This window comes from Medicago truncatula, chromosome 2 (assembly GCF_003473485.1).
Source record: "Medicago truncatula cultivar Jemalong A17 chromosome 2, MtrunA17r5.0-ANR, whole genome shotgun sequence".
In the NCBI taxonomy this organism is placed as follows: Eukaryota; Viridiplantae; Streptophyta; class Magnoliopsida; order Fabales; family Fabaceae; genus Medicago; species Medicago truncatula.
In genome coordinates, this window is record NC_053043.1 from 50,408,132 (window position 1) to 50,480,220 (window position 72,089).

General features: G+C 34.0%; 6 protein-coding genes across 8 annotated transcripts in view; 5 read left to right on the forward strand and 1 right to left on the reverse strand.

Moving 5' to 3' along the window:
* Positions 1-2,577, forward strand: part of LOC11427196 (uncharacterized) — a 5,515-nt gene extending 2,938 nt beyond the window's left edge. For both annotated transcript variants that reach the window (XM_024777257.2, XM_003597782.4), the window contains exons 4-7: positions 166-294; positions 941-1,144; positions 1,735-1,935; positions 2,144-2,577. In XM_024777257.2, coding sequence (XP_024633025.1) covers positions 166-294; positions 941-1,144; positions 1,735-1,935; positions 2,144-2,263 — 654 coding nt within the window. In that variant the 3' untranslated portion in view covers positions 2,264-2,577. The remainder of the gene's footprint in view (positions 1-165; positions 295-940; positions 1,145-1,734; positions 1,936-2,143) is intronic.
* Positions 2,578-25,876: 23,299 nt separating this feature from the next.
* LOC112418017 (uncharacterized) lies at positions 25,877-33,749 on the forward strand. The gene is made up of 13 exons (XM_039830922.1): positions 25,877-26,373; positions 26,555-26,671; positions 28,775-28,906; positions 29,781-30,530; positions 30,614-30,841; positions 30,923-31,140; positions 31,600-31,755; positions 31,860-31,961; positions 32,051-32,164; positions 32,267-32,512; positions 32,608-32,791; positions 32,877-32,984; positions 33,077-33,749. The coding sequence occupies exons 1-13, from the start codon at positions 26,356-26,358 to the stop codon at positions 33,605-33,607; spliced, it is 2,904 nt and encodes a 967-aa protein (XP_039686856.1). The 5' UTR covers positions 25,877-26,355; the 3' UTR covers positions 33,608-33,749.
* A 2,106-nt stretch (positions 33,750-35,855) lies between these two features.
* Positions 35,856-38,965, reverse strand: LOC112420982 (protein FAR1-RELATED SEQUENCE 9-like). Its single transcript, XM_039831141.1, has 4 exons — positions 38,764-38,965; positions 38,034-38,645; positions 35,971-37,451; positions 35,856-35,876 (listed from the first exon to the last, which is right to left on the reverse strand). The coding sequence occupies exons 1-4, from the start codon at positions 38,963-38,965 to the stop codon at positions 35,856-35,858; spliced, it is 2,316 nt and encodes a 771-aa protein (XP_039687075.1).
* Positions 38,966-44,100: 5,135 nt separating this feature from the next.
* On the forward strand, positions 44,101-47,030 carry LOC120578102 (protein ANTI-SILENCING 1-like). The gene is made up of 4 exons (XM_039830176.1): positions 44,101-44,742; positions 45,718-45,886; positions 46,073-46,458; positions 46,865-47,030. Exons 1-4 carry the CDS (start codon positions 44,383-44,385, stop codon positions 46,940-46,942), a joined length of 993 nt encoding a protein of 330 aa, XP_039686110.1. The 5' UTR covers positions 44,101-44,382; the 3' UTR covers positions 46,943-47,030.
* Positions 47,031-49,210: 2,180 nt separating this feature from the next.
* Positions 49,211-55,169, forward strand: LOC120578276 (boron transporter 4). 2 transcript variants are annotated; one of them, XM_039830924.1, is made up of 14 exons: positions 49,211-49,331; positions 49,598-49,703; positions 49,998-50,080; positions 50,192-50,384; positions 50,612-50,750; positions 50,865-51,030; positions 51,289-51,458; positions 51,604-51,777; positions 52,691-52,786; positions 53,130-53,246; positions 53,451-53,773; positions 53,943-54,222; positions 54,550-54,675; positions 54,777-55,169. In XM_039830924.1, exons 2-14 carry the CDS (start codon positions 49,600-49,602, stop codon positions 54,804-54,806), a joined length of 2,001 nt encoding a protein of 666 aa, XP_039686858.1. In that variant the 5' UTR covers positions 49,211-49,331; positions 49,598-49,599; the 3' UTR covers positions 54,807-55,169. The 2 variants fall into 2 exon arrangements, with proteins under 2 accessions (XP_039686858.1, XP_039686857.1); XM_039830923.1 differs by lacking the exon at positions 49,211-49,331 and having other exon boundaries at positions 49,546-49,703.
* A 13,714-nt stretch (positions 55,170-68,883) lies between these two features.
* LOC120578277 (protein ANTI-SILENCING 1) overlaps positions 68,884-72,089 on the forward strand; it is a 6,052-nt gene continuing 2,846 nt past the window's right edge. The window contains exons 1-4 of the mRNA XM_039830925.1: positions 68,884-69,448; positions 70,425-70,593; positions 70,780-71,165; positions 71,576-71,602. Of these exons, the coding sequence (XP_039686859.1) occupies positions 69,089-69,448; positions 70,425-70,593; positions 70,780-71,165; positions 71,576-71,602 (942 nt within the window). The 5' untranslated portion in view covers positions 68,884-69,088. The remainder of the gene's footprint in view (positions 69,449-70,424; positions 70,594-70,779; positions 71,166-71,575; positions 71,603-72,089) is intronic.

Below are 72,089 nucleotides of genomic sequence, written 5' to 3' on the forward strand. Positions count from 1 at the left end.
CACTATTGTATTATTCCCAGTCTCAATTAAACAGGCATTTAGCCGTGCCGGATTCCTATTCAAGTTGAGAGTTTATTTCTGGGTTCTAAGGCCTAGAGCTTTTAATTTATTACCAACCAACACGCTGTCCAAAAAATCCACTTCTGATGGATCTATGTTTTTCAGGTTGACCTGCTGTTGTCTTTCTGTTCGGAGCTTGGATTTTCGTCAGTTGTGCTAATTGGTCACGATGATGGAGGGTTGCTTGCTTTGATGACTGCACAAAGAGTTCAAAGGTCAATGAATTCTTTCAACGTGAGTATTTCTTCCTGCTTTCTCATGTTAAACATTAAGTAGATAATGACTTAATCAGTTTTATCAGCTGCATGCGGCAGCCTTGCTTTTATCCAGAATCACATTTGAAGTGGGCCTAGTGAACTTTAGATGTTAGTTAATGTGTATTGTGATAGCAAAGGTGCTTTAGTCTCCATGAAGATATTAGATGATAGTGTGAGTTGAGAATTTACGTAACAGCACGATATTTATTTTTTTGATTTCGTGATTTATTTGTCATTGTTTTATGTGTGATCACATTGGCTCGATATAATCTATTATATACTCATATAATCTATTATATACTCTATGTGAATAAACAATTATTATAATATTGGGATTAGCATACATATTCATACATTGAATAATATGTTAATTGCTAACTATGCAACATAATAAACTATGACAACAAAAAACAGGATTCAAAGGACAATGGATAAATACATAACATTTAGATAACTTGGTATTTAGTTGTTAGTGTATCTATGAATGTTTCATTTACACAGGTCGCTTTATTGGCATTCAGCGAGCTGTCTTATGCAAACTAGCAATTGTTAATGATTGAGGTTCTAAGTTTTGTGGCTAGTGTGTATCTGACATTTCTTGTTGGGTCTTTTTTGTCATTCAGGTTACAGTGAAGGGGGTTGTATTGGTAAATGTTAGCTTGTCTAGGGAAGTAGTTCCTTCATTTGCCAGAATCCTTTTGCACACCTCACTTGGAAAGAAGCATTTGGTTCGGCCACTACTAAGAACAGAAATCACTCAAGTGATCAATCGGCGTTCATGGTATGATGCTACCAAACTGACACAGGAAGTTTTGAGTCTCTATAAGGTATGTATGTGCCTTGAAGCTATATGATAATGTGAACTAGATCTATTCTCTATCTTTTTTGTAAATTCATATTGCAGAGATAATAAATTGGATGGAATGGAAAATTGTCACTTAACCTAGAGTTAAATGCTATATAATAAACTCTCACAAACTTAAATTCCATTAGAATTTTTTTGGTTTTTTCTTTGTTTTAAATAGTTTGGCAAAGTGAATACGATTTTTATTAGTTTGACATATTTTCCGTGTTGCACAATTTTTGAAGAGTTGTTATAAATTGAGATAGACTTTTTCTTATCCTGGTGAATCCTCATAGAGTTTTCTCATCGATTATAAGTTCAATCTGCCATCTTTTATGTGATCTCTCCGTCTCTTTTTAGTTTCTTCTGGATGTTTATTTCCTCATGCTTTTGTTGAGCATCACTTGGGAGAAAATTTTATTGACCTGTGTCTAGTTTAATCTGTAGCCTTTTATGCGATCTTTCTGCCTCTTTTTAGTTTCTTCTAGATTTTTTTCCCTCATGCTTTTGCTGATCATCACTTGGGGGAAAATTTTATTGACTTGTGTTCCGTGACTTTTCTTGTGTGTTTAGGCTCCATTATACGTAGAAGGATGGGATGAAGCAGTTCATGAAATTGGTAAATTGTCATCTGAAAACATCCTTTCTGCAAAAAATGCAGAATCGTTGCTACAAGATGTAAAAGATATTTCATTGTTGGTCATAGCTGGTGCTGAAGATTCACTGGTTTCTCTGAAATCTTGTCAAACGATGGCATCAAAATTTGTGAATTCTGTAAGTATCCATGTTCACGTTTATTTTATCCATTATTCATAATGTGGGTATGTGAAATTATTGTGTGTGATTTGTAGTAGCAGGTAGAAAAACAGAATACTCTTTGCAATCCCACTCCATTTTTGTTACATTTTCAATTTCCCTTGCATTTTTCATGGCGTATGGTTACTTTTCAAAGTTTTCTAATACCTATCCATTTCACACGCAGAGACTGGTTGCAATCTCAGGATGTGGCCATCTACCTCACGAAGAATGTCCAAAAGCTTTGCTTGCAGCAGTATTACCCTTCATCGGTAAACTATGCTCTGTATATAACTCACAAAGTTAGTAGGTCACCTCTTTCCAAGTTCATACATAGGTCAATCCATTGTAGGGCACTTTTCCTTTCTCGTGTCATTCTCTTGATTTTCTTTCCTTTCATCGCCTTTTACGCTATATTACTTCAAGAGAGAGATCAAAGGCAACATCTTTCTCTTGGGTATTTTTGATGTGTCAGTTTTATTTTTAACCTTTTTTGTTGTTTAGATGTCAATAGTTGAGCTGCTTGTCGCTTCCCACAAAAAGAAAGTGGGAAGTAGATGGCATAATTTGTAAATTTATCATGAGATTGATATTGAATATAATTTAGAATGGTTGTTTCCAGCTGCTGGTCGTTTATTTTCAAAATATTCGTAATGCAGCACATGATTGAGATTGGTAAAAGTAAAATAGTACACTGGTAATGAATTTAAAACATTTTTTGGAATGATAAGGAGGGAATTGAAACTTGAAAGGCAGGATAATTATTTCAAGTTTACATTTTAGAAAGGGTGAATTCTAGGGTGAGGGTCCAATTAAGTCCCTCACTGGTGGACCACAATACCCATATGAGATCTGAATAATTCATACACGGTTGTTGCGTAAGTTCAATATACAGAAAAGATGAAGTTGCGGCTAGAAAATGAAATTGAACCTTCCAAAATTGAATTGTGTTCGTGTCCTTGATGCCTTGGCATGTGGCAACAATGGGAAACATATACATAGATAATTTCTTTTAATAATTTCAGTGAACCAGAAATAAAACAAAGTGAGCAGCAAGCAATTATTGTCATTTATTCTGATTTTATTTCATTGCAACATCTTTTTCAATGTTATTACTTTTTCCTTAAACAAAAAATTGAAAGGTGTGTCGATGAATTAATGACTTATTTCTTTACATTGGTCCAAATAACATTTCAAGATCTTTCATTTGGGGAAATACCTTGATTCTTCTTCTCCATGGCTGCAATCATAAGCACCCTAATAAATGTTAATGCAAGGGCAATAATGGTGGATATGGACGTTTGGTAACAGAGGAGGGTGAGGAAAAAGATATGTGTGATCTAACGCATACGGTGAGGGACTTAATTGAACCCTCACCCTAGAATTCACAAGAACTTGTAGTAAAATTTTATTTCTTAGTTTTTTTTTTCTCCAAAATTTCCATCCAAAGATACTTGAAATATTGATATCAGGTTATAGGTTAATTTTTAGGCTTAATAGCACTTTTAGCCTCCTAATTTTTCAAAAGTTGCGATTTTGGCCCCCTAAAAAAAAACTACAAAACTGCCCCCTAAGTTTTGTAACTGTAGCAGTTTTGGCCCCCCTAAATTAAATTGAGTTAGGAGAAAAAAAGAAGAAAATGTGTATAAGTAATATTTTTTGGACTTGGCACATCATTGTCAAGTGGTCATAAGCATTTATTTTCTAACGAAGTTTGATGAAAAAAAGTAACCCTGTGATTTTTTTATTTTTTTTAGCAACCATATGAATATATTATTACTTAAAAATTCAATTTATTACAAAGAAATTGAACAATGAATTTGTTACAACCTTCTAACTTGTTACAAATATTTTTGCCTTTAAAATATTACCAGTTATCGAGTTTTCCATTTGTGATAATAGAGAATCACTGCTATTTAAGCTCGTGGTGGCTAAGCTGGATTTCGTTTTCCTATTGCTGTAATGGATTCTCTGACTGTGATGCTTCTTCGGTGTTGGTTGTCTTGCTTTCTTTTACAGCAACAATATGTCTGCTGGTTCGGTCAACCCTCTCATGGTTGTTCGGTGGTTAGGTGTTAGAAGCTTTTGCTAGTGCAGAGGTACATTATTTTGCTGGTCTTAACAGCAGTTTTTGTAGTTTTAAGTTTCTAAAAGACTTTTGCTAGTCTTTTGCTGGTATAATTTTTAAGTTTCTATAAGACTTGATCATCTGTTAATTGAAACTTGTGTTAACAGTGCAGTAGGATTAAGTTCAAAAGAATGGATTGAAATACATTCATTTACATCGCTGTCCATCTTATATAAGAGAATTCGATGTGAAAACATATATATAGTTGATTTGGTAGAATAAGTGTTTTCTCTTCCTACTTTTGAGTTTTCAAAGAGGGTTGCAAATCTCTACACTAACTATAAGATACTTTAATACCAACATTTTGAGCAAACTTTCAAAAATATAATTTAAACCCAACATCATGATGATAACACATTCGAGGATAATGTAACGTAATGATGATGATACCACATATTTAGGGAGGATGTAATGTAACGTAGATGAAATTAAAACTAAATAAAATTACGTATTTTTTGAATTGATTTTGTGTACTTGTGCAACTTTATTCGAATTTATTCAATACACAACTTTTATTCAAATTTATTCAATACCAAAATGTGCAACATATCAAAAATCATTAAAAAACATCCGAACAACCAAGACATTTTAAGTCATTATATTGATCAACTCCCTCACCACTTAATTCAATTGGGTTGTCCTCGACAATTTCTGGGGCACCTGCTTTTAGATGCGAATCAAAATAACAGGTTCTTCCTCTTCGTCCCGTCTTGTTGAAATTGTACACGGGCATATTCACCTTACTTTTTTGTCTGGTTCCTTCACATTTGATATCGTACCATGTCACGGCGGTTTTTGCTTTTTTTTTCTTTTCTTCTCACCCTCCTTTTTTATATGAGCATCTCCATGTCTCTGAGACATATCTGCACAATGTAAACATCGGAGATCAAAATCTACTCTAATCCTAAAAATTCTATTACAAATTCCTAATAATTTCATACAATTTCTACCACAATTTGATCAATTCTACTCTAATCAATATCTAACAATTCAATCAAATCATAATCTATCTAACATCATAAAATCATAAATCATAAATAAAAAAAACTAAATATGTGACAATTTATCCAAAAAAATCTAACAATTCAATAAAAAAAACTAATGCAATATGATAATAAACATTTACTTGATTTGAGATTGTAATTGGTGTTGACTGATTTAAACTTGGAGAAAATCGCAGCAATGGAGATCAAAACTGCAACAATGAAGTTTGAGAAATCCCTATGTTCTTATGTTTTTGTAACAGAACCCAATGTCGTGAGTGAACTCACATTGACTTAATTTAGATAGTCAATGGGACTTATGCGTGACTTATGTCACGTTGTGTTTAACACACTTGAGTTAACATACAGAGAGATATTTTGGGTAGTTCGGTTGGAGTGAGTAAAACTTGATGGGAGAAGAGCAACTTTCATTTTCATTAATAATCAAGTTATTTTGAGTCACATTTTAAAAATGGAGAATGCTAATCATTGCTTTTGGGGCATTGGGTAAGAGGATAAAAATAGAAATATAGCCTCGAAAAATGGTGAAAAGTGATAAATTTAACATTTTAAAAGTCAAAATATTGTTGAAACCAATGTAAGCATACTATTTTTGGCTTCCTTAACCATTGTCTCATGGTTAACAAGACCCTTTAAAAATAAAATAAAATTATTTTGAGTCACTTCACTTTTTCAGTCTATATGTCTTCCTTAACCATTGTCTCATTGTCTCAATATGTTTCTTTGCATCCTCTTTTTGATGGACGAAGAAGTAATAGTATATGAATGCACTAAGGGACATTGTCATAAAACGTGATTCATTCATGATATTTGGGTTCGAACTATCCAATTCTGAAACATTAATGTCATACCCCAAATTTTGACCTAAGGTCCCACTGACACAGTCTCCGAACTCGGACCAGACTCACATTTCAGTGAAAAATTCGGCAGGGAGGTATTTTGAAATACCTCATAAAATTCCGAATCGGGCCCTCTTCTCTCAGTCTAAAATTTATTTCCATCTTTTAAATTTTTATTTTAACTTTAGTCTAAATTTAGATTAAATTTCTTTTATTCCCATTTTAAATTTTCCTTTTTATCCTTTTTAAAAATAAAAATATAGACATTATCCTTTTATTATTAATTTTTCTTTTTTATTAAATCCCAAAATTGTCCAAAGTCCCAAAAATGTCCATGAGTCCCAAGAACAGTCCAGGTTCATGCGTAACAAAGCACAAACCATCATCCTCATCCTCATCCAGTCTGTTACGCGCCTATCTCCATCTCAATCTCCTAAAATCTGCAATTTTTGTAACAAATCCTTGTCCCCAAACAGCACTATAAATACATAACCTGCATAACAAAGAAAAACAACAACAGAATACGGGAACAACAGAATACGGGAACAACAGAACACGGGAACAACAAAAAACAGAGGACGGCATCGCAACACAACACACAACAGAAGCCAGAGAGACGCGCATAAGAAGCAAAATCGCACAACACACACAGAGGCGCACAACCGCAACACGGCAACACAACAAACACGTCGCACAGAACCGGCACGGCAACACAACACACGCACACACACACAGGAGCGACACGACCCCAAGCACACAGCAGCGCAAGCCAACACCATAACAAAACCAGATTCACGGAAAAAAACAAAAAGAGGTAGTATTTTCTTCACCTTTAGATCTAGGTCTCTGTGTGTATATTTTTGAACATCTAGGTTTAGAAGTGAACGGAGGGAGAGAAGTGGAAGAGAAAGAGCGAAAAAAATCAAAAAAAATAAGCTGTTAGGGTTCCGGCGCGGTGGCGCCGCCGCACTGGCCGGCCAACCACCGCCGGAACCCCCATCCCCTTCGCCGGAGGAGAAGAGAGAGAGGAGAGCTAGAGAGAGAAAGAGAACGGAAGAGAGAGAAGGAGGGAGAAGAAAATGAGAAATTTAGGGTTTACAACCCTTATATATCCCCCAAACGGGTCAACCCATGACCCATGACCCGCGACCCGGTTCGTTTCCTTAAGCCCATTTCTTTTTTCTGCTTTCTGCACACCCCTGTTTACCACTGCACCCCACCATGTGTTTGGACCTTTTTTTTTATTTCTTTTTCGTATTTATTTATTTTTCTTAGCATTTTAATTTTATTGCAGACCTTAGAATGTAAATAGGCTTTTTATGTAATAGTCATAGATTTTATATTTCTAACTTAGGGTAGCCGCGCTTTTATTCTTTATGCTCCGTTAGTTTATGTATTTATTCAAAAATCACAAAAACATGCAAATAACCAAAAAATCACAAAAAAAACATTTTTCCATAATAAACCTTGATCCTAAATCAAGTGATCGTCCTTTTTTCATTTTATTTTCTCAATCAAATATCAATCAATTTAATCATACTTCGAGTTATCTTTTTTTTTTTTTAATAAAAAACACAAACAAATTCTTATTTGCCACTTGGCCTTTATTTTTAAAACCTTTTTCAAAAACTAATAAAAAACACAAAACCAATCAAACGTCGTTTTCTACCCCGAACTACGAGGTTTTGATCCTTCACGGGTACGTAGGCAGAGGACACTCGTCCTTCCAAACAATAAAAAATGTAGATAAATTAGGTCTCACTTTATTTTCTTCTTCATCACATTAATTCCTTCTTTTCAAAAGCAAGCAAGTTATAGCGCATTAAATTAAATAAAACCAAGAGGTTCCCGTAGAGTACTGCGGACATAGAGGGTGCTAATACCTTCCCTTTATGTAACTAACCCCCGAACCCTAAATCTTTTCAAATAGGGGTAGTTTGAACTTTTTTCCCCTTTTCTCAATAAAATTAAATGTTCAGTCGTGAAATAAATTAGTGAGTCAAAAGCTAATCAAATAGCCTTGATCTCCGAAAAATGACGCGACAGAAATGGCGACTTCACTGGGGATCCCCTAAGAGGGTTGAGCCTAACTTGGCCTTATTTAATCCTCTATGCTATAACTTGCTTAAAACAAAAAAAAAACAAAAACAAAAAACAAAAAGATGGAAATAGTTGTACATATCTTCTCTTTTCTTTCTCCTCTTTTCTCTTAAATATGAGTGGTGAGATAAAGCCCTACACCCGGGCTTGAGAGAAACATAAGATAGGACGGTGGTATAACCAAAGTGCCTTTCCGAGAGTCAAGTCTCGTGTTTAGGTTCATGTGGTACAACCCCACTCAATGGAGGGATCTTGAAAGTAATTTATGTTGGCATGAATAGTCGTGTTGGCATTATATTTTCAAGTGACCGTCGAAGTTGAGGACCTTTAGTTACCCTTAACCCATCTTAGCCTTTTAGGACGTAGTGCGGTGGCTAACCAAGAGTAGTCTTGAATTAGTTGATACGCGATACTACACTCAAACGAAACTTTCCTACGAATCTTATTGGATCAAGAGTAGTCTTGTAACCCGATAATATTCGGAAGTGGTTAATGACTTTGGGAACTTGGTAGAACCCGTGATACAGGTACAAATGAAACCATAGTCCTTACCAAATGGCGTTGTTACCTTTAAGCTCCATCGTTATGGACCTAACATCACCATGCATTCCATGTTCTTTAGCATAATCATGCATACATGCATTCATTCATAAAAACTTTTTTTCTCTCATTAATATCAAAGGACTTAGATAAGTTCTTGTAAACATCAAAGATATGGATCTTGTAAGAAGGAACACCAAGAAATACAAACTCAAAAACCTTAACTAAGCTTTAGTTAAGAACTTTTTTTTCCTTGGTTTCGTTCTTACTTTTGAAAGGGAACCAATTGCAACGTCTTTACAATTTTTAAATAAAACAATGTTCCTTATCAAGTTTACAATTACTTTGACAAGTCCTTCAAAAAAAAAAACAAGAAGAAACGTGTCTGTTTTTGCATAAGCATGCATCATTTGCATTCATAGTTTCAAGTCAGAGTCTTACACTGTGTCTTTTCTGAAAGAGGTCAATCCATCTCAAAAGAGTCATGGCATCCTCGTCTGAAACCCACTCGCATTTACAACACTCGAACAATCATGAGGAAAAGATGGAGTTCCTCGAACAAGAAAATCAATTGCTCCGTAAGGAAGTGGCAGTCATGCGAACTAAGATGGATGAAATGACTGAATTGATGAAAGCATTGACGGCTGCACATAATCAACCGCCACCTCCTCCTCCTATCAGCACTCAGGCCGAAGCAACTGTCTCTATTGTCCCTGAATGGACGATACCTGTCAGTACTCCACCAAATTCAATGCCAGAAGGTCGTCCTTGGGGTGTCCCTATTTGTCTCAGTGAAGTATTCTGCCCTGTTGCTTCTGAAACTCAGATGCCTACTCATCAATATGCAGCTCATGTTCCTCCGCTTCCTGTAAGAGCTCCTCCAGTTGTCATGAATTATTCAACACCTATGATGCATACTGTTCCACAAAATGAAGAACCCATCTTCCATTCAGGGAACATGGAGCCCGACGATAGAGTGAATGACTTGCGGGAAAAATACGATGAAATGCATCGAGAAGTGAGGGCTCTCCTCGGGAAAGAAAAATTTGGAAAGACCGCTTATGATTTCTGTTTGGTGCCGAATGTCCAGATACCTCACAAGTTCAAGATTCCAGATTTTGAGAAGTATAAAGGGAACTCCTGCCCTGAGGAACATCTGAAAATGTATGTAAGAAGGATGTATGCATATGCTCGGGACGATCAGGTCCTAATTTTCTACTTCCAAGAAAGCTTGACTGGCCCCGCCTCAAAATGGTACACGAATCTAGACAAAACAAAAATCCAAACTTTTCGGGATCTATGTGAAGCTTTTGTGGAACAATACAGTTATAATGTGGATATGGCTCCAGACCGAAGCGATCTTCAGGCAATGACTCAGGGAGACAAGGAAACATTCAAGGAGTATGCCCAGCGATGGAGGGATACCGCTGCCCAAGTCATCCCGCGTGTAGAAGAGAAAGAGATGACCAAGCTCTTCTTAAAAACTCTCAATCAGTTCTACTACAAGAAGATGGTCGGAAGTACGCCCAAGAATTTTGCTGAGATGGTTGGTATGGGTGTACAGTTGGAAGAAGGGATCCGAGAAGGACGATTGGTCAATGAAAGTGTCCCCGCAGGCAGTTCAAAAAAGAAAGACCAAGAAGTGAATATGGCGAAAGGTCATCCTCGACGACAGGCTCATCCGCAATTAAATCCACCTCATCAGGCTCAGAAAACACCGCAGTATGATCCGATTCCTATGAAATATGCGGAGCTGCTTCCTTCATTGCTTGAAAGAAACCTTGTCCAGACCAGACCACCTCCGCCGATACCTAAGAAATTACCGGCTAGGTGGAGACCTGACCTCTTTTGTGCCTTCCATCAAGGGGCACAAGGTCATGACGTTGAGCATTGTTTCTCCTTGAAGATTGAAGTCCAGAAACTGATTGACGATGATGTTTTGCCTTTCAAGAATTTGAATCCGAGCGTGTAACTGCAATTGGGTTGATGCTTATGTCTTCTTCTGCTACTCGATTTGTTTCTAGTGATATGTTTGTTTTTTTACTACCTTTTCAAAAAACATCCTTTCGTCCCGCCCGAGATGAAAGTGAACTGGTGTAGGGCTTTTTGCTTTGAGAAATTGTCATCATTAATAAAAAGGTCGTTTTGATCCCGACTTTGCTTTTATTTTGTGCTTTTTCTTGGAAAATGGTAATACAAAAAACCAAAAAAATCTTTCTTTAATCATTCTCAAATATCTGCATAATCATAACTTATACTTACTTGTCAAAATCAATAATCAAATCATGCATTAATAAACCCGTTGAAAACAATAACCATGTACTCTCTACCAACTTTGAGTTCCTTGTATCCGAAGCTGAAGAAGAGGAAAGTGAAGAGGCTCCCGATGAGATCTCTCGCATACTGGGGCATCATAAGCCGTCAAAGCTACAAAAAAATCATGAAGATAGTTCAGAGGATGGCAATCGCTTACAAAGATTAGCTCGAGGTGCTATCATTTTCTTTGCTCGGATATCCTGCTTCAGTACACATTTCAACAGGGGCATCCCCCCCTCCTTCCCTCAAGTATACAACATGGAGGTCGTGCTTCTCGCGGAGGTCGAAGTCCCAACAATAGGAGTTCTGCTGAAATCCAAGTTTGAAAGAACTTAAAATCACAAGAGGTTGAAACAAACTTCCAACAATAAGGTTTGTCCCGTGACTTTCAAGAAGAAGACTTTGTGCCCAAAAAGGTACTACATTTCCAACTAGACTCCAGGGGCAAGTGGACGCCTAACCATGAAGGCTCATGTGCAAGGACTTTTACAACTATGGATGGTGACAAACTTGCACTTCCTATGAATGCCGGTACAGTCAAGAAATACTCTGTCAAACATAAAAGCTCGATAAGTCGTAAACCTGAAAAAGTACGGCTTAGGCAAAAATGAGCGTCTCGGTGGACTGAAAACCCAAAAGGGCGGTCCGGGCAAAATTTAGAGACATGAACAAAAACGATTATCCTGATAGATTGAAAACCCGAAAGGGCGATCTATGCAAAAGTTAAGGATCAAAAAGACAAAGTAACTGCATCCGGCCAAGCACAATCCACTTGGGGCATCCAGCTATCAAAAGACCTCCGACTCGAAGCATCTGCAGATCAAAGACTCGGAACAGGGGCATTCAAAGTTGTTAGGGAGAATAATGGTTACTGTGTTCAATGTACCCTCCCCATTACATTTACCATTTTTCCAAAATTTTCAAAAAAAAAAAAAAAAAAAAAAAAAAAAATCCGTGGAGCCATGCCCTTGGCAGGTCACCACTCAATTCATCAAACTTGAGCCTGTGCCCATTTATTTGGAACTCTCATTTATTCTATTTGCATAATTTCTTCTTAAAGCAAAAAATTTTAAAATACAAAACTTTTTTTACATCTCTTGAAAAGTGTGAACAACAAACACATTCTCTTTGAACTCGTGAGTAGGTGAAGTATACATCAGCATCCGCCTCGATAACGGTTACACTCCGGAAAAGAAACATGACTAAGCACTATGGAGAGGACCTCTACTTTGAGCAAGATGCTGTCACAGTCGAAAAATACAAAAAAAAATCAAAGCTCGCTAAGTTGAAAACCTGAAAAGGCGACTTAGGCAACAGAGAGCGTCCCGGTGGACTGAAAACCCGAAAGGGCGGTCCAGGCAAAATTAGGGGCAAAACAAAAAAATATTCCCGGTGGACTGAAAACCCGAAAGGGCGGTCCAGGCAAAAATTAGGGATTTTTCAATAAAACAAAAGGCATGACTGCTGAAGCATACCAATGGAAGGACACTCTGTGCCGGTTTACAAATGGCGACTTCTTCCAGACTTCTTTCATCGACAATGGGCTCACCCCCCAGGAGGCATCGGTGGCTACCTAGTGCCAGGTTCTTACACCATCAACGGCTCGATTTGCTCACAATAATATCATCTCCAAGGAAGGTTGCCGAGTGTTTGTAATGCAATGTCGGTCCGACTCCCATCTTACCCGTCTTGTCTCGGTTCATCGAGTCATCTGGCATATACGGTCTATACAGTCATGTAGTCACACATCCATACAATCATACAATCACGCATTCATCAATCTTCTCACATATTCATACGTTTATACGTACATAGCATATGCACAACATCAATTCACACATAATTGCATCAATCATCCGGAATCTCGTTTTGGTCATATCTCTTCAGTTCGGTCTTAACTTATCGTTTTGTGAACCCGCAAGTTTCTAACAAATGAACGTCTTGTTTTACTTTCTTTATCAAAAGTGTCATCCCCAGCGTAGCTGTTCCAGAGATGTCACCAATCAAACATTTCAAGTGGCAAGTCCCAACCAACGGACAACTTGCATCTCCCTTTTACCTTATTTCAAGTGACAAGTTCCAACCAACGAACAGCTTGCATTTATCTCTTTACCTTATAACAAGACACCAAGTCCACCAGCGGATGCTTGAGTTCACCCTTTTATCTCATTTCAAACTATCAAAGTCCACCAACGGACCGCTTGAGGTTACCCTTTTATCTTGTTTTTTCCATTTGTCTTCGTACGACTATCTTACGGATAGTAGACAACGTCTGGTTTCGTCTTACCTTTTTACGACTACCATACGAGTAGTAGGTAATCTATGTCATTTGTCTTCCTACGACTATCTTACGGATAGTAGACAATGTCTTGTTTCGTCTTACCTTTTTACGACTACCATACGAGTAGTAGGTAATCTATGTCATTTGTCTTCATACGACTATGTTACGGATAGTAGACAATGTCTTCTGTGTCTTACCTTCATACGACTGTCTTACGGGTGGTAGGTAATCTCATTTATTTGTCTTTATACGGCTATCTTACAGATAGTGGACAATGTTTTCTTTCATCTTGCCTTCATACAACTATCATACGGGTAGTAAGGTAATACAACTCTTGTCTTCTTACATCTACCATACAGATAGTAGACAACTTTTTTCCCCCAATAAAACTACAATATTCCCCTAGCAGAGTCGGATCCCTTTCTCAAAGAATTTGGATATCCGTTGTCATTTCTCATTCGAGTCAAATAATCTTGCATTCATCACATCAACGCTTCCATGCACTCATACAACCACAAACTCATAACAATCATGCATTTACTGATAATCATGCATTCGTGCGTACACAACATGTGCACGACATCAATTCATACATAAACTCATCAATCGATTCGGTCATGTCACTTCGGTTCAGTCTTAGTTTACCATGGCATCAAGCCGCAAGTTTCTACGAGTAAAGCGTCTTCCATTTCAAATTTCAAAGGTGTCATGCCCGGTGAAAAACCGTGCTAGGTCATGTCACTAATCAACGTCAATTTCAACTTTAGTTTCGAAGTGTCATCCCCGGCGGAAAGCCGTACTAGTCATGGCCCTAGTTAATCTCGATGTCAACTGCAACTTTAAGTATCATCCCCAGCATAGCTGTTCCAGAGATGTCACCAATCCAACTTTTCGAGCAACTAGTTCCAACAAACGAACAACTCATGTCAATCTTTTATCTTTATGCCCAGCGATCGATTCCAACAAACGAATAGCCTATGTTTTTTTCTTTCGAGCAACTAGTTCCAACAAACGAACAACTCGTGTCAATCTTTTATCTTTATGACCAGCGACCAGTTCCAACTAACGAACAGCCTGCAACAAGTGGCCAATTTCAACCAACAAATAACTTGTATCCTTCTATTATTTCATTTTCAAAACCAAGTCCACAAATGGACATTGGAGTCCGAACCATTGCACTTTGTTTCGAGATATCGAGACGATGAGGAACAACCATTTTCCCCAGTGAAACCAGATTCCCCAGTAAAGTCGGATCCCTTTCTTCGAAGAATTTGGGTATCCCAGTGTCTTTTCATTCCAGTCGAGCCGTCTTTGTCATCATGCATTCATAATTAAATCATGAGCATTCATAAACATCTTAGGTCAAAATTGGTGCATTTTTGTATTTAAGTCTCTTCGGCTCGTCGAGTCAAAGATTTTACCTTCGAATCTCTGAGCGAAGAAACTTAAATAGGGGCATCTGTCATACCCCAAATTTTGACCTAAGGCCCCACTGACACACGTCTCCGAACTCGGATCAGACTCACATTTCAGTGAAAAATTCGGCAGGGAGGTATTTTGAAATACCTCATAAAGTTCCGAATCGGGCCCTCTTCTCTCAGTCTTTAATTATTTATTTCCATCTTTTTTTTTTTTTTTATTTATTTATTTTATTTTAGAAATTCTAAATTTAAATTTTAGTCCAAGATTAGATTAAATTTTTTTTTTTTTTTTTCTTTTTTTATTTATTTTATTTAAAACCAAAAATATAGATATTATCCTTTTATTATTAATTTCTCTTTTTTATTAAATCCCAAAATTGTCCAAAGTCCCAAAAATGTCCATGAGTCCCAAGAACAGTCCAGGTTCATGCGTAACAAATCACAAACCATCATCCTCATCCTCATCCAGTCTGTTACGCGCCTATCTCCATCTCAATCTCCTAAAATCTGCAATTTTTGTAACAAATCCTTGTCCCCAAACAGCACTATAAATACATAACCTGCATAACAAAGAAAAACAACAACAGAATACGGGAACAACAGAATACGGGAACAACAGAACACGGGAACAACAAAAAACAGAGGACGGCATCGCAACACAACACACAACAGAAGCCAGAGAGACGCGCATAAGAAGCAAAATCGCACAACACACACAGAGGCGCACAACCGCAACACGGCAACACAACAAACACGTCGCACAGAACCGGCACGGCAACACAACACACGCACACACACACAGGAGCGACACGACCCCAAGCACACAGCAGCGCAAGCCAACACCATAACAAAACCAGATTCACGGAAAAAAACAAAAAGAGGTAGTATTTTCTTCACCTTTAGATCTAGGTCTCTGTGTGTATATTTTTGAACATCTAGGTTTAGAAGTGAACGGAGGGAGAGAAGTGGAAGAGAAAGAGCGAAAAAAATCAAAAAAAATAAGCTGTTAGGGTTCCGGCGCGGTGGCGCCGCCGCACTGGCCGGCCAACCACCGCCGGAACCCCCATCCCCTTCGCCGGAGGAGAAGAGAGAGAGGAGAGCTAGAGAGAGAAAGAGAACGGAAGAGAGAGAAGGAGGGAGAAGAAAATGAGAAATTTAGGGTTTACAACCCTTATATATCCCCCAAACGGGTCAACCCATGACCCATGACCCGCGACCCGGTTCGTTTCCTTAAGCCCATTTCTTTTTTTCTGCTTTCTGCACACCCCTGTTTACCACTGCACCCCACCATGTGTTTGGACCTTTTTTTTTATTTCTTTTTCGTATTTATTTATTTTTCTTAGCATTTTAATTTTATTGCAGACCTTAGAATGTAAATAGGCTTTTTATGTAATAGTCATAGATTTTATATTTCTAACTTAGGGTAGCCGCGCTTTTATTCTTTATGCTCCGTTAGTTTATGTATTTATTCAAAAATCACAAAAACATGCAAATAACCAAAAAATCACAAAAAAAACATTTTTCCATAATAAACCTTGATCCTAAATCAAGTGATCGTCCTTTTTTCATTTTATTTTCTCAATCAAATATCAATCAATTTAATCATACTTCGAGTTATCTTTTTTTTTTTTTTTTTAATAAAAAACACAAACAAATTCTTATTTGCCACTTGGCCTTTATTTTTAAAACCTTTTTCAAAAACTAATAAAAAACACAAAACCAATCAAACGTCGTTTTCTACCCCGAACTACGAGGTTTTGATCCTTCACGGGTACGTAGGCAGAGGACACTCGTCCTTCCAAACAATAAAAAATGTAGATAAATTAGGTCTCACTTTATTTTCTTCTTCATCACATTAATTCCTTCTTTTCAAAAGCAAGCAAGTTATAGCGCATTAAATTAAATAAAACCAAGAGGTTCCCGTAGAGTACTGCGGACATAGAGGGTGCTAATACCTTCCCTTTATGTAACTAACCCCCGAACCCTAAATCTTTTCAAATAGGGGTAGTTTGAACTTTTTTCCCCTTTTCTCAATAAAATTAAATGTTCAGTCGTGAAATAAATTAGTGAGTCAAAAGCTAATCAAATAGCCTTGATCTCCGAAAAATGACGCGACAGAAATTCATCTGTCATACCCCAAATTTTGACCTAAGGCCCCACTGACACACGTCTCCGAACTCGGATCAGACTCACATTTCAGTGAAAAATTCGGCAGGGAGGTATTTTGAAATACCTCATAAAGTTCCGAATCGGGCCCTCTTCTCTCAGTCTTTAATTATTTATTTCCATCTTTTATTTTTTTTTTTATTTATTTATTTTATTTTAGAAATTCTAAATTTAAATTTTAGTCCAAGATTAGATTAAATTTTTTTTTTTTTTTTTCTTTTTTTATTTATTTTATTTAAAACCAAAAATATAGATATTATCCTTTTATTATTAATTTCTCTTTTTTATTAAATCCCAAAATTGTCCAAAGTCCCAAAAATGTCCATGAGTCCCAAGAACAGTCCAGGTTCATGCGTAACAAATCACAAACCATCATCCTCATCCTCATCCAGTCTGTTACGCGCCTATCTCCATCTCAATCTCCTAAAATCTGCAATTTTTGTAACAAATCCTTGTCCCCAAACAGCACTATAAATACATAACCTGCATAACAAAGAAAAACAACAACAGAATACGGGAACAACAGAATACGGGAACAACAGAACACGGGAACAACAAAAAACAGAGGACGGCATCGCAACACAACACACAACAGAAGCCAGAGAGACGCGCATAAGAAGCAAAATCGCACAACACACACAGAGGCGCACAACCGCAACACGGCAACACAACAAACACGTCGCACAGAACCGGCACGGCAACACAACACACGCACACACACACAGGAGCGACACGACCCCAAGCACACAGCAGCGCAAGCCAACACCATAACAAAACCAGATTCACGGAAAAAAACAAAAAGAGGTAGTATTTTCTTCACCTTTAGATCTAGGTCTCTGTGTGTATATTTTTGAACATCTAGGTTTAGAAGTGAACGGAGGGAGAGAAGTGGAAGAGAAAGAGCGAAAAAAATCAAAAAAAATAAGCTGTTAGGGTTCCGGCGCGGTGGCGCCGCCGCACTGGCCGGCCAACCACCGCCGGAACCCCCATCCCCTTCGCCGGAGGAGAAGAGAGAGAGGAGAGCTAGAGAGAGAAAGAGAACGGAAGAGAGAGAAGGAGGGAGAAGAAAATGAGAAATTTAGGGTTTACAACCCTTATATATCCCCCAAACGGGTCAACCCATGACCCATGACCCGCGACCCGGTTCGTTTCCTTAAGCCCATTTCTTTTTTTCTGCTTTCTGCACACCCCTGTTTACCACTGCACCCCACCATGTGTTTGGACCTTTTTTTTTATTTCTTTTTCGTATTTATTTATTTTTCTTAGCATTTTAATTTTATTGCAGACCTTAGAATGTAAATAGGCTTTTTATGTAATAGTCATAGATTTTATATTTCTAACTTAGGGTAGCCGCGCTTTTATTCTTTATGCTCCGTTAGTTTATGTATTTATTCAAAAATCACAAAAACATGCAAATAACCAAAAAATCACAAAAAAAACATTTTTCCATAATAAACCTTGATCCTAAATCAAGTGATCGTCCTTTTTTCATTTTATTTTCTCAATCAAATATCAATCAATTTAATCATACTTCGAGTTATCTTTTTTTTTTTTTAATAAAAAACACAAACAAATTCTTATTTGCCACTTGGCCTTTATTTTTAAAACCTTTTTCAAAAACTAATAAAAAACACAAAACCAATCAAACGTCGTTTTCTACCCCGAACTACGAGGTTTTGATCCTTCACGGGTACGTAGGCAGAGGACACTCGTCCTTCCAAACAATAAAAAATGTAGATAAATTAGGTCTCACTTTATTTTCTTCTTCATCACATTAATTCCTTCTTTTCAAAAGCAAGCAAGTTATAGCGCATTAAATTAAATAAAACCAAGAGGTTCCCGTAGAGTACTGCGGACATAGAGGGTGCTAATACCTTCCCTTTATGTAACTAACCCCCGAACCCTAAATCTTTTCAAATAGGGGTAGTTTGAACTTTTTTCCCCTTTTCTCAATAAAATTAAATGTTCAGTCGTGAAATAAATTAGTGAGTCAAAAGCTAATCAAATAGCCTTGATCTCCGAAAAATGACGCGACAGAAATGGCGACTTCACTGGGGATCCCCTAAGAGGGTTGAGCCTAACTTGGCCTTATTTAATCCTCTATGCTATAACTTGCTTAAAACAAAAAAAAAACAAAAACAAAAAACAAAAAGATGGAAATAGTTGTACATATCTTCTCTTTTCTTTCTCCTCTTTTCTCTTAAATATGAGTGGTGAGATAAAGCCCTACACCCGGGCTTGAGAGAAACATAAGATAGGACGGTGGTATAACCAAAGTGCCTTTCCGAGAGTCAAGTCTCGTGTTTAGGTTCATGTGGTACAACCCCACTCAATGGAGGGATCTTGAAAGTAATTTATGTTGGCATGAATAGTCGTGTTGGCATTATATTTTCAAGTGACCGTCGAAGTTGAGGACCTTTAGTTACCCTTAACCCATCTTAGCCTTTTAGGACGTAGTGCGGTGGCTAACCAAGAGTAGTCTTGAATTAGTTGATACGCGATACTACACTCAAACGAAACTTTCCTACGAATCTTATTGGATCAAGAGTAGTCTTGTAACCCGATAATATTCGGAAGTGGTTAATGACTTTGGGAACTTGGTAGAACCCGTGATACAGGTACAAATGAAACCATAGTCCTTACCAAATGGCGTTGTTACCTTTAAGCTCCATCGTTATGGACCTAACATCACCATGCATTCCATGTTCTTTAGCATAATCATGCATACATGCATTCATTCATAAAAACTTTTTTTCTCTCATTAATATCAAAGGACTTAGATAAGTTCTTGTAAACATCAAAGATATGGATCTTGTAAGAAGGAACACCGAGAAATACAAACTCAAAAACCTTAACTAAGCTTTAGTTAAGAACTTTTTTTCCTTGGTTTCGTTCTTACTTTTGAAAGGGAACCAATTGCAACGTCTTTACAATTTTTAAATAAAACAATGTTCCTTATCAAGTTTACAATTACTTTGACAAGTCCTTCAAAAAAAAAAAACAAGAAGAAACGTGTCTGTTTTTGCATAAGCATGCATCATTTGCATTCATAGTTTCAAGTCAGAGTCTTACACTGTGTCTTTTCTGAAAGAGGTCAATCCATCTCAAAAGAGTCATGGCGTCCTCGTCTGAAACCCACTCGCATTTACAACACTCGAACAATCATGAGGAAAAGATGGAGTTCCTCGAACAAGAAAATCAATTGCTCCGTGAGGAAGTGGCATCCATGCGAAGTAAGATGGATGAAATGACTGAATTAATGAAAGCATTGACGGCTGCACATAATCAACCACCACCTCCTCCTCCTATCAGTACTCAGGCCGAAGCAACTGTCTCTATTGTCCCTGAATGGACGATACCTGTCAGTACTCCACCAAATTCAATGCCAGAAGGTCGTCCTTGGGGTGTCCCTATTTTTCTCAGTGAAGTATTCTGCCCTATTGCTTCTGAAACTCAGATGCCTACTCATCAATATGCAGCTCATGTTCCTCCGCTTCCTGTAAGAGCTCCTCCAGTTGTCATGAATTATTCAACACCTATGATGCATACCGTTCCACAAAATGAAGAACCCATCTTCCATTCAGGGAACATGGAGCCCGACGATAGAGTGAATGACTTGCGGGAAAAATATGATGAAATGCATCGAGAAGTGAGGGCTCTCCTCGGGAAAGAAAAATTTGGAAAGACCGCTTATGATTTCTGTTTGGTGCCGAATGTCCAGATACCTCACAAGTTCAAGATTCCAGATTTTGAGAAGTATAAAGGGAACTCCTGCCCTGAGGAACATCTGAAAATGTATGTAAGAAGGATGTATGCATATGCTCGGGACGATCAGGTCCTAATTTTCTACTTCCAAGAAAGCTTGACTGGCCCCGCCTCAAAATGGTACACGAATCTAGACAAAGCAAAAATCCAAACTTTTCGGGATCTATGTGAAGCTTTTGTGGAACAATACAGTTATAATGTGGATATTGCTCCAGACCGAAGCGATCTTCAGGCAATGACTCAGGGAGACAAGGAAACATTCAAGGAGTATGCCCAGCGATGGAGGGATACCGCTGCCCAAGTCATCCCGCGTGTAGAAGAGAAAGAGATGACCAAGCTCTTCTTAAAAACTCTCAATCAGTTCTACTACAAGAAGATGGTCGGAAGTACGCCCAAGAATTTTGCTGAGATGGTTGGTATGGGTGTACAGTTGGAAGAAGGGGTCCGAGAAGGACGATTGGTCAATGAAAGTGTCCCCGCAGGCAGTTCAAAAAAGAAAGACCAAGAAGTGAATATGGCGAAAGGTCATCCTCGACGACAGGCTCATCCGCAATTAAATCCACCTCATCAGGCTCAGAAAACACCGCAGTATGATCCGATTCCTATGAAATATGCGGAGCTGCTTCCTTCATTGCTTGAAAGAAACCTTGTCCAGACCAGACCACCTCCGCCGATACCTAAGAAATTACCGGCTAGGTGGAGACCTGACCTCTTTTGTGCCTTCCATCAAGGGGCACAAGGTCATGACGTTGAGCATTGTTTCTCCTTGAAGATTGAAGTCCAGAAACTGATTGACGATGATGTTTTGCCTTTCAAGAATTTGAATCCGAGCGTGTAACTGCAATTGGGTTGATGTTTATGTCTTCTTCTGCTACTCGATTTGTTTCTAGTGATATGTTTGTTTTTTTACTACCTTTTCAAAAAAACATCCTTTCGTCCCGCCCGAGATGAAAGTGAACTGGTGTAGGGCTTTTTGCTTTGAGAAATTGTCATCAATAAAAAGGTCGTTTTGATCCCGACTTTGCTTTTATTTTGTGCTTTTTCTTGGAAAATGGTAATACAAAAAACCAAAAAATCTTTCTTTAATCATTCTCAAATATCTGCATAATCATAACTTATACTTACTTGTCAAAATCAATAATCAAATCATGCATTAATAAACCCGTTGAAAACAATAACCATGTACTCTCTACCAACTTTGAGTTCCTTGTATCCGAAGCTGAAGAAGAGGAAAGTGAAGAGGCTCCCGATGAGATCTCTCGCATACTGGGGCATCATAAGCCGTCAAAGCTACAAAAAAATCATGAAGATAGTTCAGAGGATGGCAATCGCTTACAAAGATTAGCTCGAGGTGCTATCATTTTCTTTGCTCGGATATCCTGCTTCAGTACACATTTCAACAGGGGCATCCCCCCCTCCTTCCCTCAAGTATACAACATGGAGGTCGTGCTTCTCGCGGAGGTCGAAGTCCCAACAATAGGAGTTCTGCTGAAATCCAAGTTTGAAAGAACTTAAAATCACAAGAGGTTGAAACAAACTTCCAACAATAAGGTTTGTCCCGTGACTTTCAAGAAGAAGACTTTGTGCCCAAAAAGGTACTACATTTCCAACTAGACTCCAGGGGCAAGTGGACGCCTAACCATGAAGGCTCATGTGCAAGGACTTTTACAACTATGGATGGTGACAAACTTGCACTTCCTATGAATGCCGGTACAGTCAAGAAATACTCTGTCAAACATAAAAGCTCGATAAGTCGTAAACCTGAAAAAGTACGGCTTAGGCAAAAATGAGCGTCTCGGTGGACTGAAAACCCAAAAGGGCGGTCCGGGCAAAATTTAGAGACATGAACAAAAACGATTATCCTGATAGATTGAAAACCCGAAAGGGCGATCTATGCAAAAGTTAAGGATCAAAAAGACAAAGTAACTACATCCGGTCAAGCACAATCCACTTGGGGCATCCAGCTATCAAAAGACCTCCGACTCGAAGCATCTGCAGATCAAAGACTCGGAACAGGGGCATTCAAAGTTGTTAGGGAGAATAATGGTTACTGTGTTCAATGTACCCTCCCCATTACATTTACCATTTTTCCAAAATTTTCAAAAAAAATCCGTGGAGCCATGCCCTTGGCAGGTCACCACTCAATTCATCAAACTTGAGCCTGTGCCCATTTATTTGGAACTCTCATTTATTCTATTTGCATAATTTCTTCTTAAAGCAAAAAAATTTCAAAATACAAAACTTTTTTTTACATCTCTTGAAAAGTGTGAACAACAAACACATTCTCTTTGAACTCGTGAGTAGGTGAAGTATACATCAGCATCCGCCTCGATAACGGTTACACTCCGGAAAAGAAACATGACTAAGTACTATGGAGAGATCCTATACTTTGAACAAAATGCTGTCACAGTCAAAAAATACAAAAAAATAATACAAAGAAGCTCGCTAAGTTGAAAACCTGAAAAGGCGACTTAGGCAATAGAGAGCGTCCCGGTGGACTGAAAACCCGAAAGGGCGGTCCAGGCAAAATTAGGGGCAAAACAAAAGAATATTCCCGGTGGACTGAAAACCCGAAAGGGCGGTCCAGGCAAAAATTAGGGATTTTTCAATAAAACAAAAGGCATGACTGCTGAAGCATACCAATGGAAGGACATTCTGTGCCGGTTTACAAATGGCGACTTCTTCCAGACTTCTTTCATCAACAATGGGTTTACCCCCAAGAGGCATCAGTTGCTACCCTGTGCCAGATCTTACACCGTCAACGGCTCGATTTGTTCACAATAGTATCATCTCCAAGGATGTTTGCCGAGTGTTTGTACTGCGATGTTAGTCCACCTCCCATCTTACCTGTCTTGTCTCGGTTCATCGAGTCATCTGGCATATACGGTCTATATAGTCATGCAGTTATACAGTCTATACAGTCATGTAGTCACACATCCATACAATCATACAATCACGCATTCATCAATCTTCTCACATATTCATACGTTTATACGTACATAGCATATGCACAACATCAATTCACACATAATTGCATCAATCGTCCAGAATTTCGTTTTGGTCATGTCACTTCAGTTCGGTCTTAACTTATCGTTTTGTGAACCCGCAAGTTTCTAACAAATGAACGTCTTGTTTTACTTTCTTTATCAAAAGTGTCATCCCCAGCGTAGCTGTTCCAGAGATGTCACCAATCAAACATTTCAAGTGGCAAGTCCCAACCAACGGACAACTTGCATCTCCCTTTTACCTTATTTCAAGTGGCAAGTCCCAACCAACGAACAGCTTGCATTTATCTCTTTACTTTATGACAAGTGACAAGTTCCAACCAACGAACAGCTTGCATTTAATGAGATGGTTAGGAGATTTAATAATTTAGAGATTATTTTTTTTTATAGATTTTAAAATAAATTAGAATTTATGATTTTTGTAATAAAAATCACTCTTTTTAAAAAAAAAAATAATAATTTAGTTTTATTGAATACAACTCTTTTGTCACAACATTGTTTCACTTTTTTACCCTTCATATTTTCTAGGATACGCATCTGTGAAGTATCTAAAATATATTTTAAAACTTAAAATAATTAATTCTGAAACTTCATAAATACGTATCAGCAAATATCTATGAAATACTAGTATCAGATATGGGTACGTCTCTGTGTTTGGGGTATATGAGCTTCATAGATTTAGATCGTCAAATCATATACCATGTCATCTAAAAATATTTAATCATTAATTTTTTTTAGTTGAAAAATATGATAAAGATACCAAAACTAACAAACTTCTAGATAAGGGGACAAATATAAGAAATAGTACTAAAATAAAGTGATTAAAATTGCAATAAAACCTTGTTTTTATTGCATTTGGATGAATAAATCTAAAAATAGTGTTTTTCTCTCCTCGATTGATAGATCCCAACATAAGTAATTTCTGCTTCAAAAAGAGATAACAATATAATTTTTTGAGATTCAACGTTCTGATCAAGAGAGAAAATTTGTTTTTACTCGTATGAAAATTGTGGTAATGAGAGAGTAAAAATATGACCTAAAAATACTTCATCCGTTTCAAATTAGGCATCCTTTTGAGTTTTACACGATAATTAAGAATAGAATTAGATTTCAAAGAATTTTCGTAGGGTTTGTTTGGAATAGATGAAAGATAAAGGAATGAAAGGATAGGGAAAGAAAGTGAGTGGATACAGAGACTTTTCACCGTTTGGCAGCACTTCAAAAAAAAGAGGAAAGAAAGTTTTGAGATGGGACCCACGCTCAAAACCTTTCTGCACCTCCATGGACAGAAACATGGAGAAGGCACCAACTTTATGACAAAAAAGTCCAAAATAACCCTAATATAATATATTATAGCATCGTGCCAAGCATATTAACGTTTTGCATCAGGTCTTTGTACAAGCATGCTAGGCAAGTTAAGATTTTGACATATACTATACACATTTCTTCTCCCAACTTAAAATAAATACTTAAATTGTTATATCTAAATTAAAATATATTTAAATGTATAGATAGAATATTAAATTTAAAATGAAATATGTAGTTAAAAAATTTCAAGGATGTAATTGTCCTTTTACAAATATACACATCATTCATTCCTTCCACTTTATATTCACTTTCACTCATATCAAACTACTAAAACAATCATTTCACTTTCCACTCTCGATCTTTCCTTTTACAATCTTTCTTCTTACATTCTTTCCTTGAACTTTCTTTTGCTTGCCAAGTAAAGTCGTAGTTCATTAATATAGGACGAGGTCATATTACACAAACTTTCATGAGTGTGTGTTGTATAACTTAACTGGTGTGAATTAAAAGATAAGAAGTTTGAGATCCATGAATCAAATCCAAACAAAAAAAAGAAAAACAGGTCATACGTAAAATACATTTGTCATTAAAAAAGGGCTTTCCGCACTACCTAGTATTGATATAAGCCTAATATATTATTTTAACATAAATTCTAATTTAAAATTCTTGTTTTTTTTCTTTCTTTAATTCACATTATTTCTTATATTTAATTATATCCTTAAGACTTAGTTTTATATTATACACGACTCTCTTGGCGCCTTAGATACGCAAAGGTGGTATTGAGTATGGGCACGAGGGACGGCAAAAGTTATGGTGCATAAGCCATTTCCTTATGCACTGTGCATAAACACATCACAACCATCAGATTTCTTTTATTTTGAACAAAAATAGTTTTGGCTCACTTTGAGGGTGTAGAAAGCAATTATGTTGGGATTTATGCACGGTGCATAAGGATAACCACTCCCACGAGGAACGACCATCCTTTTGGGTTTGGTTATGGTGCATAAGGATTTTCCTTATGCACCCTGCATAAGGATTGCTAATAGGGCCCATTAATAATAGCCCAACAAATTTTCTGCTTCCTACACCCCCAAAACAGAAAACAAGTAAAACTGGAAAAACAAAACAAACTATTATTCATTTCTTCACCACTCACCGTCGTTCTTCCACCTCTCGTTCACCTCTCACCGGAAACCGTCGCCGTTAACCATCGCCGTCGTTCTTCACCACTGTATCAATCGCATCATTTCTCAAGGTCGTCGTTCTCCACCACTGTCTTGATTTCCCCACCATCGTCGTTCTTCCAATCGTCGTTCTTCACCTTCCACCACCATCGGAAACAACCTCCACCACCGGAAACACTAGCCGCCGTTCTTCATCAACACAAGGTCGTCATTCTTCACCACCGGAGACACCGTCGTTCACTACACCAGCTCTTCACCACCACCGTCGTCGCCGTTCACTTCCAACACCGTCGTTCACTTCCAACGCCTTCGTTCACTACAACATCTTCAACAAACAGCAACATGTCGAAATCAAATCAGGTTTGCACTGAACTTCTTTATTGATCGTAAATTTGATTTTCAACCAAAACCATTTTTACGTGGAAATGGTTTCTATGTGTTGTACACTAAAACCATTTGGTGCTGGTAATTGTTTTCTTTGGATTAATGACTCAAGTATATTATAATCATCTGATGCTGGTAATTGATTTCTTTGATCCAGGTTAACAAATCTAACGACGGGGGGCCAATTCCAAACTTCAGTATTGGACTTACGCAATTAGAGCAAGAGCAAGCATCTGATAAAGGAAAAAAAAAGGGTAAAAAGATGGAAAAAAGGGTAAGTCTTCAATTCTATCTGCTGTCATTTTTAGTACGAGCAATAATTTCTTCGTTGATTTTTTAGTACGAGCAATAATTTGTTCATTATGCTGCAATGTTGTTCAATTGAAAGGTATTTTTCATTGATTCTGAAATAAATTGTTTTATCTATGTTTCTTTGATGTTTTGATTTCATCAATCTCAATTTGTTGTTGTATAGTTCATGCTATGTTTTTAATTGTTGCTGGATGTATGCTCAATGATTCATGTTTTGACTCTTCGTGCTTAACACTGAACTGCTAGTGATAGTTAACCTATGATATGAAGCATGCACTCGGACACACACAGCGCTGATACGACACGTCAGACACAATTTGAGAAAATTAGACAATTCAATGTAATCACATGTGTCCTGTCATCATTTGATTTGATACGCTATGTAGCACGGACACTTCTATTTGACGAGGATTTGGTTTGTCTGAATATCCATAACCAATAAGATCAATAGAGTATATGCGGTGGGATTTTGCTAGGTCTGGAATATTTTTCCTCCAGTGATCATTGCAATGGAGTGTATTCTCAATCACTCAAAATAACTGCAGAACCAAACAGACCTGGCTATAAGACCCTTACAATAAATATGTGATATAATATGTGTCCTGCATTTTCTAATTGAAATGAAAGAAGATGAATGCATGTTTCTTAATCAAATTTCTAGATACCTCTATTCATGAAAAAATTCAAGAATAAAGATCCCTATAATTCACGGACGAAAATAGATAAGTGTTATTTACATGAACTTTTGACCGGATAAATACTCAATATAGAATGCTAACATCGCATAAATAGATCATTGATTAATTGGGACTATTTGGACTAACTTATTTGAGCTTACCTCAAACACAATCACTTGTAAACTATTTGGTAGATAAATTGGTTTCTTGTGTGGAACTTTAGAACACATCAGCTATATTTCAATTTCTTAACTATGATGATAAATTGGTTGATGGTTTATGAGGAAGGAGAGGTGAAAGAAGCTAAAAAGTTGTGACTTATGATGATGAATGGTTTTGTTATCTGATGGTTCTGTGTTGTATATATATATATATATGCTCAGATTGAAATAGATACTGAAATTAATTAAGAGTATGTTTAAGAACAATCCATGTATCGGAGTTAATTATCAGGATTTATGCAGCTGTTATGATTGATGATGCTTTAGTGGTTACATGGTATGTGAATGATACTGCATTAGACATCAAAGTAGATGGTACCGGGTTTACTAATTGTTTCTGGATTTCATTGGTGAAATTCCAATTAGTTAATAGATATAAATGAGTTTATTGCACGAATGCTTCCAAAAACCTAAAACTATCTCTCGGCAAGGCCTAACAATGATATTATTTATCTTATCAACATGATTATAATCCCAAATAAGCTTTAACAATACTATAACTCTCTATGGAGTGTTTGATCATACTTGAATACTCTATTGTAGTGTGGGTAGTAAAATGGTTTCTGATCTATAAAATCATCATTATTGTCACTTTTACAGTATGATTTGTGTCCAAAATGAGGTTGATAAGATCATAACATCTTTTTTGCACCTCACACATTTGAACCTAGCTTAAGCATAGCAAGTGAGTCAAATACATTGCTTTTATCTGTTTTTTGCATCGATTTTGTTGGTTTTTTTTTTCTTTCTCTTTTATTTTCTCTTTGGCCTCAGTTTGGACAACTTACACAAACCTTAGCAGTTTAAGAGTATATTCATATAAATCTCTTGGTGGACACAAAACATACTGAAAGAGTGACAAAAATGGTGATCTTATAGATTGGAAATATTAGTAGTATCCATATTGTAACATAGTATTCAATTTTGCTCAAGCAGTAGGTGGACAAAAGAAGGTACACGTTTCCAATCATATAACACTGTGAAATCACCCTGTTCCTGTGTTGTATGCTTCATGTTTAGAATGGTTCTGTCATATACTTTGTGCTGTTACTGAGTTCAGAATTATATGTCCTCAAACTACTTTCAGAATATATATATATATATATTCAATTTGTCAAATAGTATCTTATTCAGAACTAATGTTGGTAATTGATTTCTTTGATCTAGGTTAACAAATCTAACGACGGGCCAATTCCAAACTTCAGTGTTGGACTTACGCAATTAGAGCAGGAGCAAGCATCTGATGAAGATAAAGGAAAAAAAAAGGGTAAAAAGATGGAAAAGAAGATGGAAAAAAGGGTAATTCTTCAATTCTATCTGCTGTCATTTACTCTGATATTGAAGACGTAGGCACAATTGGTCTATATCCTCTTATATCTCTCTGTCTGCATAGTCCACTTCGTCATAACTTCAATCTAATTTTTCTTCGTCATATCTCTCTGTCATTTATGTGAGCCTAACTGATAGGAATAGGATCACACATAACAAATTCATGCACTGCTTGGACTTGCACAATGTTGAATGTTGGAAATAACATATGAATGGTGGAATGGTAGTTCTGGGTGAGCATCAAGTCTCACGAGAGGCTTCAATCCAAGAGGAAAAAAACTGAATTGAATTTGTCTTGAACTCTCTCTGCATTTGTGTGTGTCTGCATCGTCTTATATCTCTCTCTGGCCCAATTGAATTTTTCTTAACTACAAAGTTTCAATTGTTTCGTTGAACACTGAGATGATAAATACATGTGTTTGATAAGATAGAAGAAAAAATCTAAAGACCGTTGGTTATTGGTAGTTATTCTAAATTTCTAATAGTGACATCTCTATGTTAGCACTTTTTTCGTGTATTTAGGACTCTTATATAACGAGTTCTTTAGTTTTAATTCAAAATACAAGAAAACATGAGAGGAAACTTACAAGAGGAATGTCTGAAGGTCTGTTCTTTAGAAACTTAGACAAAATAGGTGAGTGTTCATTAAACTATATATCTTTAATTTGCAAGATCACAATGTAATCTGTTTCCTCTTATGGTTCTGGACATAACCCTTGATTCTAAGGTGAACCACATTAATTAACTTTAATTGAGTTCTTATGTGTTTTGTTTTTTCACAGAAGTTCCAACCATTGTATCCAAAACCATTAGATGTATTTAATGGTTTTCTTTGCTCATGCAGGTGAAAAAAAGTAAAGAGTTAGAGCCATTGCCATCATTCAGTATTGGACTAACTCAAATGGAAGAGGAGGGCAGGAATGAAGAGGCTAAAAGTTCAGATGTGGAAGATGAGGAAAATGCAAAGCAAAGACTGAGGCATAAGATGAGTATACCTAAGGTATATGATCTTATGAATTCAGTAAATGGCAAACAAAGAAAGGATGAGATCATTAACGTATTGAATGAAAGTGGCTTTGGGGGAATGGTTCATATCTGGAACTGGAGCAGAGTCCATACTTTCTTTGTGGATTGGATAGTTAAAAACTTTGACAAAGAGAACATGTGGATAACATTAAGCAAGACCGAGGTACTTCCATTGAAAGAGGAAGATGTACATCGGGTCTATGAGCTTCCAATGGTGGGGAAGCAGATTAACCTTGATCTCTGCTCTGTGGAAGCAATTAAGAGATTGAGGATAGAATTAGGGCTGAATGGAAATTATTCTGCTTCTGTGAGGGTGACTGATTTGGAGAGAATATTGAAGACTCAAGAGAATCCAAAAGCTTGGGTGAAGGGTGCAATATGTTTTATCATTCACAAAATTTTGTGCCCAACTAATAGTAGCTTCGTATCTCTCCAATATGCGCACATATTAGAAGATCCAGCCGGGGTATCTTCTTATAATTGGTGCTCACATGTTCTTGAGTATATGAAAGAAGGCTTGCAAACTCCAGAAGTTGCAAATCCATTAGCGGACTTCCACTTTCTAATGGTGATCATTATATATATATTTGTATTTTTAAAAAAACTAAGTGGTGGATTTAATTTATGTATGTGCATGTTTTTATTGTGCAGATTAATTACTTGGAGAAAATGGGGAAGAGAAGCCCATTCCTGACAGGAAAATACAAGCGGCCTTCACTTCGTGATTGGGATGTCAAGGCGGCAAACCAAGACCTTCAGAAGGTCCATGACCTTATGGGACTCGAGCATGGACTGACAGCCGGGGTAACCAGACTGTATAACACCAATGAAGGTCCGCATGTAATGTGTTTTGATGCAGATACCTGTCCACTCTCTAAGGTGAGAGGAAAATAATGATCTAACTACTATTCATGCAATATTATGGTTTTGAAAATCCTAATAGTACATATAAAATTGCAGGCAAAAATGCATCTTGATCATTGTAGGTCTTGTATACGGATCTACACCTCAGCTGCGGAAACCTTGGAAAGAAGAATAGCTGAGGGAAATGTTGGAACTTCTGTGGAAAATGATGCAGTTAATGGAAAGGATCCAATGGAAGTGGAACCTGAGAGGGAGAAAGGACAGGATCAGAATGAATCATTCATACCACAAACAAGCACTCGAGGGGGAGAAAGGTACTGCATCTAATTTTAAGTCTCTCGTAGATTTGATTTAAAATCGTCAACATTTCCATTATAGATTCTGGTATGAAATTCACCCAATTTTGCTTTAAAACCATTTTGCTTGGGAAATGGTTTCTGTGCTTAGATTTGAAGTTAGACCTATCTTGATCAAACAACCACCGATGTACATGTACATGTTGAATCAAACTCAGAGCCTTTTAGGTCAGAGTTCTCGGGCTGGTAAAGAAAAAATATATGAATAAGAGCTGTTATAACTTCGTTCAAGCATTGAGATTTGTTAACTCTATTGGTTGAATGTTTTACTTTTCACTGCATATCATATTAGGTTCTAGAAGTGACAGTTTTATGTGATTGACAGTTTTATGTGATACATTGATTTTCCTAAGTTGCAAATTTATCTGCTGTTTAAAACTTTATCTGCTGTTTCATATCCTTTACTGATGGTTTCAGGTTGAATAATGACAAAGATGTAGCAGATGAAATTGATGCCAAAACACTTGATGAATCAGTGAGGAAAGCATGCAATATTGATCATTCTTTTACACAGGAAACAATCTTGAAGTATCCTGAGTTTTTTGATGATGGGGGAGAAGCTTCGAATGCAAAGTAAGTAATGGATATATATGATGTGTTTTAAGGGTTTTTAATTTGTGATGTGTAAAACTATAAGAACGAACTAATGGTTTTCTATATGATGTGTTTGCCAATAGGGAATCAGTTAAGCCACAATTTGAAAAAAGCAATGTGAGGGAGGTGGAGAAACCAGAGAAGTTTCAAGAGTTTTTTGATGGGGGAGAAGCTTCGAATGCAGGGTAAAACTAACTAATGGTTTTTAATTTGTAATGTGTAAAACTATAAGAACTAACTAATGATTTTCTATATGTGATGTGTTTGCCAATAGTGAATCGATTAAAACAGAATGTGAAGCAAGCAATGTGAAGCAAGCAAACTTGATGTCAGAGGAGAACCCGAAGGAGCATAAGCCTTTGGAACCTAACAAACACTGTGTTATAGAGTAAGAATCAACCAATGTGACAATTCTACATTACAATTGATTCATTAAATTATGCACAATATTAATTCTGCTAGTCTATCAATTATGTAATTTATTTGACAGAGCAATTCCGTTAAGGTCGGTGTTTCCAGATGCAATAATCGACTTGGATAATGTCCAAACTGTGCAGACAAAGAAAAGAAAGAAGCATGATATGCTTTATTCCGGTGGCACATACCCTGAGCGTAGGAGAGCTGTGAAGAAATCAAAATACCTTGCAAGCCCCTACGATGAAGCTATCTATGAGTCAAATGCAAGTAAGATGCAGAAGGACATATCAACATTTGCATGGAGCATTTCACATGATGAGTAAGGGAAAACCATTTTAAATATCTATTGGCAAATTATATGAATTAGTATGCTTTATAGGACAAACAAATCCTAAATGTTTTATAATAATTTAGGGAGGAGCTTTTATATTGCTCGGATAACAAGGCTCATGCTTTCAGTCTACAAAGGAGAGACTTGTGGTCACTTCAAAAAGACGAATGGGTGTCATGCTTTGTGATAAATGCCTGGGTCGATTGCTTAAACTGGAGTCAACCAAATGCAAAAATGACACGGCTGGTTACACCATTCCTAAATTATGTATGCATTACATTCCATTAATGTTAAAAGTTTACATACTGTTTAGATATTTTTGGAATTGATTTTAGTCATTTTATATAAACAGGTTGACTTGCAAAGACCTGATGAAAACCATTGTAAAAGATTCATTGAAAGACTGAGAAACTTCAAATACATGGATTGGAAGGCTATTGACCCTACATGTTTAGAATATGTAAGACTTTGCAGTTCATTATAATTTTGGCAATTTCTACATATTGATTGTTTGCACTAATTGTTCATTATAATTTTGACTTACATGTTTAGATAATGACGCCAGCACTCATTGGAGATCCGGGTTTTCATTATGCATGCTTCGTTGTGAATTTGAAGAGTCAAAAATTTCAATTCCTGAACAGCTTGAAAGGAGAGACATTGAACATGAAAAATGGCGAAGCAACTGTGTACAAGAAGATGTTTGATGTGTGGCTGAAGGAGGTGGAAGCATTTGTGATAGAATTGTATAGGAAAAGAAAAATCACAATGCCTTTCCAGTTTAGCACTTTCAAGTGGGAAACACCAAAGATGCCCATTCAATGTGATAAAGACAGTTGTGGGGTCTTTTGTATGAAGTTTCTTGCTGAATGGGATGGTGGCAATACTGAAATGGAATCCTTCAAAGATTGGTCCAAAATGAGAAAGCTTGGGAAGAACGGGAGGGTTGCAAAAACAATGGATTTGAGAATTGAAATTTGTTCAACAATATTAAGCGACTCAAGCAATAGCAAAAGAACCTATGTGGAGAAGGCTGCAACTTCATACTATAAAGAATTGCTTCAAAAGCTAACACCGGATTAGTGTTAATGTTTTTTTTCTATTGAGTTTGTATAAAAAACAAATATTGTTGAACAAATTTATGATGTTTATGATGTTTATGAATTTCTGAATCTGTGTTAATGCTTCAAAAGATGTTTATGAATTTCGATGAATTTGCTCAAAATTAGGTGTATGGAATACTGAAACCATAAGTATGGTATAATGGTTTTGATAGTACTAGGTAAAACCATACTTATGGTGTAATGGTTTTGATCCAAATTATTATAAGTACATGGTTCTAATGGTTTTCTAAATAAAAACAAATGTGATAAACAGTTATTTTAGGCCCAAGAATGTTGAATTTAATTAAAATTTGCTCAAAATTAGGTGTTTGGAATACTGAAACCATAAGTATGGTATAATGGTTTTGATAGTGTACTAGGTAAAACCATACTTATGGTGTTATGGTTTTGATCCAAATTATTATAGGTACATGGATCTAATGGTTTTCTAAATAAAAACAAATGTGATAAACAGTTATTTTAGGCCCAAGAATGTTAAATTTAATTAAAATTTGCTCAAAATTAGGTGTTTGGAATACTGAAACCATAAGTATGGCATAATGGTTTTGATAGTGTACTAGGTAAAACCATACTTATGATATTATGGTTTTGAATCCAAATTATTATAGGTACATGGATCTAATGGTTTTCTAAATAAAAACAAATGTGATAAACAGTTATTTTAGGCCCAAGAATGTTGAATTTAATTAAAATTTGCTCAAAATTAGGTGTTTGGAATACTGAAACCATAAGTATGGCATAATGGTTTTGATAGTGTACTAGGTAAAACCATACCTATGGTGTTATGGTTTTGATCCAAATTATTATAGGTACATGAATCTAATGGTTTTCTAAATAAAAACAAATGTGATAAACAATTATTTTACGCCCAAGAATGTTGAATTTAATTAAAATTTGATCAAACTTAGGTGTATGGAATACTGAAACCATAAGTATGGGATACTGGTTTTGATAGTGTACTAGGTAAAACCATACTTATGGTGTAATGGTTTTGATCCAAATTATTATAGGTACATGGATCTAATGGTTTTCTAAATAAAAACAAATGTGATAAACAGTTATTTTACGCCCAAGAATGTTGAATTTAATTAAAATTTGATCAAACTTAGGTGTATGGAATACTGAAACCATAAGTATGGGATACTGGTTTTGATAGTGTACTAGGTAAAACCATACTTATGGTGTAATGGTTTTGATCCAAATTATTATAGGTACATGGATCTAATGGTTTTCTAAATAAAAACAAATGTGATAAACAGTTATTTTAGGCCCAAGAATGTTGAATTTAATTAAAATTTGATCAAAATTAGGTGTATGGAATACTGAAACCATAAGTATGGGATACTGGTTTTGATAGTGTACTAGGTAAAACCATACTTATGGTGTAATGGTTTTGATCCAAATTATTATAGGTACATGGTTCTAATGGTTTTCTAAATAAAAACAAATGTGATAAACAGTTATTTTACACCCAAGAATGTTGAATTTAATTAAAATTTGATCAAAATTAGGTGTTTGGAATACTGAAACCAAAAGTATGGCATAATGGTTTTGATAGTGTACTAGGTAAAACCATACTTATGGTATTATGGTTTTGAATCCAAATTATTATAGGTACATGGTTCTAATGGTTTTCTAAATAAAAACAAATGTGATAAACAGTTATTTTAGGCCCAAGAATGTTGAATTTAATTAAAATTTGATCAAACTTAGGTGTATGGAATACTGAAACCATAAGTATGGGATAATGGTTTTGATAGTGTACTAGGTAAAACCATACTTATGGTGTAATGGTTTTGATCCAAATTATTATAGGTACATGGATCTAATGGTTTTCTAAATAAAAACAAATGTGATAAACAGTTATTTTACGCCCAAGAATGTTGAATTTAATTAAAATTTGATCAAAATTAGGTGTATGGAATACTGAAACCATAAGTATGGTATAATGGTTTTGATAGTGTACTAGGTAAAACCATACTTATGGTGTAATGGTTTTGATCCAAATTATTATTGGTACATGAATCTAATGGTTTTGATAGTGTTCTATGTAAAAACATATGTGATAAGAATGTTCAATTTAATTAAAATTTATAAGAATGTTCAAATGTGAAAACCATACTTATTGTCTAATGGTTTTGTAACAACCATTAATCATCAATACATAACAATAAAGAATGTGAATGTCTAATTTCCAATAGATCATATCAAAATATTCCTAATAAAATCTATTACAAACTTATAACATAAAAACAATCAATCAGTGACCGCTTTTTTTTTTAAAGCTTCATCATCTCTCTTTTGTTTCTTCCGATTTATAACGAATTTCTGCCTTTCTCTAGCTTTTTCATAATCACTTTTAAGTCGCTTCTTTGACTTAATTGGATTTGGTCTTTCTTTGAACTTTGGTGCAGTGGACTTCAACCCAGTAGATGGTTCACCGACAACAGCTCCTTTTGAAGACTTGGATGATGATATCACGGAAGATGGGTCTGTATGAATACCTTTAGAAAGAAGCAACTCCTCTGCCTTTTTCCCAGCTTCAAGAACACCGTCGAGAAAAATTTGAGATGCCTCTGGATTTGCACAAAAACGTGTAGAAAGCTGAACGGTAACAGCACAAATTTGTTGATATCGTTGTGCTTGAGTGGTGTCTTCAGTGCCAACATTGATGGTAGATTTCAGCTTATCAACAGACGGACGCACATCTCTAGTCCAACGCTTTAAAACATATTGTCCAGGTATTGTCTTCAAAAAATGATACTGCACATAACCACCTAAGAACTCAAAGATCTTCAAAACATGTCGACATAAAAAGCCCCTGTTCTCAAACATACGGCATGAACAACTAAAACTTTTGCTTCTAATGTCAACTGTGACAACCCTTTCATCAAGTCGATCATGATCTTCAAAACTTTGGAAAAGGTTTTCTTGAAGTTCTGCATCCAAAACATCAACATTGGAAGGCCCTTCATTATCATTATCAACATCATCATAATTATCATCAACCTTTTCAATTGTGAAAACTTTGAAAAACTTGTTAAAGGCAGACCCTTTTTTTGTGTCCTCCTCATGATAGTATTTGAAGGAAAGGTCATACTGCCTGTGAATAAATGCAAAGCAAGCTGGTGTGTACTTGTTGACAACGGACCGCATCAGCTGACTATTGGGATAATTATTTTTTGTTCTAGTGTTTGCAGCCTTGAAGTCCAACTCAGCATGATTATCTCTCATTCTCTGAACCATAATGTTGAAATGACTAAAGAGTCGAACAAGTGAATGGTCTGGCTGCAGAAATCCACGAAGAAAAGCATTGAAAGACTCACTTAACTGAGTTGTTTTCAGACCAGCTGTAAAATGTGACTTGACCCAAGCTGAAGACCAATGCATACGATTTCCGTAAGTTTGGACAAGCCACCTAAAGTCTGAAGTAGGCCTTCCATTAAAACAAATTTTCATCATCTGATCCCAATTATAGTCGAAATCTGATTCATCGTCTACATTTGAAACCAAATTAGTTAACTCATCGAAAAATGCACTGTTTGCACGAGAGCCAAGATTTTTCTTTGCATTCTCTGCCATGTGCCATGAACAAAGCCCGTGAAAAACACCTGGAAAAGTATTCGGAATTGAACACAATAACGCACTAGCCTGGTCTGTATATATAGTCTGTGGTTTCTTATTGGACATACACTTCAAGAATGTTGTAAACAACCAATCAAAAGTAGCTGCTGTCTCATCGTACAATAGCGCAGCACCAAATAAAACACTCTTGCGATGATTGTCAAAACCAATAAAGGCAGCTGAAATAATGACCAATAAATGACCTATCAGAACAAAATACAACATACATATAACTAACTTACAATAAATAATGAAACCAACCCTAAATTATAATGCATTTATGCTAGTATGTAATCACAAATTATAAGAAATCACGGCTCAGCAGTGAATAAACTCAATGATAAAACACATAGACACTAAGTATTCTAATAAGTATGTACTAAAGATCGATCACACAAGACAATTTCATTAGTGTTCTATGTAAAAATTTAATTAAAATTTGATCAAAATTAGGGGTATGGAATACTGAAACCATAAGTATGGTTTAATGGTTTTGATAGTGTCGTATGTAAAACCATACTTATGGTGTAATGGTTTTAGATGAATTTATTATCGGTATATGGTTAGTATATGATGAATTTAAATTCTGGCTAAGTAAAAATGCCTGCAACTTTGTCAATCTCGGACACATATGACAGCCACACCTAGACACTAGGTGGTTCAAAATGTACTCCTACCTACACTAACCATGCCAGAACAAAAATACAACATAATGAAAGTAAACACTAATTAAAAACCTGAGAGAAGTAAAAGATACTAACCTAATGGGCGATATTGATTGTTTGTTCGGTAAGTTGTATCAAAACTGATGACATCACCAAATAGAGAATAATCTAGTTGCATAATTCCATCTGCCCAAAAAATGCTAGCTATGTCTTCTGCAGCATCAACTTGGATATCATAGTAAAAAGATGGTTTCGAGAGAGCTTCATTTCTAAAGAATTCTTGAATTATAGTTGCTTCACCAACCACCATCTCCTTTTGACGAATTGTCATTAGATAGTTCTTTAAGTCTGAAAACCGAAAAGGAAGATTCTCCGTACCTCCAACTCCTTGACCAAGAACTTCATAAGACGTTCTCATCGACATTCCAGCTTTAGAATTTATTAGAGCTAGTTGTCCTTGAACTTCATTTACTTCTCTAAATGATCTCAGATAACACAAATGCTCTGGTTTATGTAATGGATGACAGTGAGCCACATCCCATCTATAAATCTTATACACATTCAAAACTTCATCCAGCTTCAAATATATTCCAGCTGTACAACCGACCCTTTCCTCAGGTTTTTCATTCACTTTCACAAACTCAATAACCAGTGGACTGTCTGATGTTGGCCTGTTGTTAGGATTAAGCAAACTTCCCTTCTTGTAACCTTGTTTGTTACAAACATAACGCAAATAATGTATCTTTTTCTGATTTCTTATTTTGTGAATTTTTCTTCGACTTCAACATAGTCCTAATAGAAAATCCAGTGTTATATGCATAATTACCATAAAAATCTTCAACCTCTTTGATAGATTGAAAGACTAAAGACTTCCATGATTCTTCATTGCTAGGGGAGTAACATTCAGTACTATCAGCATGAATCATTGAAGAAGTTTCAACACTCAGTTGTCCACTCTCAGCATGAATCAGTGATGAAGCTTCAACACTCAGTTGTCCACTCTCAGATGAAGTTGATATCAAATCCATTGAAATCAGCAACAAACACTATTAAGAACAAACAACCATTAGCACATTAAGCATTTTTCATTCAATATACAACACGATTAACACATCAATGCATGTAAATTTGCAGATTAAGCATTCAAGATCAGAAAAGTAGACAAGGACTGAAAAAACTACAAACAATAACACATCAATGCTCTTATTTTTCAATCTAATATTCCTAAAAGTTTCGCATAAATCTTTGCCTGACTTGAATAATGAGTTATTCACTCTTGTTTATCATCGGCTTAAATTCGATTGTATAGCTATTTTTCATGGTTACAAACCAGGAATAAAAGGACTCCTCTTTTCAATGCATATCATATTAGGTTCTAGAAGTGACAGTTTTATGTGATACATTGATTTTCATAAGTTGTAAATTTTAGGTATCATACAACTTTCAATAAGTGTCCTGGAGTTTGTGACACAAGAGTTTTATGTCTGAAACTATATAGAAAAATAAACTTGTTTGGTTCTGACTAGGTTTGGATATTGTTTTTACAGAAATCAATTGTAGCAAATATAAGTTATTACATGATACAATAGTCCTCAAATATAGCAAATAAACTTGTTTGGTTCTGATTCTTAATGCATCTAATTTTAGTCTCTTAATGACACTTCACATCAAAATTGTAAGACTCTGAACAATAATTTTGTAAATCATGTTCAATGACACTTCACATGAAAAACTTTATCTGCTGTTTCATATCCTTTAGTGATGGTTTCAGGTTGAATAATGACAAAGATGTAGCAGATGAAATTGATTCCAAAACACTTGATGAATCAGTGAGGAAAGCATGCAATTAGTGTTTCATAAATCACCAAAAAATGCAGGAACATGGAATGGTTCATAAATCACCAAAAGAATTCTATGTTGAGGAATTAGTGTTTCATAAATCACCAAACAGACTAATAGAGCATAGTTCTATAAACAGAAACCATAAAAGAATGCAAAATTGTCTTGCATACCAGTGCCTCCCCCTGTTTGACCTTGTTCCCTACACAAAGCGTATCATTTTAGATAGTAAACAAAATAAAATCAAAAAGAGCATCAAAATTCAAACTTCACTACTTATTTAGTCACAAGGCAAATGCAAATCAAATACTCAAAAAGTTTAGGATGATAGAAGGATTACCCCAATGCAAATCACATACTCAAAAAGGATTTATAGCAGGATTTGAATGAAGGAACCCTAGGTTCAAATACAACTCATGCAAATGTCATCAGAAAAAGGTCATTATGGTGAGCCATGCCCATATAGGCTATGCTTGCACATTTAAGTAGGTGCTTATAGTGTAATAATAAATGTAGACTCAGACCCAAATTGTAAATTTTTTCTTAGACAGATAATAAAACACACACTTTCAAGGATTTTATTGCACAAAAACCAAAAAATTGTTTTTTATGCATAGCATCTGACAATCATGATCAGCAAAAGGAAACAAGCTACAACAACAAATATTTCCAAAAAAGGCTATAACCAAAAAAGGTTGCACCTAGATCAACCTATATGATTTATCATCCACCTAATAAAAGACTTAGCTAAGATCTTAGGGAAAACCTCATAGTAGACAAATTTCAACATAAAGATGCAGAGAGCATGTAGAAGAGGATACACAAACACATCATTAAATGTTCCATTGATCCAAAATATTATAATTCACAATAATTCAAATTTAGATTGGTCAAGGAATTTGAAGTGAAGTGATGAAATATTCCAAACATACTAACAGAGCATAGTTCTATAAACAGAAACCATAAAAGAGTGCGGAAATTTGAATCAAAACCTATATACAATTTACTGATTAGCTGAAAATGCAAGGGTGAAATTCGTGGAAGCTAACCGGAGCAGCGAGAAAGGGTAAATGCCGGTGAAATTAGGCCGCGGCGAGAAAGGATAAATGCCGGTGAAATCAGGCCGTGACCTAATTGAGTCGGAGCAATTGAGTCGGAGAAGTTGAGTCACGCCATCACCTAGCCGGAAAACCACGTCGAAGCAAGTTCGAACGCGAGCAAGAGAGCAACGCCGGAGGAATTGAGTCGGAGCAGTTGTGGTAAGAATCAAAAGCTACAAATTTTCATATAAATTTTGAGTGAGTCAGTTGAACTATAAATTTGTGCATAAAAATCAAAAGCTACAAATTTGTGGTAAGAATCAATTCTGTAAGCAACCAAAACATCTAAGAATTAATTGAAAACCACCAGAATCAAGTTCATAATAGAAGATGAACGAAATAAATATATAATTGAAAGCTAACCGGAGCAGCGAGCAAGGGTGAATGCCGGTGAAATCAGGCCGTGACCTAGCCGGAAAACCACGTCGGAGCTAGCGTAAGCGCGAGCAAGAGAGAAATGTCGGAGCAATTGAGTCGGAGGAACGTCGGAGCAGTTGAGTAACGCCGTGATCTAGCCGGAAAACCACGTCGAAGCAAGTTCCAGCGCGAGCAAGAGAGCAACGTCGAAGGAATCAAGTCGGAGCAGTTGAGTCGCCGTGACCTTGCCGGAAAACGACGTCGGAGCAAGGGTCAGGGCAAGCAAAGTCACGTCGGAGCAGTTGATTGCGAAAACGCGTGCGAGCAAGAATGATTTTCTGCAATCAAAGTGTGGGTGTGAGATGTGAGCTGTGAAACGTTAGATTAAGCATGATCTGATGGTTGACAAGTACTTATGCATGGTGGATAAGTTATGGCTTATGCACCATAACTTTTGCCCAACCCGAATGCTCACACATAATCTTCTTATCTTCTTATCTTCTTATATATTAAAGTTAACATGTAAGCCCTAATTTTAACCTAAACCCTATTGCATAATTTTACTGTTTTAACCCTAATGCTCACACATATCTTCATATATATTAAAGTTAACATTTATATATTAAAGTTAACATGTAAGCCCTAATTTTAACCTAAACCGTGTTGCATAATTTTACTGTTTTAACCCTAATGCTCACACCTAATCTCCTATTTTCATGAACAACCCGAATGCTGACACCTAATCTTCTTATATATTAAAGTTAACATGTAAGCCCTAATTTTAACCTAAACCCTATTGCATAATTATACTGTTTTAACCCTAATGCTCACACCTAATCTTCTTATATATCTTCTTATATATTAAAGTTAACCCGTAAGCCCTAATTTAAACCCTAATCTATATAAACAGGTGGAAGAAACATTTCAACAAACAGTTAAAGGGTATCATTTACGGTAAATGTCAAATATTCGATAAAAGGAAAATTATTTAAATAAAACATTTTACATGTTGAGGTTAAGAATGGGCTATTTTTAGGTACATAATATAACATTAACATATAATTTTTACAAAAGAATGAAGTAACATTTTGTCAAAAATAAAATAAAAAAAGATGAAGTAACATACCAATAATATAACATTGACATATAATTTTAACAAAAGAATGAAGTAACACACGATTGATAAAAATTAATATTTTTAAGGTGAATAAGCGTGATGTCTGAGGTTCGAATTACAACATCTGCATATATTTGGGACCACATATTTCATTCTCTTTGATATGCATTGAGATTTGTTTTTGTCTACTACATCTACAATGTATATGACTCGCACGGGTGGAAAGTCTAGTTGTAAGAAAAAGGAATTAGTTACTTTCCCTTGGCATTATTTGCATGGAAGTGCCCATCCTCACAAAATGATCAATTACTAACGTGTGATTGGTGAATGATACTTTCCTTTAGAGCTTTAAACAATTTAACTAGTTTCATAAGGAAAAAAACTACAAAGTAATCAAAATTTATCATTAACATGTAGCATTAATTAAAATGTAATTAATATTATTCTTGTGTGTAGCTCAATTGACAAAAACAATGCATTGTTGTATACATAAATCATGTTCGAACTTCAAATACCTCATTTGTTCATCTTAAAATGTGAATATTATATGTTAGGCTACTTGATGCAACTAATTAAATTGGTTTCTTTAGATTTTGTTTTGTACATAATGTTTATTTTAGAGAAATAAAATTTGTACAGCCATTTTGTAACAATCTTTTAACAATTTTCTCTCTCATACTCACATTATAACCATATTCTCTCTCTTCATTTTTCTCTCTCTCTCTCTCTCTCTCTCTATATATATATATATATATCTCTCTCTATTGTTTTTAACAATAATAAGAAAGAAAAAAGAGAAAGTTGCCACAAATGATTCTACAAATATCACTCACTACTCTTATTTTAAGTTTCATTTTGGTCCTACTCATTTCAAACGCTACACCATTTTGGTAATTTTGACAAACCTCTTTTTTCCGCAAATTTTTAAGAAGCCTTATTTAACACTACTGAAGTAATCTTATCTGCGATACAATTGGCGAATGTAGTGTATAAACTTTACTAACTTCAAGAGAGAACTTGTAACCTCAATCAGAAAGTTATTTCTACGTTTGCAGTGCAAAATTAGGGTTCGTCGTTTCTGTGATTTGGAGAGGTCGATCTTTGACTTGGAGAGGGTTGATCTTCGATTTGGAGAAGGAAGATCTAAGAGAAGATCCGCCATCACAAGGGAACATTATTAGTGCGTTCATTTTAATAATCAACTAAGGTGCGTTTTAATTTTTCTTCATTCTAGAGTGATTTTCAATGATATCAATTATTCAATGTCATGACTATATTCGTTTCGCTTTGTTGTCATATTATTTAAAAATCCACAATCTTCATGAATGAAATAGTAGACACAAATATTTGTTTCCATATAACAATTTTTACAATATCATCATATTTATGGATTGAATAAAATGATATAGCCATATTACATGCCTTTTCCTTTTGAAAGCGAGATCTAAACACCTTAAACATAAGTCGTGAGATTAACAATGTCAAATATCATATTCATAGTGAATTGATTTTTATTTATTTTTTATTGTGTTCAAAATTCAACAAATATTCAAATCAAACCCACACAAGAAACGTCGTTGAGAAAGAAAAGAAAAAAAAATCTTGTAGATAAAAAGAAAAGAAAAATATAATAATCAATTAAAATTGTTGCATGATATAGAAAAATAGAAATGATAGTATTTTAAAGAAAGTGTAACTAAAAACAGAAAACGTGTATCAGTGAGTTTTCACTTCATTTGAATCTCATTGACCCATCAATCAATCAACCAACAAACTCTCTCGACTGCTGCATTGCATGACTTCACACTTTATTTCTTACTCCGTCCGTACGTTCAAATCAAACCAAAACGTCGTCGTTTCAACTTTCAAATTTTTACTTCTCTGTTTTCAAACTAGTTATGAATGAATATTAATGGAACTATTACTTTATTTATTTATGCTTTCTTTTTTTCTTCTTTGTAGACGAAGTGGTAAACATCATTGAAACTGAATACTCAGACACAACTGCGAGGTCTCGGGTTTTGCGAGTTAAATGGCGCCATCACTAACACAAGCTTGTTGTGTGGAAGAAATAGTTGGAGATTTTAAATGGGGGAACAAAAGAGGAATTGGTGTGAAGAATAAAGATACACAGTTCTATGATTCTTTTGTTTATGAAGGTGTTGAGTATTTTCTACATGATTGTGTTTATTTTTACCACACTGATCATGTTGAAACTTCTATTGGTATGCTTGTCAAGATGTTTGAGAATGGTCGTAGAAAGATGATCAGAGTTGTTTGGTTCTTTCGTCCTTCGGAAATTCGGAGTTTTCATCGAAGTTATCAGCCGAGTTGGAATGAGTTGTTCTTGGCTTCTGGGAAAGGCAAAGGTCTTACCAATGTCAATTCCGTGGTAATGGTAATTCTAATTCATTATTTGATTTTTATGTAGCACTCATACTTATGATTGAAGACAACATGTGTTAGTGTTAGTGTCTGACATGGCATGATACTGACAACGTGATCACATTCAATTATATCGTATTTTCAAATTATAACTCGTGTTGACGTGTCAGTGTTGTGTCGTGTCAGTACTTCATAGTTTGATTTATTGTGATCATGAGACCCTGTACTATAGTTGAAGATTGAGTATGTCCTAAATTTATTTGAATGTGGGGTCTGAATGTTTGTGATGAAAATAGACTGAATGCATGGAATGAGAGATTTATCTTTGAATGCAATATATATTAGCTTATCTTGGTAGGTTGAAAAATGTTCTTGTGGAGCCTTTTGGCACCAGCTGAAATCGTTATTCTGCTTAATGATTTGGTTAAATGTAACTTATATTCATCATAAAAGCTATTTTCAACTATCTTTATTCCTGAGAGTTGAAGAAGTAAGGATTATGAGGATGTTGATAGAAAATATCTTGAGTTCTAGTAAATGAAATACTGGTTTTAAGAGAAATTTGAGAAGGGGATGAATGAAAGCATGTGCATTTGCTAGCAGTCTGAAGATACTAACTAGACTTCCTTTTGAAGATGTTAAATGGTTACAAAATTTGGTTTGTTTTATTTTAGTTTTATAAATCATGTACTATGTTATCTTATTGAAGTTTTACAAAAATGCTTAATGACATGCATTTAGATAGTTTGGGTTAGGGTGTTTATGTATCTTGCCGTAAATTGCGTTTTAGCTGACAATTTTTGAATGTCCTCTTTTGATATATCTAGACATTATCATTCTAGGAAGAGCTAATACCTGCTTCTCCTTAATGGTAGTTTTGTTGGGCAAGTGTCTCAAATTCGATATAGTTGAAAAGTGGGTTTGTCATTTCGCTAAAGTTGGTTTGATGGTGCTATTTCCTCCATTCAAAATATGTTTTCAGGAATCAATTCTTGGAAAATGCTGCATAGTTTGCAGTTCAGAGGATAAGAGAAATCCCAAGCCATCTGAAACAGAGTTAAAGAGAGCAGATTTCTTTTTCAAATGTACTTTCGATGTTGATAGGCTTGTAATCGATGATAAATTTCCAGATAAGATTGATGGAATTGAAGGTCAGTTATTCATGTTTTGCACTTCTTTGCCTGCTATTTTCATGATTAAATTGGACACACCACATATAGTAACTATTTGAACTGTTCATATGGTACACTTGCTTGATTTTTTACAATATGGAAGTATGTTGTTACCAAAAGTTAGCATTCCCAATTACATTAGTTCATTGTGTTGGTGTTCTGCAGTGGAGCAATTCTTTAATAAGAAGAGGGATAGAAAGACAGGTAACAGTGTGCATCTTGAGGCAAATAAAATGTCTAAAGATATCACAAAGATAAAGATAAAGACTATAACATCGGAGAATATTAAACATGAGGTTAAGACTAAGACCGCTCCTTCAGACATCCTGCGTTGTAAAGTTGAAGGAACAGCTTCTGAGATTGTCTCACCAAAGACATTGTTAGATTCTTCTCCATTTAAAAAGAGGAAGGTCTTTGAAGAGAAGTCAAGACTTGGTCATAGTAGCAACTCTCAAAAGAAAAAGGAATTTAATGAGAAGAAAGAGTTGCGACAGGATGACAGTTATAATCCAACCAGGAAAGTTACGGAGGTGACTGAAAGGCCGAATGCAGTAAGTCTCTAAAATCATGACGGTAATCATAGTTTTGATTGTTTTCTTTCTTTCTTTTTTTGGACAGAATTTTCCCTGCTGTCTTGAAAACTTGATCCTAGTCTCCTAGATGACGTGAATGAATTGGATAAATTATAGTTCATCTTCTTGTTTTGGTGTGTTTAGACTTTTGACAGAGAAAAATATTTTTAACTTATGAAAGTTTAATCATCATTATATATTCATTTCAAAATGTCCTTTCTTCATTTGATATAAATGATTTAACTTTATAACATGAGTTCTGAAGCACAATAAAAAGCTTGGGAATGTGGTTTTCGTGTATATATGACTCCAGTACTACTCTAATTTTTGCTAACCCCCGTATTTATCTTTAATCCTTTACTAATCCCTGTATTTATTGTTGCAGGAGAAAAGAAAGTGGTTTAAGAAAATGGTGAGTTTTTATTTCTTTACTTTTATTCTGGACTTTTGGTTCAGGTTTTGATCAACAGCTTGGATTTATCAGTAAAGTGTTTTTCTTTGTAATTTGGATAATAGAGAAAGGAGCTCATAACTTGAGCTTGTAGATTACTTTGTAATTTTCTTGGTCTAGCATCTAAATAAATGAATAGTTTCTCTTAGCTTTTTAGTTTCATTCATTTTTTTATGTGCCGTTGATTTCTCTTTTATTTCTTTTATTGAATTTTGGTTGATATTATCAAGTTTTTTTTTCCTTTCTATTTAGTACTTAAATCAATATTAGGTTTATGAGAAATTGATTTTCCTTGCGAAATGCTTGGACAATTATGGAAAAGATTTAAATAAAACTTCTTACTTTTGAAAATAAAAATATGAATTTTTTCCAGAATTTTTTAATTTTATGAGAATTGAAAAAAATCTTAAAATTAATTTTTGTTTCTAAATATATTAATTTTTAGAAAATTTTAATATATATTAATCTTTTCCAGATTTTTTATTTTATTTTTTCCGAATTTTTTCATTATTAGTGTTTTTGGGTTAATAGTGTTTTTTTAATTTTTATTAATTTTTCCAGAATTTTTAAATTTTTTCATAAAATTTCCAGGTTTTGTTTTAATTTTTTAAGATTTTTTCATTTTTAAATTTCACGTTTTTTAAAATTATATTTATAATTTTTCCAGATTTTTTTAATCATTATTAATTTTTTGATTTTTTTTTTTAAAAAAATCATAAATGCCTCGTGGCATGAAAAAAAAAAAATTGACACGTCACTGCCACGTAGGAGATTTTGCTGACTCATTGTGGTGAGGGGCCAATCCTGAAGAATCTTCATTTTTCAAGGGTGGAATCTAAAAAAAAAAAATTTACAGAGACTAAAACCAAAAGTGCACTATATTACAGGGGCCAAAAACACTATTAACCCTATATATAAAGACCTCCATTTGATTTATAAAATGATGCTACACTATATATATGAACACAACTACCTCATCCTTCATAAAACTACTTATTGATAAACAAATCAGTACACAAAAACCAATAACCTGTGTTGATTTATGTTGTTAGGTACTAGATTTTTATTATCCTACAAAGTTCACTATATAGAGGTTGGAACAGGGTTCCCACAACAACATTTGGTTATTTGATGTGGCTGGCAATTTGTGTTTGTTCCTTTTATTGAGAGAAAAATATTTCTTAAAGACTGTTTGAAATTTTGAATTGCTAACGGAGAATAAAATGAAAATTCAAAGCTAACTTATCATCTTTTTCTCCCATAAACATGTACTTACTCATGTGACATAGGACAAAAAATGGGACAAGTTTTGGCCTCAAAATGATGAAGTATATGTTTGGTGAATGGAAAAATCACGATACAAAGTCAGGAGAAGCTACAAATGGTATTTTTACAATTTCACAGTGAAGAGAGTCTAAGCAGAAAAAGAATAATATGGAAGAGAGAGGAAGAAGATGGAAACATCAAGGATTTTTAATTTTAAACTTTGTAATTTAGTGATTTTTAATTTCATCCCTATGTAATTTTTCGTTTTTGATTTTGGTCCCTGTAATCTTTCTTGGAAGGACACATAAGCCTGTTTTGCAACGCCAAACAATGCCACGTCAGCCACCGTTAGACACATCAGCGTTTTTTTAACAGAAGTTAACGTTAGGGACTAAAACCAAAAAGTTAACAACTTACAAGGTTTGTTTTAGAACAAAAAAAGATACAGAGACGAAAACAAAAAACACGCAAACTTACAGAAACCTTTTACATATTTAAGCCTTTCGAATTTAAAATTTGGAAGCTATATTGTGAGTTAGTGATAATAAGAGACCAAAAATGCATTCATGACTTCTAGAAATCTCCTGTTCTTATGGTTTTGAAGTAAAAGTTCATTAGAAATGAGACAATAATTATCCAATAGCTTTATTCACAAATTAAAAACAATCATCCGTGTTGAGAAAGAATAGTTGAACCCAACACATAGAATAATAAAAAATGAGAGAAATATTTTTTTTAACAAAAATTGATTACAAAGTGCGTAAAATACACTTTGTGTAGTCATTCTAATTTCTATGATAGCTAATATTACAATCTAGCAAATCTCTGACTATATCTAACAATCCCAAAAGTTCCTCTAGAGCATCCATTTGAGGTGATTATTACATCTAAATAAAGAGCATATCGGTCACAATTTCTAGGGGCCAAGTTTCACAATACAGCCATGAGCCAACATGCATATTATTTGATTAATTTCCATGTTGTTTTTTCATGGAAATCATTCCATATTGAACCTAACAAGATTGAGATCGTGATATGCTTCGGTTGTTGTGACTTATTCAAGCACAAACACACATCTTAACAATCAATGTTCATCACACAGATAACTAACCAAATCAAGTGGTGAAAGTCTAATGTAATGATTTTTATATAATTTTTTTTATGAACATGTGGCCATAGTTTATTCATTATGACCCTTTGGCCATAGAGTTAAGTGACCATCATTTCAATAATTCATAATTGAAATTATGATTTGTTTCTTCGTTGAATTAAATTGCATTGCATGTTAAATTGTTATTGGTTTTGTATGTAGTATTTATGTTTCTTGTTTGATTTTTCTTTGAACGTGTAAAACCTTACACTTTTTGTGATGACTCTCTATTTATGTATGTATGAATGCAGATATGAAGAGCTTTAAAACACCTTTCAAGGGTATTGTAGATGATTTTAGGGGAAGAGCAGTACACTATAAAGATGATTGGATTTCTGGTCTCACTTCTGGAACCGGGTAAGCTTCTTTTATATATAAATTTATTCATGTTTGTATGTATGTATATATGTATGTATGTATTTTTCACCAAAAAAATTCATGCATGTGTGTTCATGGTTTGAAATTGTCAGTTACTTTGAGAATTTTAATATTGCGACGTTGGCAAATGCAGTTGATACGGCCACAGTTGCCGTTGTAGAGACGTTTAAAACCTCTACACTGCCGCCACAATGCAATTGCAGACCGTGATTTAGAACTATGTGTATAATCATGTAATGTAATGTAACGATAATAATATTAATGTAATGACAGGATATTGGCACCGACTATGTATATTTTCTTTGCTTCTGCTCTACCTGTTATTGCCTTCGGCGCGCAGCTCAGTAGGGAAACAGGTTGGTTCATTCTTTCTTGATCATTATGTCCTTTCACTCTGACCTAATGCACTCACTCTATGCATAACTTTTGGTATTAAGATTGAACAATTTCTTGCTTGTATTTTGTAGATGGAAGCTTAAGCACTGTGGAAACACTGGCTTCTACAGCCATTTGTGGAATCATACACTCCATTTTTGGTGGACAACCTCTCCTAATACTAGGAGTGGCAGAACCCACTATCCTTATGTACACATATTTGTACAATTATGCCAAAAATAAGGAAGGTTTGGGAAGAGAACTCTTTTTGGCTTGGGTAGGATGGTAAGTATAACATTTCCTACATAACCCAACTTAATTAAGTGCTTATAGCATAACTACTTATGTATAAGCTATTTCTATAACAAAAGATTTTCATATAATTAGCTATAAGTTGTTTTCATAAGCTCTCCCAAGTGCTTATGTAATTAGATAGACTAAATTAAGTCAATCAAAACAGGCTTGAATTTCATGTTTTAATCATTTTCTAATGGATGTTATTAACATTTCAGGGTTTGTGTATGGACTGCTCTATTGCTATTTCTTTTAGCAATATTCAATGCTGCCATTATCATCAACAGATTTACAAGAATTGCTGGCGAGCTTTTTGGCATGTTGATTACAGTCTTATTCATTCAAGAAGCTATCAAGGTTAGTTTCTGATATATTAGTTTGTTTTTGGTGGTATCAACTATCAAATGAAACATGAATTTGGCATAACACATAAGAAAAAGACTTTGATATATTATTGTATTGAATCTTTAGGGAATGGTAAGTGAGTTTGAAGTTCCTAAAGAGGGGGATCCAACATTGGATAAATACCAATTTCATTGGTTGTATGCAAATGGATTGCTAGGAATTATATTCACTTTTTGCCTTCTCTATACTTCTTTGAAAAGCAGAAGAGCAAGGTCATGGTTATATGGAACAGGTTTGTCAAGAAAACTCTTGGTGATAATTTGAGGCTTTGAGCCATCATTAGTGGATTTGGATTCAGCCACATCTTGGACTGCCCATATTTTAATTTCTTTTAAAAATATCGAACTTGAAGTATCGACTGTCCAATTTTGATCCGACAGTCCAGATGTGGCCATCTATATGCAGTCATGAGGTTGCGACTGCACACAACCCGGATCAATCATTACCATGGTTGGAGTAAGGAATCTGACATTGTTTGTTTATTGAGCAGGTTGGTTGAGAAGTTTCATTGCAGACTATGGAGTACCATTCTTGGTAGTGGTGTGGACAGCTTTATCATTTACAGTAGTAGCAAGTAAAGTACCTTCTGGAGTTCCAAGAAGACTCGTTGCACCTTTGGCTTGGGAATCTGCATCATTACATCACTGGACAGTAATCAAAGTAAAACAACTTATAGCTTATTGAAAACCATTGGACTTTATTATATCTTTTGTTTGATAAATATCTTACACATAAGCGCTTTAACTAAGTTGTTTATCCAAACATGACGTAGTTTTGGAAGTTACTGACATAATTTCTACTGCAGGATATGGGGAAGGTTTCTCTGGAACATATTTTTGCTGCTTTTGTTCCAGCCTTAATGGTAGCAGGGCTTTACTTCTTTGACCATAGTGTTGCATCCCAACTGGCGCAACAAAAGGAATTCAATCTCAAGAAATCTTCGGCATATCACTATGACATATTGTTACTAGGTTTCATGGTATATATTTATATTTTGAGTAAATTACACTCCCCTCCCTTCAAAGATGCTTGAATTACACTCCTCTCCCCTCTTAAGTTAAAATATACACTCCCCTCCCCTCTTATTCAAAACATATTAGAAAAAAATTCACCCCCCCTCCCCTAAGAGAAGCTTGAATTACATCTCCCTCCCCTCTTATGTTAAAATCTACACTTTACTCCCTCAATATTCTTTTTTATTATTTCTAATAATCTAGCAAAAAATAATAATTTAACACACTTAAAAAAAATATTATTGCTGGTCTATTTTAATATAATAAAAAATTGAATACATATTTTTCGCTATTTTTTATTCACAATTTCATTAACATGTAGTTTTAAACTCTATTATAAAACATGAAACAACCCAAAACAAAATTAAAATATGTGAAAAATTACTAAAATCATTAAAACATGATTATTTAAAAGTTAATTTTATACTCTAATTTATAAAATCAATAGCAATATATTTAAATTTAATTATCATGACATTTAAACTATAAAGAAATGAATTAATTTTTCTTAAATGATGATTCAAAATTAATATATATATATATATATATATATATATATATATATATATATATTATAAGAATATTTATTTATGTTCAAATAGATTAAAGTGTAGTGCATATTTAATTATTAAGGGAGAAGTTTGTAATTCAAGCATCTTATAAGAGAGGGGAGTATAAATTATAACATAAAAAAAATATTGAGAGAGTAAAGTGTATATTTTAACTTAAGAGGGGAGTGTAATTCAAGCATCTTTGAGGGGAGGGGAGTGTAATTTACTCTTATATTTTATATATGATATCTTGTATGGAGTTGTTTAATTGTCACTCACATTAATGATACCAACCGAACTAATGCTTTTCTTTGAATCAAACTTTTAGACTTTGCTTTGTGGACTAATTGGTTTGCCTCCTTCAAATGGAGTTCTGCCTCAATCCCCTATGCACACCAAGAGTCTGGCTGTTCTCAAGAAACAGGTGTGTAAATGAGTATCGATACTTGTAATTTTGTATTGAGTAACAAGATTGAATTTGATAGCAAGGGTTTGTTTGGATTGACTTATTTGAGCTTATATATTGGTATAAGCACTTGTGAGACAGTTTGAGAGAGATTATGAAAACAAGTTATGACATACAAATAAGTTGTTTTCTGCTTACTTTCATAAGCTCTCAAGGTTACATGGTATTTGAAAATAATCTGACTTCATCTTTTTTTTTTAGATAAAATTTATATGATAAGTGATTATGTTGTAAACTCTTAATTAAGTTGTTTATATACACAAAGCCTGAATATGGTGATTCATTTTCCTTTGAATGGTAGTTGATCCGGAGAAAGATGGTTAAAAGTGCCAAGGAAAGCATATGGAAGAAAGCTAGCAACTCTGAAATATATGGAATGATGCAAGCATTGTGTATAGAAATGGATAATGATCCTAATGTAAGCCTACGCCTTCTGATCCTCTTATCCTTTTGCCAATAAATATATTCAGCAATTGTTTTATGTTTTTTATTATATGTTCATATTATATTCTGATCTTTGCCCTGTCCTATAAAATTCTTGCTCCGAACCTGCTATCATGGAGATCAAACACGACACGAATAATAACTAAATTACTAATTGTTCCTGAACATGGTTCTGCAGAATCATTCAGTGGTAAAAGAACTAGAGGATTTGAAAGATTTTGTCCTAAATGGTGAAGATAAAGGAGACAACAATAAGAGCACATTTGATCCTGAGAAACACATTGATACATATTTGCCTGTAAGAGTAAAGGAGCAAAGAGTGAGCAACCTTTTACAATCACTCTTTGTTGGAGTAGCAGTGTTTGCTATGCCTGCCATAAAAATGATACCAACTTCAGTTTTGTGGGGATACTTTGCTTACATGGCTATTGATAGTCTTCCAGGGAATCAGTTTTGGGAAAGGATATTGCTTCTTTTTGTAAGACCTAGTAGATGGTACAAGTAAGTGAAAGTTACTTTGATTTCACCATTTTAACAAAATAGACATGAAGCATTGAAATAGACACAAACACCGAACACGACATTCACACATCGGATACCGGACACATCTTTATTCTGAAGTGTCGGTTGTCATTGATTTCTGGTTCTAAAGCCAAACCTATCCTTGCAGGTTGTTGGAAGGTGATCATGCTTCCTTTGTTGAGTCAGTACCATTCAAACATATAGTATTGTTTACACTCTTCCAATGTGTGTATTTCTTGGTTTGTTTTGGAGTGACATGGATTCCAATTGCTGGAATGTTGTTCCCTTTGCCATTCTTTTTGCTGATCACATTGAGGCAATATATACTCCCCAAGCTGTTCAGTCCAAACCATCTTATGGAACTAGATGCAGCTGAGTATGAAGAAATACCTGGTGCTCCAAGACTAAGTTTCAATATATCCTACAAAGTATGCTATGCTTAATTTTATCATTTTTTTTATTTGCTTTGTCTGCAGTCACGATTTCACGCTCACGAAGTCAACACATTGGTAGCCATTAAATCGAGATCGCACGTTGCAGATTTCAAGCTCGATATTTTAGAGTGAAAAAAAATCAAAACCTGCTTGCTTTCTACACCGTTCGAACCCGATCCAAGGACTACCGATGTGTTGACTTCATGAATGTGTGGGATTGTGATTGCATGCAATCCGAAGCCTTTTCAATATGTTATTTCATCTCAATTATGTTTTACACAATAACCTAGGATATTAAAGAGTTCTTTACTTTTGTAACAGGAGGTTGAATCACCTAAAGTTGGATCAAAGGAAATAGGTAATGCTGAAATATTAGATGAGTTAACCACTAACAGAGGGGAGTTGAAGGTCAGAACTATGAGCTTTAGTGAGGAAAGAAATAATCAGGTAACCATAATTCAAATGTTGTTTCTTTGGATGAATTTGAGTCAAATAGTTTTATTCTTTCTCTAAAGAGATGCATCGTTTTTAATGATGAGTTTTTGCAGGTTTATCCTCATAAACTTGATTCAAACTAGAATGTGATATTACATGGTAACCGTGACTGTCCAATCCCATGCAACTAATAGAGTTTCCTCCTCTTAAAGAAGCAAAAATATACATCCATGAAGATCAAGTGTTGCAATATAAATTTTCTACGTGATGTTAGTGGAATTTGTAAGTAACATTAGAATATAAGTAGTGAAAAGTTGGTACTCTAGTTACATATATATTATTCCCTATGTGATGCTTCCATAAAATTTTGTTAATAGATCTAGAAGTGTTAAATGAGCCTAGTCCGAACTAAATTGTGGGTTGGCTAAACAAAAAATTTGCTTTTAATAATTTTAATCTAACCTGTCCTTGATATTGATGGATTGGACCAACCATGGGATAAAAAAGTATATACTTAATTGCAGTTTTTGTCTTCTTATTTTTCTAAATCCGAGATTTCGATCTTCCATTTTCTAATCTACAATTTTGATTGTGATTAACTTTGTTAGTCATTAAATTTTTGTTTGTCGATCAATTTGGTCCTTAAATTATTCGAAATAGTTTTAGAGCCTCTCAATTTACTTAACTTGCATCAAATAAGTCCCCTTCATCAAATTTTATGATTAAACAATTTGCAACATTAGACGTTAATGTGTCATTCCACGTATGCAAGACTATTTTACAAATAAAAAAAAAATCATCAAGATATTCAAACCCAAAAACACATCAATCAACGTTAGTCCATCTTCTTCCACTCAAAAATTTATTTGATGAACTCATTCTATTATGCGCAATGGCTTTTGTTAATAGGCATGAATGAAAATGTGAAGCAACCGTTAATTGTAGGTGAATCAACCCCTACCTAACAAATGAATATCTTCCACTATGCTATTCTTTTTGTTACAATATATGGAATAAATTTACAGAACTTGTCCAATAAATCCTGGGTTGATTCATTATTTCCTTTACATCATCCTTATGAATATGAATGAATACACAACTTGGTGAAGTTAGAATAAGAGACTTCCGATCTTCATTAATCGAACGGTTAAAATATTTTTACCGTGTGAATTCAAGTCCTACAAATGCAGTTTCATGTTGATGACCAAACAAAAAACATTTTTTAGATGACTCCTTAATGCAGAATGACCTTTGATGAGAAGGATGTGTACTTACAATATCGACTTGGTTCATTGTTTCTGACCCTGACGGTGTTATAATTAATGGTGGGTGGGAAGTTTGAGTGCCAGTTTAATGTCCTGAGAGCAGAAAAGTCTCCTCCAGTCATAGTGGATTCTGTCATGGAACCATATTGTTCCTCTGATTCATATTTCAGAAATTGCGGTTGTTGATTAGACAAAGAAATAAATGTGAGTCTTTTTGTTCCTTCAGCTTAGACAAGGTATAAGTATAAGGCATAACTTATCATTTTGAAAAACAGAAGGAATGTTCCTACAAGTATTATATGCATGCATTAAAAAAATCAGCTCACAATCGCATGTCTATGGTGCAGAATAGAGTTTAACAAGTTGATTCTAACATACAATAAAATTCTGTTGGATTCATGTGTCCAATTTGCAAAGCAAAATCTTTGGTCAAATCAATGTGTTGGACAATGGATCAACAAATGCTGGCAATTTTTTATGCTCTATAATTTGATGATTTGTTAAAAATGGTTTCTGTTATCTTATCTGCTAACTATTATTTTGTCTTCCTAACTGAAAGACACAGTAGTCACTACTTTATTTTTAGTAGAGTGTATCATTATGAGATTTCAATATCTTAAAATATGCTCTAGTGTCTGAATTCGTGGATTGGATTATTGATTGTTTATATTAGGTACTAAAAACTGTCTCTTAGGAATGGAGTGATTAATTAGGGGCTGGAGCAGTTTGTCTGTGATTGCGGTGGTGTAGAATCGGTGTTTGCAAGTGTTTGCTATTCAATTTGCAGGTGACTCAACTCAACATATCTACTGCTTTTTTAAAGGGATTGGTTGGCATATCTAGATCAATTCATTGGGTCGTTTTCAAATAGAATGCTTGTGTTTTGAGTATTTGGAAAGCAAGAAATGGAAAACTATTTCATAACAGACCATTTAGGGTACACGTAAGTTGGCTGAGCAGGAGAAATTGAATAGTCTTGATTATAACATAAAATATCTCAATGATGCTTGAATCCAAGTGCTAGTTTGGGGTTTATTTGACTGTGTTTTCTGCTGTCCAAAGTAGCGATACATTTCTGATATGTCGCAGTTTATTCTGGACAGATTTCAGGTCTGTCATAATTGCTTGAGATGTTTTGTGTGGAGATCATTCTTTCTACAGTCTGCCCTGGTTGTCATGCATGAGGCTATTCGTTTGTTTCTTTGCATTGTAATTCTTTTCGCTTCCGTGTTAAGCTGGTTTTGTAGCATCCTTCGTAAGTTAGAGTTTGACGGTTCTATTCTTTCTGCAACTTTGCAGACTGGATATTTTGTTCTAATAAATTTGTTTGCTTCTACATAAATGAAATTATCCTTGAATCCATACGCAACTAGTCTGTAGTGAATGGTGTACTCAGGCTTCGGCATTCACAATTTTCTTTTTTTGCAAGGTGTGTCACACCTGCGTAATTGTTTCTTGCCAGCATGTGAGTACCTGACACCGTCTCACCACTTATACGATAACACAAGCGGCAAGCATTGTCATTGTTGCCATCGATGCCAGTGTCATTGTCGTTGTTGTCACTCCTCTCCGGAGTGAGAATTGGTTGCTGCCACAACCTGAAAACCACCTCAGCAAAATCACCATTTATAATTGGCAGATTGATAGTTAGGTCGAAAATGGAGGCTACGCATCCACACTTTAACCACATGGAGCGTTGTGATGTAAGATCACACTTCCAGTACTACTATCAGAGTCAATAATAGTAACAAATTCATGTAAATTGTTATCTTAAAGATATAGCATGGTTAAAATTTTGAAGAAAAAAAAAATTAAAATTCAAGAGAGTAGCACTCATTTCTGGGATTTGCACGAGAGATGTGTTGTACACTTTAGCATTTTCTTTTTATTATATAGAAGTGCATTTGTTGAGAGGATTATATTGATAGAGATGAAAGTAGGTCGGATTAAGTTAGACTTTGATTTAAATAGGTCTAACTATTTTAAGAGTAATGATTGAAAATTTTATAGGGACTAAAAGTGGAAGGAAAATTTTAGAGGAATTAAAACAAAAAATTGGTATATTTATAGGGACCAAAAACATATTTAACCCTACTTTTTTTAAATAAACTAATAACATATGATTTTGTGAATCTCGCACCATACTTCTTTTCATAAAATGCCATTTTTCTTCTATTGTTGCTGTTGTGGGACTTTTGAGTTTGACATCATTTAAGAGACAAGGTAGACACTTCTCGTTGTAAAGTCAAAAAAAGAAAAACAGCAAGTAAAAGTAAAATTAAATGAGAAATCAAAAATGATTTGATTTCCATGTTCATTTAAGAAGTATTATAAAGCTTTCCTTTCTTCTAAAGAAAGCATCAAACAAAATTCATAAACCCATATATTTTGGATTCGCTCTTCTTTGGAACGGGTTATGGATGTTGATGATAAATGAAACGCTGCGGTGGAAGCTCATCTCGTGTTCAGAATCCTTGTAATGAAAGGCGAATAAAACACAAAATGGTTTATTTGATTGGTGTAGAATTGTGATGAAGATCTGGTACTGCTGGGTTTATAATTGTTGTTGATTTTTTAGACTAAACTAAACCCTAATCCTGTTTTTATAGGTACCGAGATTTTTTTGTTTATTTTCTCACCCTGTTTTATGTATTTCAACTTCTTTTCTTTTTATTATTTTATTTTCTTTCTTTGCTTGGATTATGGTTTTATATTCCTTGCTAGCTCATTTTTTAATTTGCAAATTTGTGCAATATAAGACAAATGTATATTCTCTCAAATAAAATAAAAAAGATAAAATTCCCGTGAGCTTAGCTCAGTTGGTAGGGATATTGCATATTATATGCAGGAGCCGGGGTTCGAACCCCGGACACTCCACTTCTCCACAATTAAATTGTGTGAGCTCTAGCCACTAGGCTACTTGACCAAAAAATAAATAAATAAATAAAAAAGACAAATGTGTATGTTACCGATACATATTATTTTTACTCTTTTTTTATTTATCTATCTATGTTTGTAAATTTTTTTATGGTTTGATTTCTTGTGGTAAAAATAATCAAAAATTGGGCTCAATTGGTTAACGGACTTAAAAACAATAACAAGTGATTGAACTCAAATCGTTAATTTATTTAAACATTGTTTGATGAGTATGAGTTATGAATTCTTATTATCAAACCCATTTGATTCCGATACATATAAGTGTGTGTGTTCTTATGCGAAATGAATTGCATTTTGAGGGAGAAAGGAATCTATAAACTACCACACGTTAAGTCATATGTGCTTATGATTTTAATTTGCATATGTGTATTTCAAGGTGAGAAGGAATTGCAGATGATTCAATAGTTTTCTTGGAAGCAATTATAGTAGAGACATCAACCCGTTGCTTAAAAAAAACTACTCCCTTCGTCCCAAATTGTATGTCGCTTTAGGAAAAAAAATTGTCCCAAATTATATGTCGCTTTACAGTACCAATGCAACATTAATGTTACTTTTCCAATTGTAACCTTAACTATTTATTATTATCTCTTCTTTCAATTCTTTCATTTATCTTTCCCATATTATTTATTAAGGATAATTTTGTAAAACAACTCATAATATCTTTTTTTTCACGCAATACTAATTGCATTTCTTAATATGTGTGAAATGCCCAAAACGTCATACAATTTGGGACGGAGGGAGTATAATCAAAAATGCATTTTCATTTAAAATTTTTGTTTAAATAACAATTATTAAAAAAGAAAACGTTTTTTAAATAAAATAATTTTCTAAATTAAACTTAATTTTTTTTTGTAACAACCACTGTTTTTTTATTATTTAAAATTATTTTTCATTATTTAAAATCTTTTTAAATAATAACAGTTTTCTCTAAAAAAAACGTTTTAAAAGAGTAACAGATTCTTGTTAGTAAAGGAGTAAAAGTTTAAAAAAAAAAATAATAGTATTTTGCCTTTTTCTTTTTTTAACATTTTTGTCTAATAAATTGTTTAAGTGTATAAAACATCATCTATTTAAAAGAAGAAAAAAAATACAACTGTTTTGTACTTCACATTAATTCAAACCTTGAAGTTCTACTTAAATTTAAAATAAAAAAAAATCAACAGCTGTAACTTATCTACAAAAATAAATTAACAGATCTAAAAATAACATGCAGCTATATATAACTAAACTTATCATCATAATATAAAGAAAAACATATATTCAATATGCATTTCTTAGAGAAAAAAAAAAAACATACATATTCAACATATACTCTACAAATAAACTTGAAACATATAAAACATATATCTTAAAAATAACAACATAATATCCTAAAACATACATATCCCTGTGTAATTACCAGATTTCATGTGGTTACACACCATGTGTTCCTCAGGAACACGGAGAGAACAAGAATACCAACATCAGCAACAAAGAGTGCGATTTGAACATCTAAGGTAAAAGTGGGTTGAAAACCAGTGTCTATTAGGTTAATCTGTCAGGACAATATGCATTATAACCAAACCAAAAACTATATATATATATATATATATATATATATATATATATATATATATATAATTAAGGACCAAATTATACCGTCACCGTCTCAAAATAGTTGTTCAATTTCAGGTTTACATGGGTATTTATGAATGATTGATAGTGTTTTTCAATAGTAGTAAAATATGTGTCATTTACTAAATCACTCTTATTAAGAATAGTTAGTGGAATAATTATAGAGGATTGTAACGCAATAAATAAAAGAATGTTTATGGGAAAAAAGATAACAAATGTTGCATTGATATTGTAAAATGGTCAAATAATTTGAGATAACTTTTTATAAAAAAAAGAGCAAATAAAAAAATAGAAATACTTTAATTTATATCAAGTTGTTAATGATAGTAAGCCAAATTAGAGACTTGTTTTAGTCACTGGTTTAAGTTGTTCTTAATTTGACTTACTGTCAAGTTAGTGTAATGACAAAAACACACACATTATAAATTGAAAACAGCAACTCAACACACAAACACACACATTCATTATATTAGGAGTATATCTTTAATATCTCAAATCAGTTGCTCCTGTGCAAGGTATGTGTCATCAGTTGCTCCTCTGCAAGGTATGTGTCAACCTTCGTTGTTCCTGATGAGAGAGTTGGATGTAATCCCTCACACCCCTTGTTCTTATCTAACTCTTTTCGTGTTCCACAAGAATCGATAGATCTTCGATCCTACACGAGTATAAAGCTTTCATTTCTTCAAAAGAAAGCATTAAACAAAATCCAGAAATCCATACATTCCGGATTCGTTCTTCTTTTGAACGGATAATGGATGTTGGTGATGAATGAACGGTGGATGAAATGCAACATGGTTTATTGATTGGTGTAGATTTGTGATGAAGATTTGGTGTTGTTGAGTTTATAACTGTTGTTGCATTTTTTTACTAGGCTAAACCTTATTCCCTTTTTATAGGTACCCAGATTTTTTTGTTTATTTCTCACCTTGTTTTTTGTATTTCAACTTCTTTTCTTTTTATTATTTTCTTTTCTTTCTTTGCTTCGATTATGGTTTTCATCTATTTAAAAGAAAAAAATACAACTATTTTATACTTCACAGTAATTCAAACTTTGAAGTTCTACTTAAATTTTAAAAAAAGTTTAACAATTGTAACATATCTACAAAAAATAAATTAACAGATCTAAAAATAACATACAACGATATAAACAATTATAGAATATAAATATATAATTAAACATATCATCATAATATAAAGAAAAACATATATTCAACATGCATTTAAAAAAAATAAAAACATACATATTCAACGTATACTATATACATATAAACTTGAAATATATAATAACATACTACTTCCGGTCCTATTTATAAGAGAAATTTAGGTCAACAAAAGTGAATGTATTTGGACTGAATTTTTAACTAGATACATCAACTTTTGTTGACCCAAAATTCTCTTATAAATAGGACCGGAGGGAGTATATCCTAAAACTTACATATTCATGTGTAATTATCAGATTTCTTGTGGTTACACACCGTGCGTTCCTCAGGAACACTGGAGAGAACAAGAATACCAGCATCAACAACAGAGAATGCGATTTAAATATCTAAGGTAAATGTGGGTTGGAAACCGGTGTCTATCAGGTTAATCTGTAAAGACAATATGCATTATAACTAAATCAAGACAATATGTGGGTTGAGACCAAATTTAGGATCAAATTATACCGTTACCGTCTCAAAATAGTTGTTTAATTTGACTTTTACATGGGTTTTTAGGAAAGATTAATAGTATTTTTCAATAGTAGTAAAATATATATCATTTACTAAATCACTCTTATTAATAATAGTTAGTTGAATAATTATAGAGGATTGAAATGCAATAAATAAAATAATGTTTATGAAAAAAAAAACAAATGTTGCATTAATATTGTAAAATGGTCAAATAATTTGAGATAACTTTCTTTTAAAAAGAGGACACATAAAAAAAGAGAAATACTTTAACTTATATCAAGTTGTTAATGATAGTAAGCCAAATTAGAGACCTATATTAATCCCTGATTTTTTTTGGTTACAACATGATAATAATAAAAAAAAAAAAAAAAAAAAAACAACCCAGCACATAAGTTGTTTTTAATATGACTTACTATCAAGTTAGTGTATTGATAAAAATGACAAAAACACACACATTAAAAATTGAAAACAACAACCCAGCACACAAACACACACATTCATTATATTAGGAGTATATCATTACTACCTCAAATTCGTTGCTCGTGTACAAGGTATGTGTCAACCTTAGTTGTTCATGATGATAGGGTTGGATGTAATCCCTCACACCTTGGTTCCTATCTCACTCTTTTCCTTTTCCACTAAAAGTTCATGAAATGTTTGTAGCCGTCATTAAGAATAATCCTCTGCTATTAAGTCCTGCCCAATCAACTATCTTCATCATGTTTTGTAACTCTTTGACGCCACCAAATTGCTTCAGTAAATGTGGAGGGAATGATTTCACCATGTATTGTAGATTCCTACTTCAAGATAGCTTACTGAACTCCTTTGCAATACGCTTGTACTCTTCCATCAACTCCAACATTTCCCTACTAGACAACCAGAACCTCGTGCTATTTGCATCATATGTGATTCATTCATGATATTTGGGTTCGAACCGTCTAATTATGAAACATTAACAATTAAGTTTGAAATGTGAAGATATATTATATATTATTTCATTGAGAGCAAAAATATTGTATGCATAAGGTTGACATCTTCAACTATCAATTCATTATGCATACCTTCATTTGTCATTGAATCCATCATTGTCATGTAATTAACGCTTAAGTTTTGCCGAGCTTTCTTTCTCATGGAAGCATAGAAACGAACTATTTTCTTTAGAGTTGAAACAAACGCACCTAATATCTCTGACTTTAATCTCTTTGAATTGCTGACTTTAGATGAGGTAGATTTTACAAACACAATAATTTTAGAGTGGTTTAATACTAAATTTCCAAATTCTTTCAAATGATACAGATATATTTTACATATATTGTAGTATTGAAACAACTGGGGTAGTTCAAATTTTGGGGTAACAAATAAGCAATACACTTGCATCTGTGACTTCGATACTTGTTAAATTCATTTGTTTATAGTTGCAAAAATTGAAAGTAGATATAATAGTTATCCTGGTAGTAACACTTACGTGCTAAGAGAACCACCACCTAAGATAATATTCCTAAGAATACTATTACCATGAATATCATTTCCTGGATCAACATTTTAAATTTATTTACTAAAGATATGTAAGAAGCTTTAATGCTTGGGATGCAATTATTCAATATCAAACAAAATTCTTCCTAAGGTATATACTAAATTCTGAGACATGAAAACATTGTATACTATATGACCTTCAGGAAAGCACGTCAATTCTCCTAGAAGAAAATCTTTAGATTGCTTCTCCTACAAGTGACCAAGATGGAGGGGAGAGGAATTGTTTAGCTGAGAGAGTTTTTGCTAAAAGTGGTGGCGTTGAGTTGGAAAGTCCTCTTGCACCGAAGGCCACCTTGTCGTGTGAGACCGTGGAGGAATCGGTAAATCACCTTTTTCTTCATTGTCGAGACGCAATGTCTATTTGCGCTAGTTTAATGAGGTGGTTGGGAGATTTAATAATTTAGAGATTATTTTTTTTTTTTTTTATAGATTTTAAAATAAATTAGAATTTATGATTTTTGTAATAAAAATCACTCTTTTTAAAAAAAAAAAAATAATTAAGTTTTATTGAATACAACTCTTTTGTCACAACATTGTCTCACTTTTTTACCCTTTATATTTTCTAGGATACGCATCTGTAAAGTATCTTATAAGTATTATAATGTATCTGTGGAGTATCCGATAAAATATATTTTAAAAATTAAAATAATTAATTCTATAAAGATACCAAAACTAACAAACTTCTAGATAAGGGGACAAATATAAGAAATAGTACTAAAATAAAGTAATTAAAATTGCATTAAAACCTTATTTTTATTGCATTTGGATGAATAAATCTAAAAATAGTGTTTTTCTCTCCTTGATTGGTAGATCCCAACATAAGTAATTTCCGCTTCAAAAAGAGATAAAAATATAATTTTTTGAGATTCATCGTTCTGATCACGAGAGAAAATTTGTTTTTACTCGTATGAAAATTGTGGTAATGAGAGAGTAAAAATATGACCTAAAAATACTTCATCCGTTTCAAATTAGGCATCCTTTTGAGTTTTACACGATAATTAAGAATGAAATTAGATTTCAAAGAATTCTCGTAGGGTCTGTTTGGAATAGATGAAAGATAAAGGAATGAAAGGATAGAGAAAGAAAGTGAGTGGATACAGAGACTTTCCACTGTTTGGCAGCACTTCAAAAAGAAGAGGAAAGAAAGTTTTGAGATGAGACCCACGCTCAAAACCTTTATGCACCTCCATGGACAGAAACATGGAGAAGGCACCAACTTTATGACAAAAAAGTCCAAAATAACCCTAATATAATATATTATAGCATCGTGCCAAGCATATTAACGTTTTGCATTAGATCTTTGTACAAGCATGCTAGGCAAGTTAAGATTTTGACATATACTATACACATTTCTTCTCCCAACTTAAAATAAATACTTAAATTGTTATATCTAAATGAAAATATATTTATATGTATAGATATAATATTAAATTTAAAATGAAATATGTAGTTAACAAATTTCAGGATGTAATTGTCCTTTTACAAATATACACATCATTCATTCCTTCCACTTTATATTCACTTTCACTCATACCAAACCACTAAAACAATCATTTCACTTTCCACTCTCGATCTTTCCTTTTACAATCTTTCCTCTTACATTCTTTCCTTGAACTTTCTTTTGCCAGCCAAGCAAAGTCGTAGTTCATTAATATAGGACGAGATCATATTACACAAACTTTCATGAGTGTGTGTTGTATAACTTAACTGGTGTGAATTAAAAGATAAGAAGTTTGAGATCCATGAATCAAATCCAAACAAAAAAAGAAAAACAGGTCTTACAATTAGGGTTGGGAATAGGCCAGGTCGGCCTACAGGGGCTTACGGCCTGGCCTGGCCTGGCCTGTTTAGTAGATAGGCCTAGGCTTAGGCTTTTTAGAAAGCCTGTTTAGTTAAATAGGCCAAGCTTAGGCTTCAAAAAAAGACTGTTAAGCCTAATAGGCCGCCCTATTAATACTTATTTATTAAAAAATATTTTTTTTTATATTAAAATAATTGTATATATTAAAAATATAAACATATTTTTCTCTATCTATTAGTCCCTTAATAGATTTGTTGTTATAGGCTTTTATGTAGGCTTTAATCTAGTTGAAATTTACTTGTAGTAAAATATGCTTTTAAGTAGGCTTTAAGACATGTTTAACCTATTTAGTAGGCCAAATGAACTATTTGATGGCCTTAATGTGAAGTAGGCCTGTACAGGGGCGGATGGTAGTACAAGGGAGGGGTAGCCCTTGCTACCCCAATTTTTTTTTTTTCTTAGCGAGTAGGTATATTTTTATATTTAGCTACCCCTAATAATATATATTTAGCTACCCAAGTTTAATTTTAGATGAAATAATTTTTTCTATCTTTATTTAACTTTCGGTCGAACTTCAAATTATTTGATAATAATGTATAAGAATCGAAAGATTAACACCCAAAAGAGATAAATAATAAATAATAATAATATTTCGTTTATTTAACAAATAAAGTAATACAATTGTAGGCCCACACGCTCTCAGCCCACCAGCACCACACACTTTATAGCTATGTTTGTATTGGTTTGATACTTCCCGTCTCAATAACAACAATAAAGAAACCTTTTTCAACAATAAAAATGATCAAGACAATAGTCATAGACAAATTAAATGTACAATGAGTTTCTTGCAAATAACCTATTTATTTACATTTGAAAAGACTAAGATTTGTTAATTTTAATCCTTAATTTTTTATTAGAGATTAAATTCAAGACTAAAAACACTTTTTTTTTTTTTAAAAATTTAAAATACAAAGACAAAAATTGAATAATTTTTTTAACCCTAAATTATAATTTATAGGACTAAAAATATATTTTATTCTTAAATTTAATATGTTTGTTTTTTTAAAAAAATCTTCTTTATAGTTGGCCCCTGCATAAATTTTTTGCGAGCTTCGCTGCTGGGCCTGTAAGTAGGCTTTCAGGCCAGTCCAGGCTTTTAAATAGGCTAGGCCAGACCTAGAAAAACGGCCTATGATAGGCCATAGGCCAGGCCCAGGCTTATGATTTATTTCGTAGGCCAGGCTCAGGCCTATCAAAGCCTGGCCTGACCTGGCCTATTCCCACCCCTACTTACAATACATTTGTCATTAAAAAAGGCTTTCCGCACTGCCTAGTATTAATATAAGCCTAATATATTATTTTAACATAAATTCTAATTTAAAATTCTTGTTTTTTTTTTCTTTCTTTAATTCACATTATTTCTTATATTTAATTATATCCTTAAGACTTAGTTTTATATTATACATGACTCCCTTGGTGCCTTAGATACGCAAAGGTGGTATTGAGTATGGGCACGAGGGACGACCATTCAAGATACCATTTTCTTGAGCAATAGAAATTGTTATTTTCATGTAGTAGTTATTACAATATAGATATATTTTTCTTTAATTCACTTTCACTAATTAAATTAAAAATATATTTTTTGTAAACTTTGATTTAAAATGAATCTTTTAGAACAAAATGTACAAGAAAAAATATACTATTTTTTTTTAAGGAACATGAATAAAAATATTCAAAGAATTAAAAGAGCAAAACTTTATCGGTCACAAATAAAAAACAAAAATTAAGGACCGATCCTGTGTACATAGTCATTGTAAGAAAAAGGAATTAGTTACTTTCCCTTGGCATTATTTGCATGGAAGTGTCCATCCTCACAAAATGATCGGTTACTAAAGTGTGATTGGTGAATGATACTTTTCTTTAAAGCTTTAAACAATTTAACTAGTTTCATAAGGAAAAAAACTACAAACAAAGTAATCAAAATTTAACATTAACATGTAGCATTAATTAAAATGTAATTAATATTATCTTTGTGTGTAGCTCAATTGACAAAAACAATGCATTGTTGTATACATAAATCATGTTCGAACTCCAGATACCTCATTTGTTCATCTTAAAATGTGAATATTATATGTTAGGCTACTTGATGCAACTAATTAAATTGGTTCCTTTAGATTTTGTTTTGTACATAATGTTTATTTTAGAGAAATAAAATTTGTACAACCATTTTGTGACAATCTTTTAACAATTTTCTCTCTCATACTCACGTTATAACCATATTCTCTCTCTTCATTTTTCTTTCTATTGTTTTTGAACAATAATAAGAAAGAAAAAAGAGAAAGTTGCCACAAATGATTGTACAAATATCACTACTCTTATTTTAAGTTTCATTTTGGTCCTATTCATTTCAAACGCTACACCATTTTGGTAATTTTGACAAACCTCTTTTTCTCGCAAATTTTTAAGAAGCCTTATTTAACACTACTGAAGTAATCTTATCTGCGATACAATTGGCGAATGTAGTGTATAAACTTTACTAACTTCAAGAGACAACTTGTAACCTCAATCAGAAAGTTATTTCTACGTTTGCAGTGCAAAATTAGGGTTCGTCGTTTCTGTGATTTGGAGAGGTCGATCTTTGACTTGGAGAGGGTTGATCTTCGATTTGGAGAAGGAAGATCTAAGAGAAGATCTGCCATCACAAGGGAACATTATCGGTGCGTTCATTTTAATAATCAACTAAGGTGCGTTTTAATTTTTCTTCATTCTAGAGTGATTTTCAATGGTATCAATTATTCAATGTCATGACTATATTCGTTTCGCTTTGTTGTCATATTATTTAAAAATCAACAATCTTCATGAATGAAATAGTAGACACAAATATTTGTTTCCATATAACAATTTTTTCAATATCACCATGTTTATGGATTGAATAAAATGATATAGCCATATTAGATGTCTTTTCCTTTTGAAAGCGAGATCTAAACTCCTTAAACATAAGTCGTCAGATTAACAATGTCAAATATCATATTCATAGTGAATTAATTTTTATTTATTTTTTATTGTGTTCAAAATTCAACAAATATTCAAATCAAACCCACACAAGAAACGTCGTTGAGAAAGAAAAGGAAAAAAAATCTTGTAGATAAAAAGAAAAGAAAAATATAATAATCAATTAAAATTGTTGCATGATATAGAAAAATAGAAAGGTGATAAAAAATGATAGTATTTTAAAGAAAGTGTAACTAAAAACAGAAAACGTGTATCAGTGAGTTTTCACTTCATTTGAATCTCATTGACCCATCAATCAATCAACCAACAAACTCTCTCGACTGCTGCATTGCATGACTTCACACTTTATTTCTTACTCCGTCCGTACGTTCAAATCAAACCAAAACGTCGTCGTTTCAACTCATCTTTTATTCTTCCTTTCAAATTTTTACTTCTCTGTTTTCAAACTAGTTATGAATGAATGAATATTAAAGGAACTATTACTTTATTTATTTATGCTTTCTTTTTCTTCTTCTTTGCATACGAAGTGGTAAACACCATTGAAACTGAATACTCTGACACATAACTCCGAGGTCTCGGGTTTTGCGAGTAAAATGGCGCCATCACTAACACAAGCTTGTTGTGTGGAAGAAATAGTTGGAGATTTTAAATGGGGGAACAAAAGAGGAATTGGTGTGAAGAATAAAGATACACAGTTCTATGATTCTTTTGTTTATGAAGGTGTTGAGTATTTTCTACATGATTGTGTTTATTTTTACCACACTGATCATGTTGAAACTTCTATTGGTATGCTTGTCAAGATGTTTGAGAATGGTCGTAGAAAGATGATCAGAGTTGTTTGGTTCTTTCGTCCTTCGGAAATTCGGAGTTTTCATCGAAGTTATCAGCCGAGTTGGAATGAGTTGTTCTTGGCTTCTGGGAAAGGCAAAGGTCTTACCAATGTCAATTCCGTGGTAATGGTAATTCTAATTCATTATTTGATTTTTATGTAGCACTCATACTTATGATTGAAGACAACATGTGTTAGTGTTAGTGTCTGACATGGCATGATACTGACAACGTGATCACATTCAATTATATCGTATTTTCAAATTATAACTCGTGTTGACGTGTCAGTGTTGTGTCGTGTCAGTACTTTATAGTTTGATTTATTGTGATCATGAGACCCTGTACTATAGTTGAAGATTGAGTATGTCCTAAATTTATTTGAATGTGAAGTCTGAATGTTTGTGATGAAAATAGACTGAATGCATGGAATGAGAGATTTATCTTTGAATGCAATATATATTAGCTTATCTTGGTAGGTTGAAAAATGTTCTTGTGGAGCCTTTTGGCACCAGCTGAAATCGTTATTCTGCTTAATGATTTGGTTAAATGTAACTTATATTCATCATAAAAGCTATTTTCAACTATCTTTATTCCTGAGAGTTGAAGAAGTAAGGATTATGAGGATGTTGATAGAAAATATCTTGAGTTCTAGTAAATGAAATACTGGTTTTAAGAGAAATTTGAGAAGGGGATGAATGAAAGCATGTGCATTTGCTAGCAGTCTGAAGATACTAACTAGACTTCCTTTTGAAGATGTTAAATGGTTACAAAATTTGGTTTGTTTTATTTTAGTTTTATAAATCATGTACTATGTTATCTTATTGAAGTTTTACAAAAATGCTTAATGACATGCATTTAGATAGTTTGGGTTAGGGTGTTTATGTATCTTGCCGTAAATTGCGTTTTTAGCTGACAATTTTTGAATGTCCTCTTTTGATATATCTAGACATTATCATTCTAGGAAGAGCTAATGCCTGCTTCTCCTTAATGGTAGTTTTGTTGGGCAAGTGTCTCAAATTCGATATAGTTGAAAAGTGGGTTTGTCATTTCGCTAAAGTTGGTTTGATGGTGCTATTTCCTCCATTCAAAATATGTTTTCAGGAATCAATTCTTGGAAAATGCTGCATAGTTTGCAGTTCAGAGGATAAGAGAAATCCCAAGCCATCTGAAACAGAGTTAAAGAGAGCAAATTTCTTTTTCAAATGTACTTTCGATGTTGATAGGCTTGTAATCGATGATAAATTTCCAGATAAGATTGATGGAATTGAAGGTCAGTTATTCATGTTTTGCACTTCTTTGCCTGCTATTTTCATGATTAAATTGGACACACCACATATAGTAACTATTTGAACTGTTCATATGGTACACTTGCTTGATTTTTTACAATATGGAAGTATGTTGTTACCAAAAGTTAGCATTCCCAATTACATTAGTTCATTGTGTTGGTGTTCTGCAGTGGAGCAATTCTTTAATAAGAAGAGGGATAGAAAGACAGGTAACAGTGTGCATCTTGAGGCAAATAAAATGTCTAAAGATATCACAAAGATAAAGATAAAGACTATAACATCGGAGAATATTAAACATGAGGTTAAGACTAAGACCGCTCCTTCAGACATCCTGCGTTGTAAAGTTGAAGGAACAGCTTCTGAGATTGTCTCACCAAAGACATTGTTAGATTCTTCTCCATTTAAAAAGAGGAAGGTCTTTGAAGAGAAGTCAAGACTTGGTCATAGTAGCAACTCTCAAAAGAAAAAGGAATTTAATGAGAAGAAAGAGTTGCGACAGGATGACAGTTATAATCCAACCAGGAAAGTTACGGAGGTGACTGAAAGGCCGAATGCAGTAAGTCTCTAAAATCATGACGGTAATCATAGTTTTGATTGTTTTCTTTCTTTCTTTTTTTGGACAGAATTTTCCCTGCTGTCTTGAAAACTTGATCCTAGTCTCCTAGATGACGTGAATGAATTGGATAAATTATAGTTCATCTTCTTGTTTTGGTGTGTTTAGACTTTTGACAGAGAAAAATATTTTTAACTTATGAAAGTTTAATCATCATTATATATTCATGATTTCAAAATGTCCTTTCTTCATTTGATATAAATGATTTAACTTTATAACATGAGTTCTGAAGCACAATAAAAAGATTGGGAATGTGGTTTTCGTGTATATATGACTCCAGTACTACTCTAATTTTTTGCTAACCCCCGTATTTATCTTTAATCCTTTACTAATCCCTGTATTTATTGTTGCAGGAGAAAAGAAAGTGGTTTAAGAAAATGGTGAGTTTTTATTTCTTTACTTTTATTCTGGACTTTTGGTTCAGGTTTTGATCAACAGCTTGGATTTATCAGTAAAGTGTTTTTCTTTGTAATTTGGATAATAGAGAAAGGAGCTCATAACTTGAGCTTGTAGATTACTTTGTAATTTTCTTGGTCTAGCATCTAAATAAATGAATAGTTTCTCTTAGCTTTTTAGTTTCATTCATTTTTTTATGTGCCGTTGATTTCTCTTTTATTTCTTTTATTGAATTTTGGTTGATATTATCAAGTTTTTTTTTTCCTTTCTATTTAGTACTTAAATCTGGCATATTAGCTTTATGAGAAATTGATTTTCCATGCGAAATGCTTGGACAATTGCATGCAACTACTTTAAATTTTTTTTTGGCCTGTATGGCATGAATGTATCTGATTCTGACCTAGGTTAGTCTTAAAATTAGCCTTGTTAACCCTCTTTGGATTTTAAAATCATTATGGAATTTTGTTTTTG

Excerpts from the sequence above, each read along its gene's own strand:
- LOC112418017 (XM_039830922.1), top strand. Across the intron at positions 31,141-31,599 it reads AGCACTCGAGGGGGAGAAAG|GTTGAATAATGACAAAGATG; the intron begins GTACTGCATCTA and ends TGATGGTTTCAG. Across the intron at positions 31,962-32,050 it reads GGAGAAGCTTCGAATGCAGG|TGAATCGATTAAAACAGAAT; the intron begins GTAAAACTAACT and ends GTTTGCCAATAG.
- LOC112420982 (XM_039831141.1), bottom strand. The coding sequence starts at position 38,965 with ATGGATTTGATATCAACTTCATCTGAGAGTGGACAACTGAGTGTTGAA. Across the intron at positions 38,646-38,763 it reads AGAGGTTGAAGATTTTTATG|GTTACAAGAAGGGAAGTTTG; the intron begins GTAATTATGCAT and ends GTAACAAACAAG. Across the intron at positions 35,877-35,970 it reads CTAGAGAAAGGCAGAAATTC|ATTTTATTAGGAATATTTTG; the intron begins GTTATAAATCGG and ends AGTTTGTAATAG.
- LOC120578102 (XM_039830176.1), top strand. The coding sequence starts at position 44,383 with ATGGCGCCATCACTAACACAAGCTTGTTGTGTGGAAGAAATAGTTGGA. Across the intron at positions 44,743-45,717 it reads TTACCAATGTCAATTCCGTG|GAATCAATTCTTGGAAAATG; the intron begins GTAATGGTAATT and ends ATATGTTTTCAG. Across the intron at positions 46,459-46,864 it reads TGACTGAAAGGCCGAATGCA|GAGAAAAGAAAGTGGTTTAA; the intron begins GTAAGTCTCTAA and ends TTATTGTTGCAG.
- LOC120578276 (XM_039830923.1), top strand. The coding sequence starts at position 49,588 with ATGAATGCAGATATGAAGAGCTTTAAAACACCTTTCAAGGGTATTGTA. Across the intron at positions 51,459-51,603 it reads ATCACTGGACAGTAATCAAA|GATATGGGGAAGGTTTCTCT; the intron begins GTAAAACAACTT and ends TTTCTACTGCAG. Across the intron at positions 54,676-54,776 it reads GTGAGGAAAGAAATAATCAG|GTTTATCCTCATAAACTTGA; the intron begins GTAACCATAATT and ends GAGTTTTTGCAG.